This window comes from Mustela nivalis (genome assembly GCF_964662115.1).
Source record: "Mustela nivalis genome assembly, chromosome: 4".
In the NCBI taxonomy this organism is placed as follows: Eukaryota; Metazoa; Chordata; class Mammalia; order Carnivora; family Mustelidae; genus Mustela; species Mustela nivalis.
This window is the reverse complement of record NC_139023.1, coordinates 37,276,752-37,348,840: the sequence shown is the minus strand read 5'-3', so window position 1 is coordinate 37,348,840 and position 72,089 is coordinate 37,276,752. Positions and strand designations below refer to the sequence as shown.

At 36.6% G+C, this 72,089-nt stretch overlaps 1 long non-coding RNA gene across 1 annotated transcript; it reads right to left on the bottom strand.

Moving 5' to 3' along the window:
- Positions 1–44,399: 44,399 nt before the first annotated feature.
- Positions 44,400–61,408, bottom strand: LOC309863750. The gene is made up of 4 exons (XR_014311237.1): positions 61,259–61,408; positions 56,721–57,040; positions 49,178–49,302; positions 44,400–44,515 (listed from the first exon to the last, which is right to left on the bottom strand). It is a non-coding gene; the product is annotated as an uncharacterized lncRNA (long non-coding RNA).
- Positions 61,409–72,089: the final 10,681 nt, after the last annotated feature.

Here is a 72,089-nt window from a genome sequence, read left to right as displayed (position 1 = left end):
CGAAGGCAGAAGCTTAACCCACTGAGCCACCCAGGTGCCCCTAATTTTTAAAAATTATTTATTTATTTATTTATTTATTTATTTATTTATTTATTTGAGAGTAAAAGCTTGAGCACAGGAAGGGGCAGAGGGAGAAAGAGAAACTCAAGCAGATCCCTGCTGTGCCAGAGCCTGAAGAGGAGCTTGATCTCATGACCCTGAGACCATGACCTGAGCCAAAATCAAGAGTAGAACATTCAACACACTGAGCCACTTGGAGCACCCTGATGAATACCATTTTTAAACTGCTAAAAGAAAGGAAATGTCAACCAAGAATTCTATTTCCACAAAAATACCTTTTGAAATAAATTTGAAATAGACATTTCTATTCAAAAACTGAGAAAAATCTGCTGCCAGCAGATCTGCACTAGAAGAAATACCACAAGAGTTCTTCGGATAGAAGAAAAGTGATCTCAGGGAGAATCACAGATAGGCAGGAAAGAGTAAAAAGCAAAGCAAAGATTAAACATGTGAGTGAATAAAAAATGAGTATTGACTGAATGTAGCAATAAGAGTAACATCTTGTTAGGTATAAAATACATGTGGAATTAAAATGACTAACATCAATAGCACAAAAAATAAAATGGTGGTAAGCAGAGATTGAGTGTTCTAAGATCAGATCATTGCCTGGGAAGTAATAAAAAGGAAAAATTGTGTTAGACTGTAATATATGTAAGTTGTAATCTCTAGAACCACTAAAGGAACAATAAAAGACTACGTGAAGAGCAACAAATGGATGTAGAAAAATAGAATAAATAAAAAATGAATCTAAAAAGAGGGCTTTAAAGGAGAAAAACAGAATACAGTGCAGTAAGATAGTAAAGAAAATCAATGAGTCAATTACATGATATGTTAGAAGGTGATGGGTCTTAGAGAGAAAAATAAAGTAGCACATAGGAAGAGGAAATTCTAAAGGGGTATAATTTTAAATAGAGTGGTCAAGAAAGCCCCCACTAAAATATTGGTATTTCCTGGGAAAAAGAATAAGGAAGTAGAACACGAGGCTTTCTAGGACAAAGTATGCCAGGCAGAGAGAACAACAAGTGTGAACGGAGGTGGGAATGACACTTAATTCAAGGAACAGTCATGACACAAGCTTGTCTAGCACAAGACGAGGGAGTCATTGTGCCAGAGTAACAAGAGTGGACTTGGGCCTTTTCTCCAAGTTAGAAGGAAAACCACCGGAGAGTTTTAGGAAGGGAGGTTCATGATCTGACTTAAATTTTTACAGGCTTCTGTATTGATAATACATGATAGAGGCTTAAGTACAGTTCAAGGGATGAACGAGAGTGGCTTGAACCAAGGCAGTAGCAATAAAAGAGGTGAGTAGTAGTCAGCACTGAGAACATTCTGAGTAAAGACAACAGGATTTGATCAATGATTGAATGCAGCATATAAGAAAGTAAGAGTCAAGGACCGGTTTAACATGTCTGGTTTACTAGCTGGAAATATAAAGTTTCCAAAAGAGCTAGAGAGGACTGTAGGATAAGCTGCTTTCCTGGAGAGTATCAAGAATTTAATTTTAGAAATATTATGTTTGAGATTCTTATCTCTGAGTGGGAATGTATTCAGTCAAATTTTATTAGTCTAGAATTCAGAGAAGAGATCCGTGCTATGGAAATAAATTTGGGAGTTGTTGACATGTTAGCAGAATTTAGGGCATGAGACTGGGTGAGATCACCAGAAATGTGAATGAAGTAGAAAAGAGAAAAAGTTAGGACAGAGCCGTGAGAAGTCCATATTTTAAAATTCAGAGAGATTAGAAATAATCAACAAGAAAAACTGAAAAGGAGATGTCTGTGAAGTAAGAGGAAAAACCAGTAGAATGTGGTGTTTTAAAACCCAGAATCAGGCAATGATCAGTTGGGTCAAATGCTGCTGTTAGACCAAAGTGAAATGGGACAGTGGCATCAAGGGAGATGAAAGGTGTTGTAGAGAAAAATAATGTTTAGCACATGGGCATATAGGAAGAGGATATTTTGAAGTGGTATAATGCTCGTACAAAAGGAGAATAACATGTTTGTCAGTTGATGCAAAATAGTTAGTAGAAAGAACAAATAGAGGACAGGAGAAGCAAAAGGAAAGTGCTAGGGCTATGTCCTTGAGAAGTCGAGAGGGCATGGGGCCTTGAGAGTTATTGCCTGTTGCCTCATTCCATGGCCTAGAATGAGGTTAGCTGGACTTCAGAGTCCTTGTTGACAGATCAGTTTCTCCTGTGGATTTAAAAAGTCAGAAAGATCATTGTTCAGGAAAGTCACCGAGAAGACCTGACCATCAGTTGACCCATAAACTGAACCTGGATGGATGATCAGAGGCTTCTCACCACACTCCTGTCCTTGGAATGTGGGGTTCATTTGCCCTTCCTGCTCCCAGAGGCTGCTCCAAGAACATAGCATAGAGACAGTGATGTGGTATTGAGAACACTTGCACAGGAAACTTGACTGAACCCAGTTAAGCTCTCTCTGTGTATGTAAACTTTTAAAACTCAGCAGGTGGGTATGGGCATCCCCTCATCTTGCTGCCACCCAAACAAGCCTCATATGTAAGTTCCCTTTGCTTATTAGAACTGCTACTTACCAATCTGGAGCAGCAGCCTGTCTCTTTCCTGGATCTCTCTCTGCCCTCCGGATTAAGGGCCCGTTTCAGATTTCACTGAGGAACTCCCAAGAGGGTCTTGAGCCAACAGTTGGAGAGCCATCCAGGAGACCTAAAAAATGGGCATTGGGAAGGGGCATCTGTGGGGGAAATCCCCACATCAATCCGTCTGTGAAGAGTGGTCTCAGAAGCTTATGGACCACCACATGAATATGGGGGCACCCTGAAAATGCTGGCTGCTGTAAGTTTTTCCATGCAGAAAAACCACATGCCACATTGTCACAAAGAAGAAAATGGATGGGCTGCAGCAGTGGGCTGGTCTCCCTTGCGGACAGTGCGCTAGCCACCAATGACCAATGAGACTAAAGATCAAGGTACAGAGTTAGAAGAAAAGTTGATATTAGAGGAGGACATGGGAATGTCCACCAATCTGCTAGCTTCAGGGCTAACAGACAAAATGGGAGAGAAGTATGATAAGTTAAAGATTTTTGCATGTCGGTCTGCAAAGCTAGAAGGGTGCAAACAGCCACAGATTAAGTTTTAAGTATTTATGACAAAGACTGATTAAGATGCTAAGAGAAGGAATCTCTGAAAAGATTTCTAATACAAAGAAAAACTATAAATAGAGATTTAACCCAAAACTTTCAGGAAAAATCTTATGTTCTTTATCTGTCCCAGGAAGTTGTAAATCTTATCATGTGTTTCAATTATTAACACCCAGGAATTAACCAAAACAATGCCCACAGAAACTGAAATTTTAAAAAGGAAACTGGGGAGACTTAAAAATAGACTGTGTGGTAGGTAGTCTCCTTGCCCCAAAATACTGTCCACAGCCTCCATAAGATCATAATTATCATTGACAAGCTTTAACCATATGAATGGATGTCTGATTCACGGTTAAGTTTTGGACTAAAACCTAAGTAGATAGAAGAAGTTGTAGAAAGTTTATAAAGCAAAGAATATTGAGAAAAAATTTATATAGTCAAGCTAGGATTAAAGTGGATTTATATAAAGAAGAGTTTAGGGGTGCCTGGGTGGCTCAGTCAGTTAAGCATCTGCCTTTGGCTCAAGTCATGATCTCAGGGTCCTAGCATCAAGTCCTACATTGGACTCCCTGCCCAGGGTAGGGCAGAGTCTGTTCTCCCTTTGCCTGCTTGAGTTCTCTTTCTCTCTCATTGTGCTGTCTTTCAAATCAATAAATAAAATATTTTAAAAAAATAAGTAAATAAAAACAGAGTTTTAATATAAAAATTACAGTGGAGAAAAATTGGAATTGGGTTTTCTCTCTGTTAAAAAGACAAACTTTTCTTAGATTATCGGTTTGCTCTTAATAAAAGGAGTATATAGAAACAAAGGTTTGCCTTTACCTTAAATGTAACCTACCTAGAAAACAAAAGAGTAATGTGTTTTGTCTGTATTAGGTGTTTGATCATTTAAAAACTTAATCTTCTTTATGAAAAGAATTAAGTTTTTTAAAACTATTTATGTTAAATTTCATGAAAAGCATTGTTAAAAATAATGCTTAACTTTCTTTAGGATATATTTACCTAAAATTGCTAAAGATCTGATATGTCCTTATATAATGTTACCAATCATAATTTTAAAATGTATGTCACAGAAATAACCAAATTCCATTGTCAATTGCATTATAATGAATTTTCATCAGATCTTTAACCATGGTCATTTTTGAGTCTTTTGTTATTTGCAAACAGTTATTATTTTCTGCTGATGTTTTGGCAGGAAAAAAAAAAATGTATTCCTCCAAAAGTGCTTTATTTTCAAGGGGATTCATGGAAAATACTTGCCAAGTACAGGTTGCTGATAACTAATATCACTGTGCCTTCATGTGGGAGGGACAATAGTGGTCCTAATTCTGGGTGGGGGCAGAAGCGAATATATCCCCATACAGTAACAGTTTGTAGCTGAGTATATAGCATTCCTTCAGGTAGAGCCTTTCACTGAGGAATAGCTCATCGTGGTAAGAACTTCCCTTCCTGTCAAGGGGAAAGATAAAAATATGTTCTATTGAGTCACCTTTGTTATGGCTCAAACTCCCACTCTACCTACATGGCATGCCTATTTGCAGAAGAGGAGAATCCTGTCCACCAGCTCACTGTCTCTAAAACTGCAAGTGCTACTAGACCCTCAAATGTGTAGATCATCCAGATGCTCCACCCCTATTCCTGTGGCAGTGCCTACAGCCTGCAAAGTGGGGGTGGATGGAATTCTCGCTGATGCCTGGTATACAGAAGTCCAGTTGAGAAAATCCATCCACATTGACTACTGTTCAGCCCAACACTGACAAATCTGCATGAAAACAAAAACACAGGGCAGCAGCCAATGGACTAAAGTCAGAGAGGTTTGGCTGGTGATTACTCATAATCCCTGGCCATAACCCTTTACACTCACAGGCTGTTCTAAGGGGATTAACTCTATAACTTGGAGAATGGGCAGCCATGAATAATCATAAATAAGCACTATGTGGGCAAGATATTTGAAAGACATTTGAGTCTGTCTGCAGGAACCTGAGGCAATCCTCACTGTTTACCAGAACTCAGTTTTTAAGTCACTGACACCTGTTGGCAATCAGGAAGCTGATGCCCTAGCTCAGGTATGAACTCTAGCTACTGACCCTTCAGTAGATAGAGCAGATTGGGTGCACAGAAGGAATGTCCTTCACAATGCCCAAGTAAGATGGTATTTGCCAAGGCTGCCAGATTGCCCTTAAAATGCAATTACTTGGTTAATACTAAACAATGTGTCCTCTGTGTTCTAAAAAATGCACAAGGCAAATGCCAAAAGAATCTGCCAGTGAGGGGTTGGCAAATTGATTATATTGGTACATTCCCTCTTAATGAGGACTCTAAAGATGTCTTGGTTTGTATGAATACTGCATCTGGCCTAACCCAGGTTTCCCTTGCCACCATGCAAAAAAAGTTGCCACCATTATGGGATTAAAATACCGAGTACCATTCATTGAATGAATAATGATTGGTGGTCACATTTCAAAGATCATAATATGTAAGACGGGACAGAAATACATGACGTTGAATAGAGGTTACATCTCCCTTATAACTCACAAACAGACAGGTTAACAGAAAAAATATATATATATATGTATATGTGTGTGTATTTATGTGTATATATATATATAACATCATATATATATATGAGTCATATATATATATGAATCATCTTCAGCCAGATAGACTAAAATACTTTTCCAGGCTTTAGTATATTTAAATAACCAACCAGTAGGGTGTTTTTTCCCATAAGCCAGACTGGGGATCCCTGCTGAAATACCCAAAACTGTAAAGATAAAAATTCTAAAGGTATGGGAGTCATGGGGGACAGCTATTGTCCCAGATCTAACTGTGGATCAATGTGTTATGCTGCTGAGAACTCCAGACACCAACACATTATACCCATTGAAAGAGTATATGCCCCATTGAAAGAGGCAAAGAATAAATAAATAAATAAGAGGCGGAGATCTTGTTCTAGCATATGCTACCTCCAGTCCATCTTCTCATGCCTGAGAGTGGCCAACATGTATGGCAGGTCAAGTTCTTAAAGCTATTAACTTTCCTCCCCTCAAAGCCTGATAGGCACTGTTTTCCACTGCAATGATCATTTGATAACCATCCTTGTTTCCTCCATTGCCTAGAGGATATTATAGAAGGATAATAGAAGCCCTTACTAAAATTCACCCAGAAAACTTTAAATGAGAGCCAACAAATCCTGTCCTTACTGAATACTAAAATGATTCTAACGAGAAAAGCTGTCCTCCAAAATAAAATGGCCTGGAGAATATTATGATACACCTAGAAGCCCTTACTAAATTCTTTCAGCAAAACTTAAATGATAGTTAACAAAGCTTGTCTTTACTGAACACTGAAATGACTCTAAATGAGAAAAGCTGTTCCCTCAAATAAAATGGCCTTAGATATTACTACTGCCTTGCAAGGGGCCACCTATGCCATTATCCAAAAAAAATGGTATATGTTCCTATATGATAAATATGTTCATGTATCATTTTTATTAAATCACATAAGAACACAAGCAAATGCCCTGAGTCAACTCCCAGCTTAGGAGACTTAATAAGTCAATGGGCTTTTATAAAAAAGCTGTCCCTATTTTGGGGAATTATTGTCTTAATCTCTATTTTCTCTTACATGTGCCTATATTGCTGTGGCATTTGTTCCAATGCAGCCAGAAAGCCTACAAAGGAGCCACCTCATGCTAATGAAACCCCTTGCTGACCATTCAGGGCCCATTGCAGAAAAGGGAGATGTATGAGATTACAAAACTTGTCACAATAAAGGAAATGTTGGGGAAGATCATCAAGAAGATGTGACTAACAGTTCACCCAGAGCAGGACCTGGGAGATTACCCCTACCCCTGCCCTTGAAATACAGGTTCTGATTGCCTGTCCTGTTCCCAGAGGCTGCTCCAAAGACATAGCCTTGAAAGAGTGACATGAGAATACTCTTGAAAACACCTGCACAGTCTATGCGACTGAACCTAGTTAAGGGTTCTGTATAAACTCTTCAGATTTGGTGGCAGGCGTGGGGATCTACTCATCCAGCTGCCATCTAAGACAGGTCTTGTAGGTAAGTTCCCTTTGCTTATTAAAACCTCCATCTACCAATTTGGAGTGGCCTGTCTCTTATCTGGGTCTCTCCCTCCTTTTGCAGATGGAGATTGGTTTCAGATTTCACTTGGGAAGCTCCTGAGATCGTTGTAAACCAACAGTAAGACTAAGAAAAGCTCTCTCTGGAAAGTAATTATTTATCCATTCAATTTTACTGAAGTGACTACTCACTAGGTATATGAACAAATGTGTTCAGTAGCCTTGAAATGTAGAGTTGTAAAGCATTATTGCGTTTTCTCAGTATCAAAACACAAATTCTCCTATGGAACATAATGTAATTCTAATGAAAATGATGCAATTCTCTAACTAGTTAATCATGATACTATAAATATCTAAAGCTAATCACCATTATGTTGAGGACTGTTATACAAGTTGATGAATATTAATTACTAATTAGTATGCATCTGGATTTCAGTGTTCACATGGAACACGAATATAAAAGGATAAACTGAAAATGCATACTAGGAATGGAATTAATGTTTTATTACCTAATTTCCTCAAGCTCTAGCCCCACTATGATTCCTGTCTCAAATGCGGATATTTTTCTTCATTTCATTCTTAGCTGAAGGATCAGATTGAAATGAAAAAGAATGTTATTGCTCCTTAAATAGCATTATTTCCATAAATAATTATCCATCCTTAAATATATTCTTCTATAGATCTTTGGCATCTGGAAAATTGAGGTTTTCCCTTCAATGTCTTGCCATCACTTAAACCATGACCCATTCTGATGGGATCTGTAAGAACTTTTCAGGAGAAAAAGCACTACTAAGAATCTCTTACAGGTCTAGAGCACTTTGCACCTTTTAAAGTGGTTAAAGAATGCCCTTTGAGTTGATCAGAACCTTGTAACTCTCCTGGGTCTTAGGAACCAGCCAGAGAGGGTCTAAGAGCAAATGTCAGAGTTGGACCCAAAGATTTTTCAACAATGCCTGCTGGAGAATTATGCCTGGGGAGGTGGCACTGCAGTCAGATGTTGTGGAATAGTTGCTATTTGCTACAGCAACAGTCATACCAGAAGAAGTGGGGTGGGCTGTTGATATGAACTGTCATAGACAGAGGATTTTCTGGAAAGGAAGAACCAGTGATGGACACAGGGAGGTTTGGGTCATGAAGAAAGAAGTTCAGATTCAGATTTCCCACCTAGATTTTTAAAAGTAGAATAGTCCTAGGACTAGCCTTAGAAATTGCTTCTAATAGATGTAATAAGAGGTGATTACTTTATTTTAAAAGGAGATTCAAAGATGCTAAATCAAGAGTTTTTTATGTTACTATTCAGCTGTAATTAACATCAAACACTATTTGGTCTCCTTCTGTAATGTTCATCCTGACATTTGGATAGAATTCTTTGATATGTTTTACCTATTTTATTTTGGAAATTCTAAGCAAAAAAGTTTTTTTTTGAATATTGATTAAAAACACTCAAAAGATCCCATTTTTATTAAATTCAAATTTCATTTCTCAAGAAAATAAATAAAAGTCAAATAAAAGTGGTTAAATTATGCCTGTGAAAATATCCCATAACTTTAAAATGTCAGGCTTTTTTCAAGTTTAAAGGAAGAACACTAGCATTTTGATTCCTCATCATTAACTCAAATAGAATACTATCTTTCTCAATGTAACATTTGAAGTGCTTGCAAATTTAGTTTCCTTCCCCCCACTCCTTCTCTTTCAATGTGATTCCAAGAATGATCATCTATTCAAACCACCCAGGATACACACTTCAAAAATATGCTGACATTGTAATACTATAGTAATAGGAAATGAAATGAATTTGGCTTAGAGCTAGATTGGCTTCACAGCTCTATCACTTTCTTGCACTGTGATTTGATCACATCTGAGTCTTGATTTGTTCATCTATTAAGGAGTGTAATAATACTTTGCTGGCTGTGTGTCCATGAGTTTAATTTATAATGGTTTTAAAATTCTTAGCCTGGAAGCAGATATGTAGATACTCGATAACATGTTAGTTTTCTTCAAGCATAATTGGGTCACAAATCCACCTTCACCTACAAATAATCCAAGCGTTATAGTAACAGATCAAAATAAGTGTTCGGAGGTCCTCCACCAACTTCACCTTTTCTAAATGATGTCATAACACTCAAGTTTTCACTTCACTTCAAATATACCCATAGAGTTCCTTGAACTTCACCATTTCTCAAATTTAACACAACTCTATCACAGTGTTCTTCCATTTCTGCCCTTAGAAACAGAAAAGAAAAATGTTCAAGTTACTCAAACAACTTTCTGTGAACATCTACCCTAAGCCCAGCATATTGCAATCACTTAAATCACTTAATGACTCCAATACCTTGTTTGTAACTAAAATGTGTTATAGATCTGTTTTCATCTTAGCTATTTTCACTCAAGAAATGTTTTGTTTCATCTCTTAGAAGTTAATTTGGGGACACTTTCTGCTAATACATAATTTTATATTCTCCATAGTAATTGGTAAATGCATTCCCCAAGATGAGTATTTAATAAACGGTCTTACTTTTAAATGATGCTACTCAGTGCTTTGAAACTTACCTGAAGACAAGAATCATCTGTTGTCCTGACTAAAATGAAAGTTCTTAGGTCCATGACCCAACCCAAGAAAACCAAATTTCCAGGGAAAAGAGCATGCTAAATGGTTCATCTCTTTAGGGAGGCTTGGGGAACTCTAATTCATTACTGAAAACAGAGCTGACCTGCTTCTACCAATCCCAAAAATGCTGGCTAAAATTATAAGAAGAGAAATAAAATCTTCCTCTGAAATGCAGAAAGAAAAAAGTAGGAAAGAATACCTGCTTTTATCAATCTGTATGCTGGGGACATGGTAGGAGGTGAAGAATATTAATGATCAAATGCTTGATGAACTTTATTTTGTCTTAGAAATAGGAATGTGCAACCATCTACTGAGGGATGAAGCAGGGGAGCCAGCAAGAGATTGAGAAGCATGTCTAAAGTTAGACATGTCTGAGGAGAATGAGGGACAGGACAGGCGAGAATCATGAACTGTTCAAAGTGACAATTCAGTACTCTTCTGACATAGGAATTCAAGAACTGATGAGGATTATGGTAAATTATTGTTTATATAGTAACTATGATGCCTCCAAATAACCTAACTAGATGAGAAATTTCCTAAAGAGAGCTAACAGATATGGTAGGCAGCCTCTAATAGAACTTCCAATGACCTCAGCCGCCTTTGAATTATTCCTTTGTGTAATTTTGTCCCCTGGTTTATGAACAGGATTTAAGGATTCATTGCTGATGAATACAATATGGCAAAAGTAATGGGATATCACTTCCAATATTAGATTATAAAACGACTGTAACTTTCAATTTGAATCCTTCCCTGACTTACTTTTGGATTTCTAACCTGGGAGAAACCAGTTGTGAAGGAAGCCTTGTCTAGACACCACAGGGCTCTGAGTGAAATTAGAAAAGGATCATCTGTGGCCTGCCAACAGCCACATATGTGAGCTTAGAAGTGAAATTTTTTGGCTTCTTTCAACAATATCTTCATTGTCATGGAAATGAATCTTAAGATGACTGAAGCTCTGGTCAACAGTTTGACTGCAACCATGTTAGAGATCTTGAGCTAGTCTCCCAGCTAAGCCATACCTGGATTTCATACCCACAAAAACTGGGACATAATACATATGTGTTGTTCTAAGTCCTAAAAGTTTGAAGTAATTTGTTGCACAGAAGTGGATAACTAATACAACAAGTATATAAAGAGAAAATTGGGCAAAACAAAGACATTAGCTAGAGGGGTGCCTGGGTGGCTCAGTGGGTTAAAGCCTCTGCCTTCGGTTCAGGTCATGATCTCAGGGTCCTGGGATCAAGCCCCGCATTGGGCTCTCTGCTCAGCGGGGAGCCTGCTTCCTCCTCTCTCTGCCTGCCTCTCTGCCTACTTGTGATCTCTGTCTGTCAAATAAATAAATAAAATCTTTAAAAAAAAAAGACAGCTAGAAATTAATTCTTTTTTTAATCTGATTTATTTATTTATTCATTCAACAAATATTTACAAAGCATATACTATGTGCCAGTTCTTTGGCACTGGAGATACTACAGTTACCAAAACAGATCCTGTCTTTTTTTTTTTTTTTAATTTTTTACTTTTTATAAACATGTATTTTTATCCCCAGGGTGAGGTCTGTGAATCAGCACTCACCAAAGCACATACGCTCCCCAATGTACATAACCCCCCCCCTCTCCCCCCCCCCCAGCAACCCTCAGTTTGTTTTGTAAGATTAAGAGTCACTTATGGTTTGTCTCCCTCCCAATCCCATCTTGTTTCATTGATTCTTCTCCTACACAATTAAGCCCCCATGTTGTATCACCATTCTCAAGGTTCTAGCCGGGCTCGAAAAAAGCATGGAAGATATTAGAGAAACCCTCCCGGGAGAAATAAAAGAGCTAGAAATTAATTCTTAAAATGGAATAATTTTTTTCTGATTATAATTCTATTTCTTTCATTTTAAAAACATTTATATGATTAATACTATTTTCTGTTGTTCGTCAAGTGCATAATTCAGTCTTATGTAAAAAGCATGTGGTATCTCATTCTTCTGACTCTTTTCCTTGAGTGAAGAAATTCTGGCCTGCTGTGCCTGCCACATGCTCATGCTCAGGTACCAGGGAAAACAAACTGCTAGAAATAAAAGCAAAAGAAAAAGGAAAAAGTATATTTTTGGTATATTGTAGGTCTTTAGTCCTTATCCATAACAGAACACTAAAGATAATGTAGTACTTTGGAATGACTGTAATTATACAAATAGCAGCTTTATAATACTCAGATTTATCCATTCTTTTTGTGTGTGTGGGTAAAGAATCATACAATTTTATTAATTTTGTTACAAATATTATGAAGAAAAAGTTAATGATATGGATATTTGACAAAGAATTAATTTGGCTTTCTGCTTCTATAAAACCAATTTTTTTTTATTAGATTACACTTTCCAAATGTGTAACTGGAATTCCTTGACTGAATAATTCATCTATATATTTCTTTTTTAAATTTGATTTATTTTTTTTCAGTGTTCCAAAATTCATTATTTAGCATCTCACCACATATATGCAATGTGTGCCCTCCATAACACCCACCATCAGGCTTAGCCATCCCCCCACAGCACTCTCCCTTCCAAAACCCTTAGTTTGTTTCTCAGAGTCCACAGTCTCTCATGATTTGTCTCCCCCTCCGATTCCCCCCTCTCACTTCTCCTCCCCATCTCCCAATATCTTCCATGTCATTCCTTATGCTCCACAAGTAAGTGAAACCACATGATAATTGACTCTCTCTGCTTGACTTATTTCACTCAGCTGAGACTTATCAATTCTAAATTTTTGGATTATCTCACACTCCCAAGTATCTAACATAGAAATATTTCCCACATTGTATTTTAGCCAACCCATTAATTACTTTATCTCAAAATGTAGTGATATTTATAACAATAACATCTATGTAAGAGGAATGTAGTATATTTTACATATGTCATAGCCAATGAAATTAATAATTATCCTAGGAATTTAAAGTTAAGAAGACAAAGTTCAGGAATGGTATGATAGATTTATAGATACAGCTCTTCAATCTATCATGTACCTGATTTAGATAATGTGATTGAAATACTAATTAGATTCACTTGAGGAAAAAGCAGTCTTTATAGAATTATAAATATTTATTCTCTAGCTTTTTGTATTACCATAATGAACTTACTTATGCATGCCATGTGCTCATAGATCTTTGGAAATTATCCTTGACACTTGATTTATTAAATAATGAACACAGACTTCATAGGATATATTGTAATGACTCGCACACACACACCCACACTCTTACACATTGTTTGGTATTCAAGAACCATCATTTCTCTCTTGTTACAGAAGAATACAGAGAAATGCTTGTGTATAATGGAGAATATGAAAAATGTGTTTTTAAAATTTTAGGTATTAATTGTGTAAGCTACTAGAACTCTGAGCAGCAGCAATTTATTTCTCAAATAGTAATGGCCAAAAATAAAGCAGCAATTTCTGAAAATTAGAACCTCAGCATTTTGAGCAACCAGTTAGAACAAAAAGATATAAACTTATATTTAGAGTACAGTTTGATTAATCATTAAAGGTAGTAAAAATTAAATAAGACCCTTAATAAAATTCACTGAAAATTATTAGTAAGTGGGAAAAACATCTATCCTAATTATATGAGCCTTCTCAAGGGTACTGAAGCTGGTATATCTGGTTTATTAATTATCTACTTGAGACATATCATCATAATTTTAGTTTAAGTTGGGCACGCTCTACTGTTACATTTTAAACAGCAAGCAGAGTCTCTAACATAGTTTCAAAAAATATTTTATATTGGAATCACATCTTTATGGTTACCTTGCAACATCATTTAATAATTTTATATCTTAGCTAAGTTAATTCATCTCATAACAAGATTGTACTTCATTTCAGGTCATTTTAGTTTGGAAGAAAGAGATCACACACATACTTACCTGTATACACACATGCATACATGTGCTGTGGACACACAAGCCATGCAGGTATACACATGAGCACACACATGTTAACTACACATTCCCACATAAAAAGCAAGAGAAGATGACTGAAATGTCCAGCTCAGGGCATCGTACAGTTGCAGATGATTACACCAAATTAGAGAAACTCAGATCATGCTGGGACCAACACTGTTGTTTCTCAGGCTTATACCACCTTAACAGAAGAACTTAGACTACCTATCTATTCACTGCCATATAAGGAAATGTAAATGACTCTATGGCTCTTCTCTGAAACAAATTTAAGTCCACACTGTGGGTGGGGAGGAGAGAAAAACAGTAGATCATGCTCTATCCTTTCAGAATCCCATAAAATCTCCTCTCAATATTTCTTTTTATACCACTAATATCATCTAGGTAGTCTTAAAGAATTGATCACAGTACTTTTTAACTCTTCCTTTTCTATTCAATAATCGGTTTTGAAATTTGTATCTCATAGAGATAACTAAAAATTTGTTTTTGCTACTATTTCTCTAATGTATAATATCTCCTCCAAATATAAGGTCTGCATTTCCTCCCACTTTCTAGAACTATCCATCTTGAATTACCATAAGAACAAGTGGTACAAAAAGACTAAAACCAAGTGTATTACCTTTTCCCCCTGTTCTCACTTGGTCCCTAAACCACCCTCTATTCCTCTTGCTTATATATGACCATTCTCAATCAGCAGCAAAATATTTGAGTCTTCACAGTTCTTTGAATCTGTTTACTTCTTCAGCCTTGCTAACAATCTTTGTACATGACTAAACTATTACTGTATTGTATATTGTATTGTTTATTACTTGAGCTATTTTAATCACTCCTAAGTGATTAGTGATCAGTCCTAAGTGATTAGATCAAAGTGTTCTGCTTATATCCCATGTTACAAGATAAGCTCATTTATCTCAAATACATATCAGAACATGACCCTCTTTCACTTGGAAAAGTCTTCAGTGGTGCTGCATCATTATTTTCAGAATAAAATAAAGTACAACAAATGATTAATTTATGACCTTATCGCTCTGCCCCTCCCCTCTAAATCTTGCCACAAAAACCAATTGCTATTTTTTGCATGAAATACGTGCCCTCACAGAGCCCTGGATTCACAGAGTGCTCCATTGTCTAGGTAACCAATCCCCTCCCCTCCCTTCTAGAAAATTCATATTTTGAGGACTCAGGAATCATTTCCACACTCTTCATTCCTGTTGGGAAAGTAGAATTATCTACATTTGTCTTTCGTCTCTTGAGAAGAATTACAAGACCTTGAGGCTATATCCCCTTTTTAGTTAGCTCTTTCTACATAATTGTCTTAAAAACAAGTAAATAATGGCAGACATGTACTACTGTTCAAAACTGAACCATGGAAAGGTCAGAAATTTAGACACCATTAAGCTTCATATTTGCACTCATGTGTCCTCACTCTCATCTTTCTCTCTCCTGCTTTACCTCATAATATTCCCTTTACTCTCTACTGCACAACAGTAGAGAATATCCTTGCCCATAGCGAGGAGAATAGGAACACGGTCTCACTCTGTTAGACTGATAGACAATCAGCACACGACATCTAAAAAGGAAGAGATTGCTTTTCTCTAGGTCTAATTAGAAAAACTCCTGGAGAAGACTCGTGTTGGTTTTCTTGCATCATGGGCTCACCTCTGAATCTGTCAGTGTGACCAGGAAGTTTGGATACTAGAATTGACAGTTTCTGATGTACATCTCTCCGGTGATATGAGCCAAGATTTAGGATGTCTCCTGCCAGTTTCAGGTAGAACAATACTTGGTCTTCCTGGGGTACATACCTACCATGTGATTAGGGTAAGGGCAAGGACATTGGGTTCTGTCACCAGAATGTGGATTGTGTTGGGAAAGTCTTGGGTCAACAAAAGTAAGAACCACCATTGTCTCCAAAGTACTTTCTAAACCAGCCTGATTTAGAATAAATAGAGTCAGAGCAATCATCTTAAAGCACAATTTTTTTCATGCTAACCATCCACATTCACTTTTTAATTCTTCCAGGTATGCTGTTAAGTAAAAATCACATCCCTAGTAAGTCATTCAAACTACCCCACAACAGCTGAGGTTGAAATGGACAATGATTATCAGTAATATTTTTTCTTCTGAAGCCGTCATTTGATTCATCTAAACAAAGTAGGAAAAATTTTTGTTACTAAAGAAAAGAGTCCTTGATCTTCAAAGATAATATTGCTCCTAATAGATAACTTCTCATATCCTAAATTCAGTGAAATGTTATAAACCCACATTCAATCCTGTGAAATTTTGAATATTGTCTTTCTGGAGGGATGCCAAAGGAGTCTGTCACACATTAACAATGTTTCTGTCTTGACAAATTGCTGTTTATGTTTCCTTTATTTTATGTAAAATCTTACCTATTCAAGCCTATAATGGTGATGAGGCATTAACAGTGTTGACACCTATGTTTTGGAATTAAAAGAACTACTTCTTTTAATACTAGATATGATCTCAAAGCCAACAATTGCACTGTTATATATGTATCCAAGTGTCCAGGAAACTAAGTATTTCCAACAGTGAAAGACAATCTTTCTCTGGTAATACCACTTATAAATAGAACAATTCTAAGAAGAATCAATTAGAACTACACAAAGAAATATTTATGAAAAAGAGGCAGCATGTAAAGACTTCTATAAGTCTTTATCCAGATCTGAAACATTTACACTAAATGTATAATTATTCACTCTCCGGTACTTTTAGAAAAGACCTGAGCTGCATAAGGGAAGGGAATATCAAAATGAGGGTGAGTTCTCAATTTTAGGTAATAGATTTGTAGTTTTTCTACTTCAAAGCATTAGGGTGTCTTTATATTAGTGGACAGATTCAGCAAGGCAACAATGATCTGAGGTTAAGAGTTTAGTTCTCAGAGTAATAGTTACCTGGCTTTGACTCCAAATTTAACATAAAACTCTAGTTTGTCAGTCATAGTCAGAAGATGTGTTGCTAGTGACACTGCCCCTCTAGTTATAAAAGAATTCTTAGTACCTTTTATCTTTCTAGGGTCAGTTGCTATTTAGGGCTTGACTTCCCCTAGTAAACTGTAGCAGGTTAACCTGACAACTTTCGTCTCAGATGAGGACATTTCCTACATCACTCCCCTGACGTTTTTCTCCAGTCTATGATCCAGTCAATAACTGATATTCTTAACTCAAGCTAGATGTTGCCATCAGAGTATATCTAGCAGCTAAGACCTTTTATTTTAAGGCCATAGTGTGACTCTCTGTTCCCAGCATTAGAAGGGAATATCATTTTCCCATCTCTCATATTACTTGTACTTTGAACCATATTTCAATCACTGCTCCCTAGAGAAGGAGCAGTGATTTTCAAATAAGAAAAATACTTTACTTACATGGTTTGACTCTCTCTTCCCTGCCCGTGTGTGTATGTGACAGAGAGAAAGGGAGAGAGAGAGAGAGACATCACAGTTGCCTGTGTCAAGGTACAGTCTAGTCTGCTCTCTCCAAACGATTAACTTTATGGGATCAGGCTCTGCCCATGTGGGAAATTCTTGGAGCTTTTTTCTCTTGAGGATGTGTGTGTGGTGGGGGTGGAATATGTAAACGACATTTCTCAATATGGCTAGTATCAGCAATAATTTCACATTTCTATCTTTATCTGCTAAATTCATATGCCTCTTTAGTTCACAATTCAGACACAGAACAAACACAAGTTGTATTTAGTACAACTTCTAAGATATAAACGTTGGCATATTGGCTGGAAAATTTTAGAAAAAATACAGAGTAGAGTAGGAATAGAGCTAAATAACTCGTACAACCTGGGACAATGGCTTTAGGCATTAGTTTAAGTGAGATCAGTGTTGAGTGGTTTTCACCTTAGTAATCTGCAGTGGCTCTGTTGTCCCAGGTAGCTGATTTTTTTATGATTGTGGAGATGATTTCTTTCTTGTAAGACTGAACAGAAATGTGGGAATATGACTCTGCTAAATATAATTTATGTGAAATTTTAAAGTTGGCAGAGTCCTATAGCTTTGATAGTGTGGATCATAGCACAGGAGCCATAAGGATTATTAACAAAGAGATTCTTTTAGTCCCATGAAAAGCTCACTTTGCAAAAAGTAAATTTTCAGTTGGGGTTTTTAGTCAGATATGAATCAGGGGACTAGGACTTCAAAATCCATAGGTGTCTAAAATCTGTTAAGTGCTATAGAACATTAGAAGTTGAGGTTTAAATTATTTTTAACCAATAGAGATAAATAATGCTAGATGACCTGCTTTGAATTCCATTCCTCTTTAATGTTGTTTTTAATTACCTCCAAGGTCAAGAGAAAGAACTGCTGTTTCTCCAGGTTCTTAAGGGCAGTGTTGAACCAGACAGCCTCAGTATTAATTAAACTTAGAACTTGCTGTGCTTTTATATTTAAGGGACTTGAAATCAAGGCTTCTACCAACAGAAGGTTAAGCACAGAGATAACTCAATAAAAATGTTCCAGGGGAGGGATATCATCGAGATTGTTGATAGGAAGTTTTAGACTCTTCTTCTCCCCAGAGACCCACCAATTAATTCAATGGCAACAAATGGATTAGTTCCTTTTGTGAAAAATCCAGAAAGTAGCTAAGAGGGTCCTCACATCAGACTAGTGTAAAAGTAACAACATAGAAACCAGTACTAAAAGCAGAGACACGGTCTCACCAAAATCCACCTCCTATCACCTCCCAGCACACTGGGAGGTGCTTCCACTGGGAGGGAACCCACAGTTCCCAACTTCTGCCTCAGGAGTGATGAGCTGGACTGCATACTTAGCTTCCGAACTTTGTCTGGATGCTTCCTATAGGACTGACTTCTATTTTACCTTCTTGGAGAGCTGATGGAGCCAGGTATATAATAGTTTCTAGGGGCTATTAAGAATAAAATGGCAGAACTAGCATATGAGCACTCAATACAGCTCTTCTGTGCAGTGGTCATGCACTCCAGCCCCCAGCTTCCCAATGAGGAGCAAAGGAGTTGAACTACAAATATGATGCCTCACTGTTCCAGGTGGAACTTGAGGACTATCTTCTATCTTGCTTGTCTCAGAGAGTTGACAGGCTAAGCTTATGCTAGTTCCCTGGGCGTATCAGAGAGCAAAGTGGGGATTTGAACTAGTAGGCAAGCACTTGCTTCAGACACCTGAGGGCAGCAAAGAACAAAGATGGCAATTTGGACTAGCACAAAGTTTTAAGAGACCCACAAAAGCACAAGGCACATTAACTGATGACTTCTGCCCATATGAGGCCAATTTGGAAAGACTGGGAGAAGTGGCAGTTTTTTGAATGTGTAAATACCATCCAAAAGTCAAGAAAAATGAAGAAGACATCTAACAAGGTGAAACAAAGAACAAATTTTTATGACTTTGAGATGTATTTTACTGGGTAGAGAATTCAAATTACGTAAAAATGATCAGTGGCCTCAAAAGAGCAATGACCAAAGGAAGATTGTAACAGAGAGGAAATTTTGAAAAGAACCAAAGAAAAATTCTGGAACTGAAGAACATAGTAAGTTAACTAGAAAAATCAATAGAGAGGTTTAACAGCAGACTAAAGCAAACAGAAGAAAGAACCAGTAAATTCAAAGATAGGTCATTTGAAATAATCCAGTCAGAGAAACAAACAGAAAAACAAAATAAAAAAGAGTGAAGATAGCCTTAAGGGATTTTTGAGACTCCATCAAGTAGATTATTAACACACTATAGGAGTCCCAGAAGAAAGAGAGAGAAAGGACTATAAAGCCTATTCAAGGAATTAATGGCTGAAAAATTCCCAAATCTGGAAAAGAAAATGGACATCCAAATCCATAAAACTTCAGAGATTCCAAATAAGATGAACTAAAGAAATCCACACTGTGAACCATTATAATAAAATTGTGAAAAGTCAAAGATAGATCATTTAAAAGCCAAAGACAGCAAGAGAAAAGTGATTTGTCACATATAAGGATACCCCATAAGACCACCAATGGGTTTCTTTGACACATTCCAGAATAGAAAGAAGTGTGATATATTCAGTGTGCTGAGAGGGGGAATAAAATCTCTCAACCAATAATACTCCACCAGGCAAAACTGCTTTTCAAAAATGAAGGAAAAATAAAGACTTCTCCAGACACACAAAAGCTGAAGGAATTCATCATCACCAAGACTGGTTTACAACAAACAAACAAACAAACAAACAAACAAAAAACACTAAAAGAAGTTCTTCAATTTGAAGTAAAAAGATGATAACATAAAAAATATAAAACTCATTGATAAAGGTAAATAAATATATTGACAAAGATAAAATACCATGTCACTGTAATAGTAGTGGGTAAATTACTTCTAGTTCTGGCATAAAAGTTAAAAGAAAAAGTATTAAAAATAACTATAAGTAAATATATATATTAATGGGTATGCAATATAAAAACCTGTAAATTGTGAAATCAATAACAAAGTTATTGATAGGAGTAAGTGTATAAAGATTTTGAATGTAATATAAGTTATCTGTTTAAAATAGACTGCTATAATTTTAGGATATTTCATATAAGCCTCATGGCTATTGGATTTAAGTCATAGAAGATAAAGAATATTAGATAATAAGAAAAATGTCAATCTACCAAGGAGATATGTTAATAATAAATATAAATCCACTCACCATCACAGCACCTAAATATATAAAGTGAACATCAACAGAACTGAAGAGAAAACCAGGCAGTAATATGATAATGTTAGGAGACTTCAATACCTCAATATCAATAATGTATAGGACAACCAGACAGGAAATAAACAAACAGTGGGTTTTAATACTACAGGTAAAATGGGCCTAGCAGACATACAGAACATTCCAATAGCAGCAGAAAAAACATTCTTAACAAGCACACAAAGAACATTTTGCAGGATAAATCACATTAAATCACAAAACAAGTCTTAGTGAATTTAAAAGATTGAAATGATACCAAATATCTTCTCTGACAACAATGAAATGAAACTAGAGATCAGGAAGAAAAGGAAAAGTGGAAAATCCATAAATATGTAGAAATAAAATAAAACACTTTTGAGTAACCAGTGAATTATAAAAGATATAAAAATAGAAATTAGAGAATATCTTGATATAAATAAAAATACAACATACCAAAACTTACATGTTTTGGCAAAGGTAGTTCTAAGAGGGAAGTTTATAGCAATAAATGCCTACATTAAAAAATAAAATATATCTCAAATAAGTAACCTAACTTCACATCCTAAGGAACCAAAAAAAAAAAGTCAAGAATAAACCAAACCTAAAATTAACAGAAGTAATAAGGATTAGAGGAAAAATAAATTAGAGAATAGAAAAGCAATTTTTAAAAAATAAATAAAACTAAGAGGGTTTTTTTTAAAGGATAAATAAAGTTGACAAAACTTTAGTTAGAAAAAAAGAGGGATTACTCAAATAAAATCAGAAATAAGTTGGAGACATTACAACTGATGCCATAAAAATTTTTAAAAAAATCATGAGACTACTATGAACAATTCACGCCAGAAAGTGGAATAGTCTAGAAGAAATGGGTACATTCCTAGAAACCTACAACCTACAAAGATTGAATCATGAAGAAATACAAACTCTGAACAGATCTAGAACTAGAATGGAGACTGTATAAACAATGAAAAAAATCTCCTAACAAAGAAAAGTCCAGGGTCAGATGGTTTCACAGGTAAATTTGACCAAACATTTAAAGAAGAATTAAAGCTAATGCTTCTCAAACTCTTTCAAAAGAAATTGAGGAAGAGAGAATACTTTCAGACAATTCCATTTTATGAAGCCAACATTAGTTTGGTAACAAAGCCAGACAAAGACACTACAAGCAAAGAAAACTATTGGCCAACATCCTTGATAAATAGAGATGTAAAAATTCTCTACAAAATACTAGCAAATTAAATTCAATAGCACATTTAAAAGATCGTACAGAATGATCAAGTGGGATTTATCCTTTGTGTGCAAGGATGGTTACACATATGGAAATTAATTAATATATCATATTAATTATATATCATATAATAGACTGTAGAATAAAAATCATATGATCATCTTGATGGATATAGAAAAAGCATCTGATAAAACACCTTTTTATACAAAAATTCTCAACAAATTAAGAGTAGAGGGGAAATTAAGTCAATATAATAATGGTCATATATTATGTGGGGAATTCCTTATGACATTGGCCTTGACAATTGTTTTCTGGTTATAACATCAAAAGTAAAGCAATAAAGCAAAAATAGACAAGGAGGCCTACATCAAATTAAAAAGGATTTGCAGTGTAAAGGAAACAATAGAGTAAAAAGGCAACTTACAGGATAGGAGAATACATTTGCAAGCCAAATGTTGGTAACATACACAACAATAAAAGGCTGAAATCTTTTCCACTAATACCAAGAACAAGACAAGGATACCCACTATCACCACTTTTATTCAAAATAGTACTGGAAGTTCTAGCCAGAGCAGGTAGACAAAATAAATAAATAACAAAATAAATAATAAAAGCATCCTAAACAGAAAGGAAGAAATAAAATTGTTTTCAGGTGACATGATCTTATATGCAGTAAACCCAAAGGGCTCCAAAAAAATCCATTAAAACTGATAAAAGAATTCAGTAAAGTTCAGGATACCTAATCAACATAAAAAATTAGTTGTGTTTTGTTTCTTTGTTTGTTTTATCTGAGTATAGCTGACACACAATGTTACATTAGTTTCATGTATACAAATTAGTGATTTGACAAGTTTATACATGATGCTAAGCTTACCATGAGTGTAACTACCATCTGTCTCATTATGTCACTATGATAATATCATTAACTGTATTCCTTATGTTATACATAAGGATAAGATCCTTATGAATAAGTTCTGGTGACTTATTCATTCTATAACTGGAAACCTGTATCTCCCACCCCTCGTTACTCATTTTTTTCCCAATCTCCTTCCTTCCTCCTTTCTGACAACCATCCGTTTGTTCCCTTTATTTATAGGTCTGATTTTGCTTTTGGCTTGTTTATTCATTTGTGGGTTTGTTCTTTTTTGTTTTTTTTAGATTCCATCTATGAGTAGAATCATACGGTATTTGTCTTTCTCAGTTGACTTATTTCACTTAGCAAAATACCCTCGAGGTCCATTCATGTTGTCCCAAATAGCACAGTATGATCCTTTTGTAATGGCTGCATAAAATTCCTGTGTGTTTGTATGTGTACCTGTGTGTGAAAACATACTACATTTTCTTTATCATTTGTCAATTGATGGACACTTAGATTATTTTCATATCTTGGCTATTATAAATAATGCTGCAATAAATATAGGAATGCATATTAATTAGCTTTAAAAGTTTCTAAACACAATGAACTATCTGAAAAGGAAATTAAGAGAGTAATCCCACTTATAATAGGATCAAAAAGAATAAACTTAACTAAGGAAATCAAGAATTAATGCACTGAAAACTATAAAACATTGATGAAATAAATTAAAGAAGACATAAACAAATAAATAGACATCCCATATTCATGTATAGGAACTTAATGTTAAAATTTCCATACTGCTCAGAGATCTGCTGATTTCATCCAATCTCTACAAAAATCCAGATGGCATTTTTGTAGACACAGAAAAAACAATATTTAAATTTATATGGAGCCACAAAAAAACTTTGAATAGCCAAAATAACCTTAAAAAAGAAAAACAAAGCTAATGGCATCGCAGTTCCTAAAATCATTATATGTTACAAATATACCATAATTAAAACATTACTGAATTGCCTAAAGTCAGATGTATAGATTATTAGAACAAAATCAAGAGATCAGAAATCTATTTTATATAATCAACTGATCTTTGACAAGGATCCAAGAATACACAGTGAGGAAAGGATCATCTCTTCAAGAATGGTATATTAGAAAAATTGGATAATCACATGCAAAAGTATGAAATTGGACCTTTATCTTACATTATACACAAATATCAAATCAAAATGAATTAGAGATGTAAATGTAAGTCTAAGAATTATAAAATTCCTAGTAGAAAACATGTGGGGAATTCCTTATGACATTGGCCTTGACAATTGTTTTCTGGTTATAACATCAAAAGTAAAGCAATAAAGCAAAAATAGACAAGGAGGCCTACATCAAATTAAAAAGGATTTGCAGTGTAAAGGAAACAATAGAGTAAAAAGGCAACTTACAGGATAGGAGAATACATTTGCAAGCCATATATCCGATAAGAGGCTAATTTCCAAAATGTATAAAGAACAACAATAATGCTACAGCAATATATAAGTAATACAATTATAAAGTGTGCTAAGAACTTGAATAGACATTTCTTCAAAGAAGACACACAAATGGTCAGCAGGTGTATGAAAGGACGTTAAGTCATTAATCATCACAGAAATGCAAATCAAAGTCACAATGAGATAACACACCACATCTATTAACACGACTATTATTAATAAAAAAAAACAGGTATTAGTGAAGATGTAGAGATGTACACTGTTGGTAACAATGCAAAATAATTCTGCTGCTATTGAAAATAGTACAAAGACTCCTCAAAAAATAAAAAATAGAACTACATATGATCCCATAATCCCTCTTCTGACTATTTATGTAAAAGAACTGAAATCAGGACCTCGAAGACATATTAACACTCTCATGTTCATTGCAGCACTATTCACAAAAGCCAAAATGTGGAAACAACCTAAATGTCCATTGACACATGAATGGGCTAAGAAATGTGGCATATGACTCTCTCTCTCTGCCTGCCTCTTTGCCTACTTCTGATCTGTCAAATAAATAAATAAATAGAATCTTAAAAAAAAAAAAAAAGAAAGAAATGTGGCATATGCATGTGATTAAATACTATTCAGCCTTGGGGTGCCTGGGTGGTTCAGATGGTTAAGTGTTGCCTTCATGGGGCACCTGGGTGGCTCAGTGGTTTGAACTGCTGCCTTCAGCTCGGGTCATGATCTCAGGGTCCTGGGATCGAGCCCCGCATTGGGCTCTCTGCTCCGCGGGAAGCCTGCTTCCCTCTCTCTCTCTCTCTCTCTGCCTGCCTCTCTGCCTACTTGTGATCTCTGTCTGTCAAATAAATAAATAAAATTTTTTAAAAAAAAAAGTGTTGCCTTCAGCTCAGGTCATGATCCCAGAGTCCTGGGATGGGCCCCCCATAGGGCTTCCTTCCAGTAGGAAGCCTGCTTCTCCCTCTCCCTTCCCCCCGGCTTGTGTTCCCTCTATCTCTGTGCCTCTGTCAAATAAATGAATAAAATCTTTAGAAACAAACAAAAAACTATATTATTCAGCCTTAAAAAAGAAGGAATTCCTGTGATATGCCACAACATGAATACACCGAGAGGACATTATGCTAAGGGAAATATGCCAGTCACAGAGGAAAAATTACCATATGATTCTACTTTCAAGATATCTACAATAGTCAAACTCATAGACGCAAACCACAGAATTGTGTTTGCCAAAGGCTGGGGACAGGGGTAATGGGGAGCTGCTAGTCAACAGGTATAAAATTTCAGTTATGCAAAATGAATAGGTTCTAGAGATCTAGTGTACGACCTTGTACAAAGATGTCAGCACTATGTTGTATATTTAAACTGTTAAGTGGGTAGATCTCACATTAAGTGATCTTACCACAATTCTTTCTAAAAATGCCCCCCAAAAATCAAAATGGTGCAGATAAAAAAGTTTAAGAAAGACAATCTAAAAGGCTGTGTCTCTCAGAATCAAATACCTGCCCAAAGAAATAAGGAAGAGCTGGAGTTTGGGGGGACTATATATTTCATTGTTACTATTAGAAAAGAAACAAAAGAAAAATACAAGTACAATAGAGGAAGACAGGCTGTTGGAGTTGGAAAAAAAGAGAATTCCCATAAGAAAAACTGTTGAGGGGCACCTGGGTGTCTCAGTGGGTTGCCTTCGGCTCAGGTCATGATCTCAGGGTCCTGGGATCGAGTCCCACATAGGGCTCTCAGCTCGGTGGGGAGCCTGCTTCCCTCTACTTCTCTCTCTCTCTCTGCCTGCCTTTCTAACTACTTGTGATCTCTGTCAAATAAATAAATAAAACCTTTAAAAAAGAAAAATTGTTGACATAGAGAGCAGATAAGGGACAGAGTGAAAAACAAGAAGTTGCTTGTCTGTATACACAGAAAACAAAATAGAATGTGTGCCAGATTTCTGTATCTATCTTGAATTGATTTTGGACTCCAGCCTGGATGAAAAGGGATTTATAATTTATTGAATAGCCCTACCCTTTCACATCAAAACATTAGTTTCTGCCTACAAATATTTTTATAAATACAGATCTTCTCCTGTTTTTTACACAAAATCCTTAGACATGAACTCAAGGTCCTTCCCAACCAGGATCTAACCTGTCCCCTTAATTATATTTCTTCATTTGTTCATACATTCATTTATTTAATAGCATTTATTTGGGACTCACCAGTTGTCAGGCCCTATGGTACTACACAGAATACTGTTTTAACAAGCCATATGTGGTCTCCTGAAACATAAACCATCTTGAAGGCAAGTTAAATATTGCAGACAATTTTCAAAGTTTGTTTTCAGTTGGAATTTTAATAAGAAAAGAAGACATACAACTGCCTAAAAGTCATATAACCAAAGGACTTAATCAAGTCTTCCGTGTCAAAGAAGTGCCCTAGGAAATGAAGGTGAACCTCGGCTCTGAAGATGGAGTTATTGGAGGGAATGAAATCATTCTAAGCAGAAGAGAAAAATAAGTGAGGACACCTTAAAGTAGTAAGGAGCAGACTCAGTCCCTTGAGTCTAAATATGTTTACTGCCTTGCGGTTAGAGCCCTAAAGAATCCTCAACTGCCAAGTCAGGATGAAAAACAACTATAGAAAGCCAAGTTGTCATACCTGTGTAGGGATAGATAAAAAGGTGGAGATTAGCAGTGAGACCATAGGGGCCCTGTACCAATGGAAGTCAGAATATGCAGTGGTTTAAAGCATGTGAATAGGGGCTCTAATACAAGTGGAAATAAGAGATGAGGCTGGAAGTTTCGATAAGGGTCAGGTCATATGGGTGTGGGGGCAGTTTAAGGCTTTATTGAATCTTTGTCAATCTCTATTGAAAGCAATTAGGAACCGTTGAAGTTTTCTAAGATGGGGAAGGACAGGATCATATTTGCATTTTTTTTTGAAAGATTAGCATGGCTATAGTGTGAAGAATGGTGTCCAGAGACATCTGTGGATAAAGAAAGAACTGGTGGACTGCTGCTCCCATTTACCATTTCCTGAATGCACTACAAGACTTTCTCAACCCTGCATTGCTGCTCACTTTCTTCCTTTTGAAATATGTTGACTCTGCCAACCCCTGTTCCTATCTCAGCATATCAAAAAATTCCATATGTTCTTCATTGCCCAGCTGCAACGCTGCACCTTCATAAATCTAACCATCAATTAATCTCAAGATGGTTCGGAGAGATCATCTTTATTCCAGGAATTCCTCTTACTTTCACTTGATCCATTCCCACCTAGACCTTTCTCGCACCACTCTGTCGTACTTCAGTTTATCTTCATTCTGTTTTAGCTGCAAGAATTTTTCCCACCTTCAACATGTTTGATGACATTTATGATTTCTTATCCATCTACATGTACCCTTCTAACATCTAGGATAGTGACTTACAAATACCAGATGGCATTATTATTTTTTTTAATTGCAACCATCTATCACACAGAGATCCTTAGTGCATGATTTTTGTTTTATTTTTTTTGGTTTTTTTTTTAAGATTTTATTTATTTATTTGACAGACAGGGATCACAAGTAGGCAGAGAAGAAGGCAGAGAGAGGAAGGGACGCAGGCTCCCCGCTGAGCAGAGAGCCCGATGTGGGGCTCGATCCCAGGACCCCCGGATCATGACCTCAGCTGAAGGCAGAGGCTTTAACCCACTGAGCCACCCAGGCACCCCTAGTGCATGATTTTGAAGGAGATTGGGACACTTAACAGAGAAATCCAGACGGGGAGTTCATCAATGAACCAGAACTGATTTCTGCAGAGATTTTTTCATTATCTCCTTTCTGGGCTGCCACTATCGTCTGATCCACACAGAAAGACCTAGTTTCTAGAGATTTCTTCAAGTAGTGTTTGCCTCTCTGATTAAGAAATAAATGCAACCTTTTAAATGTTTTACTGCCAGAGTTAATAAATGCTGTTTGTATGGTTGATGGATGTGATTAATAAAATCCATTAGGACAAAAGGAATATAAATAATTGCTTTGTGAAATGGAAAATGCTAATTGCTAGAGACAATCAACAAGAATCGTTGTGCTTGGATAGGCAGCACCAAACTATGAAATTGCTTAGTGCTCTTCCTCTGTTTTTACAGAAGTGACAACCAGTGATTCCTTGTTAGTCCACAGTTTATTTGTACCATACACCTGCTGTTTTTGAATATAATAATTAAATATTTCAATTTATAATTCTACACCTTCTTTAAAGCCATCATAACTCTGCTTCATTAAAAAGAATAAAAATGATAGCTTACAAAGTGCCTGTTTTAGGCTCTGTTAGTTCGTCACTGAGATAAATCTTTAAACCACTACATGTAAAAAAACACTTCACTTCCCTTAACTACTTCTGGGAAGGGCAGCCCCTTTACATACTTGTATCCTTTTCTCCAAACTATGTTATCTGACACCAATACAAGCTTCACAATTCCAAGTAAAGTCCGACATCTCTCCAGGTTTGTTGACATGTTTCCAATCCTGTGAGTGTCTCCCAGGCAACAGAATTTTAGGAGGACTAAACACAGTATATGAAAAACAGATGGAAATTGAGATGTTGATCAAGTGAACACTGAAAACATTGAAAACTAGAAAAATGACAGGCCTGACATCGGTGCTTATGTCCTAATGATACTAAAAGAAACAAGTAATGAAAACTGACAGCAGATATACCTGCCTATAATAGGCAGAACTGGAGGTAACCTGTGGGGGGTGATGGGTTTCACTGATGTGGTAGACAGAATCATGGGCCTAACTCCCCAATCATGGGCCTAACTTTCCCAGAACCTGTAAATATGTTAGGTGGCATAAAAAAAGGGGGAATTAAGGTTCCTGATCAGCTGATTTTAAAATAAGATTATCCTGGATTATCTGGGTATGCTCAGTAAAATCCCAAGGCTCCTTACAGTGGCAGAGGGAAGTGGACGAGTCAGAGAGAACTGTGACTACAAATGGGCAGTCAAGGAGAAATGCAACATTGATGGCTTTGAAGATGGGGGGAATGGTCTAAGGGCTTGGGAAGGCTAGGGGTCTCTAAGAAGCTTGAAGAGGTAAGAAAATAAATTCTTCTCTAGAACCTCCAGAAAGAAATGCAGACTTACCAGCACTTTACTTTTAGCCCAACAAGACCCAATATGGGCTTCTGATCTCCAGCAATGTAAGATCACAAATTTGTTTTGTTTCAAGCTACGAAGTTTGTGGTAATTAGAAAGCAACGATAAGGAATTAAAACTGACATTATTCATCTTTTCTTCACTGTTACAGGACCTGGAAAGCAAGGAATTCCTTAAAATAAGTGGTAAAAAGATGGGTCACAGGGCGCCTGGGTGGCTCAGTCATTAAGTGTCTGCCTTTGGCTCAGGTCATGATCCCAGGGTCCTGGGATCAAGCCCAGCATTGGGCTCCCTGCTCCACAGGAAGTCTGCTTCTTCTCTCCCACTCCCCCTGCTTGTGTTCCCTCTCTCACTGTTTCTCTCTCTCTGTTAAATAACTAAATAAAATCTTAAAAAAAAAATAGGTCACTATATTTATGCAGAACCATAATGGAAAATGGAAATATACTAAGAGATCCAAAGAGTTTCTAGACCAAGTGAGAACCAATACATGTGGTGGTTTGGGCTTACACAAAAATACGGGTGACAGAATCAGTACTGCCCCCTCTTCACAGTCTTCTCCTCAATTAGGTAGTCTAGTATTTCCCTGAAGTATCTGAGTGGAGGGTTCTAACATATGCAAGTAAGTTTCTAAGCCCAATTAATATTTCTCATGACTCACTCCTCCAAGCCATACCCTTTCTGTAAACAGACACAGCCACTGGCTGGGAAACTATTGACATTTCAGCATTTCCTCTGTGTCACACATGAGTTCTTGTCCTGAGGATTGAGACAGGTTGCTCTGGCACAAGGTAGAACATGGGGGTCTCAATGAGTGAAGCAGAGCATGAAATTGTGAACCATGAAAAGAATCTCCAAAATCCATTCCAAAGTGGGAGCCAGAGTCAGCAGCCCACAGTACTGACAACTACACAACCAAATGTCGGTCCTCAGGTAGAATTTTCTGTCTTCTGGCTTTTACATATGGTCTCTATATCCTAGGGCAAATTCAAACTTCACATCCCACCTGGAATTTCTCTCTTAAGACACATCGTTTCTAGGAAGTTCTTTCAAGTGTTCTGTGGTTCTTTCAGATTCTGGCCGTTAGGTTTAAAACTGAGATGGAAGCTGAAGTTGAAGTATATATTTCAGTTGGAAGAACAGCACATATCATTATCGGCAAGATCTGCTATGAGGAGAAAAGTAGGTCAGTTATGCTGTAATAAGAGATACAGTAGAAGCACTCTTCTATCATGCAAATAATTCAGTTTCATTAGGCTAGGAGCAGGAGGACATGTAAACATAGTCCCAGAGAAAGGTAGGCATGAATATATAAAAGGCATAGATTATAACCATCTAAAATTAGGATATAAAAACAAGTGTCTAAAGGTGACTATCCAAGTTCTTGAAAGTCCAAGGAAAGGAGATCTTGTTCATACTCAAACACATAAACACACATACACACACACACACGCATGCAAACACATGCACACACACAAAAGGGTATCTGGAGAAAAAGAATATAGGATGACATTACACATAACACTGTCATAACTGTGTCTACACCAACCATGAGTATAAGTGTGGAAAATGTTAAAATCAGGGATTTGGGCTCTAACAGATCTTTTTGTTACTGAGATTTGTGTACCAGATCCAGGTGTGTGCACTACACTACTAAAATTGTATTTATATAGGATTCAGTGTTTTAAAATAGAGAAAAATAGGCAGGTAAGATACTGTACATTTGGGTTAAAAAGAGAGTAGTTGTTGTTGTTAATTTGTTGTTTTAATTACTTGTGACTCAGATCCAGAGACCAAGAGAGAGAGTTGATATTGGATCTTGTGTTGCCCATCTCTTCTCCAAATTATGAAGTCCCCAGTGGAACTCTACACATAAAACACATAAAGAATGAGTAATTCTAACCCTCATTTTTGGCTGAGTTTCCTGTATTATTTCTTATGATAGGACTGTGGTAAAGTTTGATTTGAAAGCTTAATTCAATTTTTTCTTCAGATTATAATTTTATTCCCTTTAAAACTTTATGTGAAGATGACCAGGGTGTAGAGGCAAAGTGATTTGGCCCTAGACCCCAGAATTTCTTGGGAAAGGTTTTTGCTTATTCATGTTTTCCCTCTGTCTCTCTCTCTCTGTCTCTCAGCTCCTCTCTCCCCTCTTGTCCCCACTCTCCCTTTCTGCTCCTTCTTTCATTCTCTCCCCTCCCCTTCCTTTCTGAATGCTATGTGCCCCTTTATAGAGAGTGTATTGTTACTTAACTCTTACATGCTTTTGTTCCCCCATCTATAAAATGGGCCCAAGAATAAGCTGTAAGTTATTGTGAGAATTAAATAAGACACTCTATAGTGATGCACTCAGCAAAGTATTTAGCACATGGTGATCCAAAAATCATAGCAATAATAATGTCAGACGTTGTCAAAGAAAAATTGCACCAGAGAGAATTAAAGCAAAAAACACTATTCGAGATGATTGCAATAAGAGTGGAAGATTAAACTCAGCTCCACTGAAACAAAAAGCTGGGGTTGTTTTTAAGCACTGGAGTATATCTGGAGAGTACATGGTCAATGTGATTGGCCACAGATGTTTGTTAATTAACGGAAGTTAAGCTACTACGCTCTCACAGAAGCTGGGAGATAGGAGTGATATCTCCTTGGGTTATTACATTTGAAAGGCATGACTCTCATGGCCTTGAGAAAGACATTCTGGGTTATAAAACGGTAAGAGGCTGAGAGAAGATTTATATCTCAAAGGAGCAGAGAAAGAATTTACAACGAAAAGTGCCCTAAAGTAAATGCTCTAAGAAGAGGGAGGTCAGGAGCCGAGAGTCAGGAAGAAACCTATCTGAAGTTGAGTCAGGCTGAGGGGTACAGAAGGCCTCTTGCTCATGTTACTCAGGAGAAAGGTAAAAGTCACTGCAGAGGCACATGGACTGTGGAGATAATGAATTAACAGTAAAATGATATGTATTTCAGTTCTATTTATTTATTTATTTGTTTGTTTGTTTTAGATAAACCTATGGTAATTTAAGCTCAGAAACTGCAGAATCCTGAAGTTCTTGTTGCTTCCTGAAGGTGCCCAGGAGCAGAAAAAGTCACAAACAAGTCAGCTGCAAGAGCTGCAGAGGGCGACAGTAGAGAAGACTGGAGGCAAGGACTCCGTCAGGACGCAAGTGGCACCCAAACAGGGACAAGAAACGAGATGAGAGACTTGAAATGAAAGAGGAGAAAAAGCCCCAAAGTGAGTCTTTGCACAGCCGTGTCTTTTTCCCGCTGGTGAACTGTGGATACTTATGGCAGGTTATGGATGATATAAAAAGCACAAATAAATATCGCCCTTACGTGTGTTTGTTGAGATGGCTCCTAAAGGCGGGGGAAGCAAAAGTCAGCTAGGGCAAACTTTTGGAGCTTTTAAAGGTAATTAAAGAACCTATATTGGGGACTTTAGATTCACAGACATGGGAAAAAGTAAGTCATGAGTTAAAACTTCTGCATGCTAAAGGAAAATCAATTCCGAATACTATATGGTCTACTTGGACTCTTAATTCACTCTCTTCTGTAGCTTTTACAGACACCAGTGTCTCAGCCAGAAATTGAAAATGGGGTGGGCCTAGGTGGAACATAAATCAGTATTTAAACTAAGTTAATTCTGTTGATTTAAAAGGCGAAAGATTTATGTGATCTGAAGAGAAACCAGAGTATAATTCTGTTGATTTAATTAAGATACACATGTCTTTAAGTTATCAGCACTACATATAAGACTTACTTTATTGCGGTTTGCTGAAGGTCAAATAAACTCATATTATCTCTGTTGGAATTTGTTAACAAAACGATGACTAAATGGATAGTTAGTTGTCTGTCTCAAAGTTTTCATGGGTAATTGTTAAGATAACTTTTGACGTCTTCGGTAAACTGAAACTTCAAAGTTTTGCTTGGATGATAAATGGAATTAAAATTTGTTGGACATCTAGGTCTCTTCCAAATGGGATAAAGTGCTAAAGCGTTGATTACTGGGCATAGGTTCGTGCTTTTGACTTATTGGAAAGAACTTAGGATATTTAAATAGGTTGGTAAGCATGTTTTGTGCTTAATTGATTCACAAATTTGACATTTAAGAATTCTGGTGAAACAGTTCACAATTGGTTACACCTTGGTCCAATCTACACTGGAGATTAAAGTTTCTAAAGAGTGAAAAATTCTGCTAACTGTAAGACTGACTGAAATAAGGGATGAAACTCTGCATGTAGAAAAGTAGGAAATATGTAAGAAAGATGAGGAATGGGAATGCATTTTTGTTGAAGGTAAAAGAAGGTAATTTTGTCCTAAATGAGATGGTTGTTTGGGAAGAAATGCCTTAGGACAAAATCTGAAGGTGAAGGAAAGTTGTAGAAGGTTTGTGAAGGGGAATCTTTGGAAACGAATTTTAGGTGTGATCAGGATGAACTATGATCGAAATGAATAAATTTGAAAGACACTGGTATAAGATAGAAAGTTGGTTTTGCTCTATTCAAAAAGACAAAGTAATCTCAATTATTGGTCTGTTCTTGATAAGAAAATGCAAATAGTTGTTTTCTCTCCACCTGCCTAGAAAAACCAGTTTTTGTGTCTTGACCTATCAGGTCTTTAACGTCCCTGTTTGGGCACCACTTGCCGCCTTCTGATGGTGCATGGAAGAAGAATGAGGCACAAACAAGTCTGCATCAAGAGAATGGGAGTGGAGGGGACCATAGAAAAGACTGCTGTGCCCCCCACCCCACTCCCCTTCTCCTGCAGCTGCCTTGTTTGTACCTCATTCTTCTCCACTGCGCCGTCAGGAAGTGGCACTGGTTATGAGCATTTGTGGAGTGTTAATTACATTGGTTGAAATCCACTTCAATAAATCAGATTTCTGTTCTTTTTAATTTCTAAATTTAGAGATTTAATATCAAAGTCAACTAAGTGGGATAGATATTATGAGAGAGAATATATAACCCATTGGTGCCACGTACCTGGGTTAAAATATTAGTACATTAAAAAATAAATCCTCTTTATTCACCTCTAAGTATTTGTATGAATGTATTAGTAGAATACCTTCAATTAATTAACTGTGCTTTATACAGCGTCAGGCATTTTGAGAAGAATATCACAATAACTACTCATTGTTGACAAGATTTGAGTCTGAAAGTATTTTTTTATGCTCTGTAAAATTCCCTTTCTTGAAGTGTGTTGAAGCTGAAGTTAATTCTAATTTTGGGTAGGAAAGGCCACCCATTTTCAGCAACTAGATGAAGAAGAATATGTAGATGAATTGGATATGCTGGCAAAACCAGATAGAAAAATGCAAATACCCTGGCAATTAGGTATGTAAGTCAAAGAAAAATATGCAAATGACCTAGTTTTCACACTAGAAACTTTTTTATTAAAATTCTGCTTTTGAATTTAGGAGTCTGTTAATTATTTCTTTCATAGTTAAGATGTAAATGAGTTTCTTTCCCCTGTAATTATAGTCATGATAATTGTTATTAAAATTTATCCAATAGACAACAATAGACAACATTTAGTATTGAGACCGGGACAGTGTGGGTTCATAAACAACTTCATTCACTACGCATGTGACCTTTGACAAATCCCTTAATCATTCTTGACCTCCATTTCTCACCTGTAAAATAAGGATAAATGGTGCCAGTTTTATTATTATCCAATGAGTCCCTCTCAGGAGAATTAGTGCAGGTGGCATTACATTTGAAAATGGGTTATTAAAAAAAGAAAGAAAATGGGTTTTAAATTTCAAAGGAGTGAAAATATTTGGCTCCAGTCATTGATTATTGGGTGTCACATGAAGCATGCTTGAACTATAGGTATATCTCATCTTGATTTGGCTGTGAAACTCCATAGGTAAAATCTAGAGCCTATCCAAAGGAGATTGACTTCAACCCTAATTCATACCTGGAGGGAACTGCAAATCCTCTTGAACACTTTTGCAGATGGGCGGTGAGCTTACATTCTCCCAGTTATCTGCTTCTTACTCCTCCTTCTGCCTACGCTTTTCTTGTTCTGCATTGAGTACTTTTCTTTTTTTTTTTTAAGATTTTATTTATTCATTTGACAGATAGAGATCACAAGTAGGTAGAGAGGCAGGCAGAGAGAGAGAGAGAGAGGAGGAAGCAGGCTCCCTGCCGAGCAGAGAGCCTGATGTGGGGCTCGATTCCAGGACCCTGGGATCATGACCAGAACCGAAGGCTGAGGCTTTAACCCACTGAGCCACCCAGGCGCCTCTGCATTGAGAACTTCTGATGTGAAATGGATCCTTCTTCATTGTTTTCCACAAATTGACAAAAACAAAGAAACATACACACAAGAAAACATTTTGAATCAATGTTTACAGAAGATTTTGAGTCTCATAATTTAAATCGTTTATAAGACTTGTCAGTTTTTGTCACATTAGCCCTATCGCCACACTAGCCCTACCGTTTCTTCCTGACTTTCATTTCCTATACACAAGCATCTAACCATCTTGCTGCTATTCCTCCTTCTCCTCTATCTCTTCTTTTCTCTCAGGAGCCTCCAGCAATATCAAGAAATGATTACAAAAATCCTGTCTTTACAATATTGGAGAAGCCTAAACTTTCTTTTTATTACTTTGGCTCTAATTGAAACACAAGCCTTTAGGGTTTCACATCGTATTGTGATGTTTATCAAATAGCACCTGACTTTTTCCAAAAAAAAAAAAAAAGAAAAAAGAAAAAAAGAAAGAAAGAAAAGAAAAATGAAAGAAAGAAATGAAGAAAGAAAGAAAGAAAGAAAGAAAGAAAGAAAGAAAGAAAGAAAGAAAAGAGAAAAACAGCCCAAAATAACAAAAAAGACAAAAAATAACAACAACAACAATAAAATTGTTCTGGTGCCAGGTGCTACAATTGAAGTGTTGTTCCACCTTCATACCCAAGGAAGAGTTGTAATAGTTAAAACAATTTGGGGGAAATGTAATAAACTTCTTATCTTTTTCTAATGGATATAATGGACTAAAGTGTTCATTTAAGTGATAATGGACTAAAGTGTCATTTAAGATACTTGTAGATTGATCAGGAGTTCAGGGCTGTCTTAGTGTCCAATGTGAGATGGTTTTCTTGGGGTCAGTTCTGAGTATGTATAGGTTGTTCATTTCTTTAACACTGTTGTATAATCCTCAGCTTTGTAGAAGTCTTTCTTAGTATAGCTAGAGCTCCTATTCGAGATAGTAATTTTCTCATAGAAGCAATTATGGAATGATTTATTAAGTTATATATAAGACCCACAAGGGCGGGAAACTTTTCCTGTCTTTTTTTTTTTTTTTTTTCTCAAAGCCAAGTTCAGTGTCTAGTACCATGTAGGAATTCAATAAAAATGTGTCAAATGATGATTGAACAAACAAAGAATTGAAATGCAGAAACAGAAACATAGCGTTTCAGGAGCCCTAATGTCAATATCCCCTTTTGGGAATATTGACCTCCCTCCCTCTAGTAATATTGCCTGTGAGTAATTTTTCTCTTACTGTAATTTTGTATTCCCCCTAATGGCCGAACTCAGTTGATCACTTTCTGCCAAGCTCTTTTCTTTTACTTACTCCCTTTTCTTCACCCTTTTGCTTGTGAGGCAAATATTAGAAATGCTGATCCAATCTCCTGGAAGAACGAAAGGACCTCCTTGAACCCAGGTGAATCATCTATGGGCTTCTATTAAACGTGTGCCTCTCTGTTCGGTACCAATAACCATACACATTAATGAGGGCATTTACTGGTCTGAAAATGTGCAAGGGGAATGGAAATGCTGCTGTGTGAAAGGGTATATCCACCTCACTCTCTCTTGCCTCTGGAAGAGCTCTTTACTGCAGATTCAGCATGAAATTATGCCAAGTCTAATAGGCTTTCATTAAAATTTTCAGCTAACATAGTCAGAACATTTGTTTTTGATAGATTCATAATGAAAACAACATAAGCAGGACAACGAAGAATCAATGTTTTCAGATGAAAGGAAAAAGGGTCCATGAAACAAGAACAGCTAATAGCTCATCATCCTGATTTTTGACAGCATAAATACATGTACAGTGTAATTACCGAGAAATGACATGGATTGTTTTGCAAAGAAACCATATATTTGGAAGAGAAATTAGGCATTTTTTATGGTAATGATTCTTCACAAATTGCTTTTTGGGGTGGTTTTCTCTGGTCTAACAATTCTGTTGATGATCAAGGATCGTTTTCCTTTCCAGAAGGACATTGTCAAGGTGATGAAGACTGTATAAAGTTCTTTTCTACAATTATTGATCTTGGATTAGAGATGTCTCTATGGAATTTGTGGTTGCTACTAAAGAGGAAAAATAAAAGACGGTATCTCTAGGTAACAGTGAGCAATTAGTGATAAAAGAGATATGAGCAAGTGGTTGTTATGTCCAACAACTGGAAGATCGGCTGCAAAGAGTATAGCAAAAGCATCTTATGCCTATTAATAAACTAGACAATCCCTGTTTATCTGGCTTTTCCTTCAGCAAGAACCCATTCTCCGATGTCCAGGGCCACAAAAGAAATGGTGTCAGAAGGAAAAAGTACTTGAGAACATTAGAGTCCTAATGTAAATAAATTTCTACTGCCGGCACTTACACAAATATAAATCAGAACCCCAAATAGCAAATTGAAGAAGAGTGAAAAATGTGTCCTAGGGAGTGAAAAATTGTGTCTAGGCAATTAAGCTTTTGGCAGCTGCTACTTGAATTAGTAGCAAATAGCATCTCCTGACATGTCAATTCCCTGTGGGTAAGACTGAATCTGTACAAATATGTGCTATTTTTCTAACTTTTTTTTTTCTAAATAAAGTTAAAAAGACTGCTGTTAGAATTTTCATTTAGTTTTTGGTAGGAGTAACTACCTGGAGTTTCATTTAACAGAGATTCTTAGATGTCAAGATGAAGATTTATTGAATTGGATGGTAAAACTCCACATAGTAATAATTCATATCCCTAGCTAATTGCTTTGTAAAATGGAATTAAATAAATCATTATATGGTAATTAATTATGCTCTTTGATAATAATTGGAAGGTAGCATCTTGTAATTAATAGGTAGCATCTTGTACTGGTTAAGAACATGAAAGACAAAATCAATTTGAATCCAGATTCATGTGTACAAATATGGACATATTCCATAGTCTTTTTCTACCCTAGTTCATTCAACTATAAAATTGAGAATAATGATAATACCTACTTTTAGTAAAATCTAATAAATAGCATCTCCTTTCCCCACCTAAATTCTGAACCAATTGAGAAATAAGACAAAAAAGTCAGCAGAGAACTCAGATTCATAAAGTCTAAGTAGGAAAAATCAGCTAAATGTGAGCAACTACATTAAATTTTTCCTGCCTTTCCATCAGGCTAGATCTTTAGGTAGGGTATGGGAAAGGAATTCAGTCTATAGAACAGTTTCACTTGGAAAAATTATTTTATCCTTCTAACTCAGAAAGAGACAAAACATCAGAAATTAAATTCCCTGTTCAGGAATCTTGAAAGATAAGCTACATATTTTTGAGTACATGGAACAGTGGCTATAGCCCAAGGGCTGGTAAGTCATTCCACTTTTATGAAAAAAAAACAAGGGAGTCAAGAGGTAGAATTATTTAGTAAAAACACTTCTAATGGAAATTCCCCACTAATATTCCATACATTTTTATTTCCATAGCCCATTAGGATTAATATTTCAGATTTTGCTGACACAGGAATATACCTAGCCTCTCAGAGAGACTCCTATCTTCTTGAGGTCACTCCATTAATCCCTACCACACTCTAATGGGTGTTCTCCTAGAACTGCTGGTGAGCAGTGCAGATTTTGCCTCCAGACACTAAGGAATGGATCAGAACAGAGCATTACTCAAATCTATTCCCTTCCCAGATCATATTAAAACTATATTTTCCATATGCAAGAAGATTAAATAAGATTGATGAATAATAAATTTAATGAAAATTGCATTAATGAATAATAAATTGCATGAAGATCCTCCAACTACAAAATTACAACACAGAGACCTTACATTTATATAAATCTCATCCTATAATAAAATGCTCAAGCTGAAGTTAAGTCTAAGAATTAAATGCCTCAATTTGTATTGAACTTCCTAGATTCTCCAAAAAAGTACAGATTTCAAATCTCCCATGTCATGCACAGAATGTGTTTTGGTTTTTGTTTGGCGAGTGTGATCATTATGCACCGAGAGCCACTAGATGTTTATAGCTCATGCTCCTAGCTAGACTCATTCTCTGGGAGCAATCTGGGTCTGAGACTACGCTGGCAGGGCCTCTTAGTCTTTCCATAATTTGAGTAAAAGCAACTTGGGAATGTTCTTCACACCTTTCCTCTCCCAGCTAGCTCAACTTACTAAGGACAAACACAAAGACGAAAAATGAATCAGAAATGCAGTGTCAACATTAGTCCTAGCAAAGTAGGACTCCAGGTGATGGCAAGACCTCCTCTTTTTTTCCTTATACTATGATCCCAGCATGGTCCTGTTCCACTCAGTCAGCTGATACTTGGCATTGAAATTACATTGTGTTAAAAACCACATACTGGTAAAGAACTAAATGTGTAAATCTATGAATCTGGGTTCTTTTTTTCTAACATGTTAAGAATGAAGTACAATGAGCATTTTGGAAAATATTTCTTAAAGCATGGCTATGTACTTTCTAGAATTTGGGCTCGAGGGACTTCTATCCTTAAATTTCTAATTTGTTTTCAACTGATTTTGTCTGTTCCATGAATTATTTAAATACATCGGAAATATTAAATATTAAAGTAACAAAAGATTACTTATATAAGTGCTAAATATTTCATACAATGTCATGCAACCATTACAAACATTATAAAGAACAATTCTTATAAAATGTTTATAAATGCCTAAAATTAAATAGCATATTTTTTACTTTTAGTGATGACCATAATATATTGTTAAGAAACCAAAAAGCATGTTACCTTATAATATATACAACTTGACTTCTCTAAAAAATATATATATATATACATGTGCATGCATGTATCAGACCCTTGGAAAAGCTGACAAATGCTAAACATAAAGAGAAAAATACTTAGAATCTTATACTTCAAGCTATTAATAATGATCGACTGACTAGATGGGATGTATATCTGTTTTTTCCTCCTGATTTTTTGTAATGATTTTGTTATGAGAAAAATAATTAAAAATAATTTAAAAATAATATAAAAATGACAATCAGAACTAATGTAAATATATATTCTTACTTAATTCCTAATCCCTAATTTACTATTAGACAGGTATGACTACCACTTTGCTTTTACAATCATTTTACAAGTTTTAACCCAGATTTTATAATTATTTAGTACTATAGAAAAGACATAATATGATAAAAGTTTACATTTTTTATTGTGAGATGAATAGTATATATACATTCATATATAAAATATACATACAGATAAAACAAATTTATGTGTGTGTATATATTTTTAAAGGAAATCAATTATAAATTTTACAAAGAAAAAATTTGAGGGAGAAAAATCTCCCTAAAAAACCTTACTTAAAAGCAATGTGAAGTTTGGTACAGTATATCTCAATTTCCATGATACCCCAATATCATCAATATGCAAATGATCAGTGTCTCATCAGTGATCATTTGATTATTTCAGGGAATTTTTACACAGTCGTCTACATCTCCTGTACCTTTTAGAGTGCAAATGACAAAACAGAGTTTGAGATTGCGTGAAATCCTTAAGCCCTTTGGATTATTCCGGACCATGTTTATACCAAAACCCCCTTGTCTAACTGATATGAAGTGCTATCTCTGTATAAGCTGACTCCTGCACCAAGTGTGTGCGTGTGTGTGTGTATGTGTTCAGGTGTACATGCACATGCGTGTATGTTTTGATAAGTGAGAGATTTTGCACTAATAGTCCAGTCACCTTCCTTCACCTTATTCAGCCTCATGATCCTCACATATTTGTGAGATGACCAGCTGCATATGGAAAATTCAGAAACTAAAACTATCAGGGGTTAGCAAAGGACACAATAGGCAACTGTTGAGTCAGGAGAAGGCTGAAGTGCATAGTGGGGCATGGCCATTGACCTACAGTCTCCCCAATGACTGTTGTCCCTTCTGGTTTTTCTGCTGATCAGAGCACTCAGATTTTATACCCTTAGTTTTGTTTTGTTTTTTATCTTTTTAGAATGAGTCTGAATAATCTGGAGTGGAGTTTTTTTGTTGTTTTGTTTTATTTTGTTTTATGTTAAGTATTTCCATTCTATCTAATCCTTTTGTTGGGTATGTTTTTCTGGATGCAAAGCAGTTACTGTCCTAATAGGCTCAAGGTACAAGATATTGATGTCTTCAAATCTTGCAAAAAAAGAGTAAAATCAATCAAAATTCAATCCTGAAATTTATAGTCATCCATTCTTTCATTTATTCATTTAGTAAAATTTGAATGCCTACTCTACCATGCTTTGTCTAGGTGCTATGAATAAAATAGGAAACAACACAGACAAGCTCTCTGCCTTCATGAAATGCACGATTGAGTAGGATACACTGAATATTAGTTAACAAGTTACTGTAAAATAGGGTTTCAAATGATGATAAATGCCGTCAAGAAAAATAATGTAGGAAAAGTGGATAAAGATTGATGGATGATCCCTTGGGGAGAAGACATGAATAAGAGGGAGCATAGAGCAAAGGACTGTAGGAAGAGATTTCCTACTGGAGGTAAATAGCAAGTCTAAAGGCCCTGAGGCAGGAATGAACACATTGTGTCTAGGCATCTGAAAAGCAAGACGATGGCCAATGTGGCTGGAGAGAAGTAACCAGCTGAGTGATAGGAAATGAGGACTGAGATGTCCTCAGAGACCAGATTTGTGGGGTCTGGTAGGCCATGAGAAGGATTTTGGATCTTTAATCGTGATAGGAAGATACGGAGGAAAGCATTTTGAGCCATGTCATTTGATCTATGTATTTAAAATACAGGTCTGGTTGCTGAGTGGAGACTCTCTTCTGAACAGGCAAGCATGTAGACAGATCTGTAAGAAGGTGACCACAGCTGGCTGGTCACAAGATGATAGTGGCTTTGATCAGAGTGATAGGTAGTACGAAGGGGCTAAGATGTGGCTATATGGATTTGACTGGAGAAGGAAAAGGTCAAATTAATTTTGACTCTCGGGTTTTTGGGCTGAGGAAAAGGGTATCTGGTTGTGGCATTTGCTGAGATGGAAGCGACAGAGTAGCTAGCTTACATGACTATTAATAAACTGATAAATATGAGAGCTATTCAGATTCTGTGGGACTATTTAGTCATAATAAGATTCATATAAATTTAGGATAAGATAACTGAAATTCAACATTGATCTATTTTTTAATCCTCCATAAACCCATTATCCACACTACTGACAAGTGAAAAGTTCTGGCATATGACTCATTTATTTGTGAAATCACTTCCTCAGTACATACAGATGGTGTTTGTGGAGATGGTAATAGGGGACGGCCTGTGGGAGGGGCAGGGATCCTCCGAGTCATATGGAACCATTTCACCTATGGGGGAGAATGTGGGTATGCTTGTATTTACACCCCTGCAAGTCAAAGACAAATCGCAAGCCTTTTACTGTCCTTTTCTCTAGTCTAACATTTACTGTTTTTGCTGCCTTTTTTTCTTCTCTATATAGCTTTCTGTAGCTGTTGTCATAGCAACAAGATAGTCTTTGCTTAGGAGAAATGGCTTGGACAAAACCAAATTATAAATCAACATCATCAGTAATATGATCCTTTTTACAGGATTTTTATGAACCCAGATAATATTGAGAAGCCATATGTTTATTGAGATTTGAAGACATATGACCTACTTTGTCTAGCGGGTCAGCAAACTTTTATATAAAGGGGATAGACAGTAAATATTTTAGGCTTTGAGGTCCCTACAGTCTCTATCAAAACTATACCTCTGCCCTTGTCTCATGAAAATGTTCTAGACAATACATGGATGAATTGGATGTGGCTATGTTCCCAGAAATGTTTGCTTGTTTGTTTGTTTATATCCATTTTTATTTTTTACGTATTTTATTTATATAAAAGCAATCAGAAGACTGGATTTAGTCCATAAACCATAGATTGTCAATCCCTGATCCAATAGATTCCTTCCTCTCACTTTTTAAGATAGCACTTAAAGTATATTTACTCTGTCATCCACAGCAGAATCCCAAGGCCTCACTTCCAACCCACCAAACTGGAATTTTTTTGGTTATGAATTTGTAACAAGCTCCACTCCCAGGTGATACCCAGTCAAGTGAGTTCAAATACTGAGGTTCATCAAGCCTTTATAAAAGCTTCCCTAAATAGAGCAGGGTGCAAAATACCACAAAGCTCCTACATTATAAAATCAATATCCATCCGTTACAAGTGAATTAACATATGAACAGCATAAGTAGTATTTTTTTAAAGGAGAAAGAAATCTAACAACATTTTAAAGTCAGAAGATTTAACTTGAAAATATGGATTTCCGGTTCCTCTTATAAATCAAAATCTGGCAACACAGAGCCCACATTCTTGCATAACAAAATCCTACTAGCGTCAAGTCATGAGCGCCTGATTCAGAGAAAACATATATACCAACTTAGACCACACTCCCCACCATTTTCTACCATCATTTATGGTGTTCCAATTTACCCGTTTCGGTTACATATCTGCCTTCTGTGGTCATTTCATTTTACAATCAATGATTTAATAAATGGACTCTACTTTTCAATCATCGTTTATCATTGGCTGATGTAGCCATCTTTCTTATATCAGAACATGAGGGCATGTGTTGTAAGCTATATATATGCAAATTGTTAGGCTGTCCATTTGTTGTTTTTTTAAGATTTTATTTATTTATTTGAGACAGACAGCACACGCATACAAAGAAGGGGAGCTTCACAGGGAGAGAGAGAAGCAGGCCCTCATTAAGCAAAGAGCACAAGTCAAGGCTCAATCAAAGCCAGCACCCTGGGATCATGACCTGAGCTGAAGGCAGACACACTTAACCGACTGAACCACCCAGATACCCTGTACACAGTCCATTTGAATAGAACACCTCTAGAATGGAAAAAATAAAACCCTTTTATATTTCCTGCTGTAGTACCTATGAGTTTGTAGTTTTTATGAGTCATGACAGAAGGAATCCTGAACGATAAGTGACAAGTCAAATGCATGTATTTTTATCATTGTCAAAGTATTTCAATGAGACAGAGAGAATCAAGCTTCAATCTTGGTTTAATAAATTAATGTCTGTTCCAGCACCCCATATTTAAAGGGAGAATGTGTTCTTTGGCCTGCTGCTCTCTTGTGCTTCTAATGGGGACACTTTCAGATGAAGCCTGGAAGAGGGGATAAAGACAGAGTGTGACTAGAAACATAAGCATTTCTGGCTTGCCAAAGCAAATGTCACTTTTCACCTTTTGTACTTGCTGACAGGAAGTGAAGTCTAATTCTTAATGGTTGACATTTCCTTTTATTCTGTGTCCTCGCACTTTCTGCACTCTGCTCTGAGACCCTGGTCGGGGGAGGCAGGAGAATACAGGGAAAGGGAGAAATGCAAAGATAGAACTCCTTTCTAAGAAAGATGTCTCTATACAAAGAGATTTAATGTGAAAAAGGGAAAAAAATCACTTGGAAAGTATTTACTGCTAGCTTCTTGTGAGAGGAAAGGCATTTATGTCCACTCACAACTGTTTTCATATTTTAATGTACCACTGATACCAGGAAAGGATAACAAATACTTAGGATGTTAGATAGTAGATTTGGTGTCAGACAAAGGCCGATTTGAATGCCAGCTACATAACTTCCAAGATTTTGATTAGTTAATTCTTTTTTCTACATGTCAGTTTGCTCATCTGCAAAATGGAAAGGAAAATCCTTTGTGTTTCATGAAAGTGTTATGAAGACTAAATGCATATGAAGGATTTAATGAGTGTCCAGGCATTTAGTAAATATTTAAATATTTCTTTTATCTAGTAAATATTTTATTTAGGAAATATTTCTGCCTAAATACAAATTTTAATCTGTAAAATATAAATAATAGAATCTAGCTCATTGGGTTATTATGAGGATTTACTCAAATCATACCCATAAAACATTTCTCAGAACGCCTTACACATGGTAAGTCCTTGATGCTATTTAAAATTTGTCACTTGAGCTGGCCGGTTAGCTCAGTTGGTTAGAGTGTGGTGCTAATAAAATTTGTCACTTGATATGTCACTTGATGCTATTTAAAATTTTATTACTGTAACAATTATTGTTAATAATAATAATCGCAATCATTCAGAAAAACAGAAATTTATTTTGGAAGAGATGGCTAATAGTTATTTAATTTTTCAAACTACACACCAGATCATACTATAAAAAAGAATCCTTTGTTTTCTTGACAGAACATAGCATAATGTATTGGGAAAAAAGATAGGCTTTGGCGTCAGGCAGATCGGAGTCTCATCTCCTCCCTTCTAGTTACCAGTTGGGTGAAGACATCAGGTTTGTCATTGCCCTGCTTGAGTTATCTTTGAGCCCTAGGAACCACTTGAATTAAAGAAAAAATAGTTCAAGCAGATTTTATCAAGATTCAATGAACTGAGTGTGACCTTGGTATGAGGTCTTGGCAATCTGCCTTGCGTTCCCAGCAGTGTTTTAGTTTAGATGCTTTTCAGTACAGGTTTGCTTTCCACAGGCTGTTGTCATGTTCATATATATTTTTAAGTTGTTAGAAAAGACTTGGTACAGACTACTCCTGTCATTGAACAGAGTGGTTCTCCCAGGGGGCAACTTTTCTTCCGGAAGATATTTGGCAATGTTGACAGACATTTTCTATTGTCTTGACTAGGCCTTGGGGGCAGCGGGGAGCAAGGAGAAAGAATTCTCCTGGCATTTAATAAGTAGAGTCCAGAGATGCTCCCAAACATCCTGCAAATACACAGGGCAGTTCCCCACAGCAAGAACGTCAAACAGTCCAACCCCAAATGCCCCAAATGCCAGTGGTACTGAGAAACTCTGATCTAATACATCGATCTTTGCACTTCTTTCTACTTTATGGAGTTGAGAAGCTTAAAGGAGACACTAACAATTCCAAAACTGGTCTTAAAACTGTCAGTGTGAACAAGAGGATTCTCAGAAAAACTGAAGAGATTTTCCTATACTAAAATTCTCCCTTTACTCCTCTGCACAGTTACAGGTTCATTCCTTCGATTATATTTAATGAGTTCCTAAATAGCAAATGTACAGCAGCTCCCTCATCATTAATATACCTGTGTTTATTGTGTATGTTGTAAAAACACCTAATAATTGTCTAGGTAAGCTGAAGGGTCATGCGTATGATAGGCTCTGAGACAGGAGGTTTCAGATGCCAGGCATCTATGGTGACTGGTTTCTGAGCTTCAATACTCGGCTGTTCTGGGTCTCATATACACAAAACAGTTAGGTGACACTTTTTATAACCTAAGTGAGTATAGAAGCCTCTCATGGTCAAAATGGCTTCATGAAATCTTAGAATAAAGCTTACATCATTACCCTGGCCTCCAAGGCCCTAAATAATGTAGCCTGCCCACTCTCTGATCTGGTGGTCTAACTGTCCCTCTGCTCACTGAGCTATAGTTACATTAGCCTTCTTGTTATCCCGCTAATGAGCCACACTCACTCCAGCCTCAAGCACTTAGTCATTTCTAATTTTCTAGAACATTCTTCTAAGTCTTTGCTCATTTAGATGTCGGCTTCCAAGCTCAACTCATGAGAGCCTTGAACATCCTATCAAAAATATCACCTCAGCACCACCCTTTGCATACAACATTCCCTTTCCCACTTCATTTTTCTTCCTAGCACTCTTCAGGGTCTCATACTATATTATATATTTCTTTGTACATGCATATTGCATGCCTCCACCATTCTAGAAACTCAGTTCTTATTGATTTGCAATCCCTGTAAACATCCTGCTAATCAGAATTCCATGGAATATAGTTGGGCAAATGTTTCACTGATCTATATTTTTATATTTTATTTCTTCCTGGTTTTTCTATAAAAAAAAAGAAACAGGCTATATCCATGTGTTACTAAAATATGCTAAAATTTCAATAACTATCAGAATTTTGATTTGTCAGACTAGAGACCCATGGATCAAATCTGACCAACAAGGAAATTTTAACAAAATTACGTCTGTGTGACTTTCAGAGGAGCTTCATTCTCCAGTTCACTCTTATACTTGGTGAACTAATATCTCTATTTATATTAAGTGATGATATAGAATATATATTATATGCATGTTCGTACCTATACACATATATGTGTGTCATATAGATATATAATATCTTAATATCTGCATTAGGTTCACCTATTTATACAAAGTGAATGTTTTATCATACCTGGTCACCTCACACATGTATGTTTCTTGCCTGACTCCCAAAGGCATTCAGATTTATTTATAAATCCTGATCTATATGATTAAAAAACAAACAAACAAACAATTTCCTAACTCAACTGAATTGCTTTTGTTGAATTCAATTAAACATTGTGTATAAGTGGAGTAGGTGCCTGGCTGCACAATGTCTTGGGAAGACCTCACAGGCCTCTCTTGCAAGACTTGGTTTTCCTTTTGATTCACGAATAATGAAATGTCAATGTAAAAAAGCTAGAACAAGCCACAGAGGTTTTATACAATGAGTGCAGCAGTCTATGATGTTATAACGGTACCAAATAAATGTATCCCTGCAGAATCATTCACTTCTGTCTCTAGCAACTTCTGATGGCTCTGAGGGTATAGGAGGAGCAGAAAGTCCATTATTAAACTAGGCACCCACTGAGGAAAAGTTGAAAGATACTGCTGGTTAGGGAGGTTCAAAAAATAAAGAGAAAATGGGAGAGAAGCTAAAAGAAATGTGGCCTTTGATTTCTCCCAAACCGGAAACTGCCTATTCTTTACTAATTCAGTACCCTGTTTGTTCACATTCTCATTTACTTCTACCAAGTGGTATCCCGCTCCCACCCACCTTGTTTGGTGTTGACTCTTATCTTCACAGGAAGAATATGAACCACTCTAAGATGAAACAAGGAAGGGATGTTACTGAGATCATTTTTGCTGTTGATGCCTCATGTTTCTTCATGCCATGCCAATTTCTAAAGACCAAGTAATTTCTGTTTGTTTGAACTTCTGGTCTTCCCCCCTTCTCTCTCCCTCTCTCTCTCTTTCCCCCTCTGTCTCTTTTCTCTCTCTCTCTCTCTCTCTCACACACACACACACACACACACACACACAGTCTTCCCAAGACACAACAAACAAAATTTGTCCCCAAGGTATCAGTAACATCCTGGCTCTCAGTTTTCTGTCTGGAATTAACCCCTGATCTCACCCTGGCTCCTCTTTACTGGTGTGAGCTCCTTTTGGTTTCTCTCGCCTGTTTCCATTTTATTGTACGACTCTCACTAGGCTCCTGGTAAACCAGCCCCTGTTCCTGACTCGACCTTCCTGCACAAATGCCTATATCCTGATAATCTCCATGGTTTTCGGTCCCAGACATTGGACAGACACAGATTCACCTGTATCTTATACATTACTTAAACCTATTATAATGTTTGAATGTTTTAAAGTGATAAATGTTACCTGTGATTTTCAAGAAACATAGGTAATTATCAGTGGAATACTGATAATAGCTCAGTGGAAAACCTGTGCTATTTATTGACTTTTTTTTTTTTGTCTGTGAGAATTTAAAGGAAAAAGTTTTCTGATGTATTTTTCCTCCATCTGAAAAGAAAACCCTCAAGGGGAAGAACAGGCACAGAGAATATATAATCCTCCTTTAAGGCTTGAATTTATATAATAACAAAGTGTGTAGCCCTGTGACTTTCTATTGTTCTGTCCTATGAAGAGGTATCTATCTTGCTTTAGACACTATTGTCCAGCTGAAACATTCTAACAGGCCCAAGCTGAAAATAGGAGCCTCCTTAGCTACACAGCATGCCCTTTAAAAAAAAGAAAAAAAAAAATTCTGTATATGAGTACTCACCAGATTTTTTCAGCAACAATGTAGCAGGCCAGAAGGTTGACAAGATTCATATAATTGGCCATGTAAATACAGCTGATGGAAACTTTATAATTGCTTTGAAGCACCATCCATCATAATCACATCTTCTGAAAGCAAATGGAAGACATGATACCTTAAATTATAGGTTTCCTATGGACCAAAGAGTAGTCTTTTACTTTCCTTTTATTCTTTATGTCTCCCCACACTCTACTGATAATTTCAACAGGAGGAATATGCATACAAGTTTTGTTCCTCTTTTAAGTTACTTTAATTTAAAATCGATTTGAAAAGTGCCCTAGACTAGGAAACTCTATGGAATTCTGTTGAAAACACACATCTGCTGGGTAATTTTTCATGTAATTATATAAGTTAAATCTTCATAAACAAAGTAAAGGAAATTATAATCCCCAGTACTGGGTTTTGCAAAATAGCCCAAAGCATATTTTTCCTCCTAATGAGTGAGTCAGAATTAAATTGAACAAATATCACCACCAAAATTCAATTATTTCCTCTCTGTTCATAAAGAGCTGGAAGCAATGGCTCTTTAGTTAAAAACCATCACTGTGTGCAATGCTCCTCTGACCTAGAGGTACTATTTTAATTTTCAAGGCATGAGTTACTAAAATGCATATGATTGTTTGCATACCAATATCCTCCCCTTTTTCTGCTAAGGGAGCCCTTCTTTTTCCAGCTCTGTCTCTCTTCCTCACTTAGCCCATCTGTTCTCAAAACCACTCCCTCTCAGGCTAATGGAATGAGGACTGATATGGATTTAAGCTTTTGTTGTGTAATAAAGCATCCTACTCTGTAGCTTTAAACAGTTACCATTTGCTTACTTCATAATTCAGTGAGTTGGCAATTTAGGCTGGTCTTAGCTGGCAATTCTTCTGGTTCAGCTAGGTTCAGTTATGTATTTGTGGAGAACTGCCTACTTGCTGGGTATTCATCATTGGTCTACAATGATCTCAGCTGTGAAGATTCATCTCTGCTCCATGTGTCTCTCATCCAGCAGACCAGCCCTAGTTGTTCAAGTTGAAGCTGAACAGTTTTGCAAGGGAAAAAGCAAAGGCATAAAAAAGCCTTTGAAGCCTAAGCTCAGAAGGGCATCATAATGTCACTTCCACTGCATTCTATTGGCCAAAGCAAGAAAAAAGGCAAACCCAAATTTCATGAGTGGGAAACTAGCATCCATCTCTGGATGCGAGTATCTGAGAGGTCACATTGCAAGGCACATGCATACAGAGTAGAGCAACTGTAGCTATTTTTCCAAACATTCTACCCCAGGAAGTTAGCTGGGATTTGGAAATAAGTTCTTTTCTTTTAAGATCAATACATAAGAAGAGAGAGATTCTTTTCCTCCAGTTCTTTTCTTTTTCTTTTCTAAAATATTTTATTTATTTATTTGTCTGATAGAGATCACAAGTAGGCAGAGAGGCAGGTGGAGACAGAGAGGAGGAAGCAGGCTCCCTGCTGAGCAGAGAGCCTGATGTGGGGCTCAATCCCAGGACCCTGAGATCATGAGCTGAGCCGAAGGCAGAGGCTTAACCCACTGAGCCACCCAGGCACTCCATCCTCCAGTTATTTTCTTGTGAGGATGTCGGATTCAAACCTGCAACAGCTAACTCAATGACACCAAAGTAGAAAGTCAACACTGAAGTCCAGAGAAACAAAAGAAATGTACTCCATAAAGCTAACTCTAGCCCATCCCTCCCTCACCTCCATCATCCCTAGACAATGACTGTTCTGCTTTCTGTCATGATAGATTCACTTCAATTTTTTATATATGTTATTATACAACATGCACACTTTTGTTCTGGCTTGTTTCCCAGCACACTTATTTTGAGATTTACCTGTGTTTTTGTACGTCTCAATCATTTATTTTTATTGCTGAATAGTATGCCAGCCCATAACATAGTTGATTGACTCTATTGAAAGATATTTAAGTTGTTTGCAATTCCCGGTTACTACAAATACAACTCTATGAACATTTGTGTACATGTCTTTGTACAGACATATGTTTTGATTTACCTTGGGCATATCTTGAGTGGATCGGTCATATGGCAGGTGTATTCTTCATCAACTAAAATAGCAACTATTGTACCATCTGGTGGCTCAGTCCTTAAGTGTCTACCTTTGGCTCAGGTCATGATCCCAGGCTCCTGGATCAAGGCCTGCATCGGGCTCCCTGCTCTGCAGGAAGCCTGCTTCTCCCTCTCCTACTCCCCCTGCTTGTGTTCCCTCTCTCACTCTCTCTGTCTCTTTCTTTACTTAAATAAGTAAAAACTTTAATTAGTTAATTAGTTAATTAATTAAATTAAATGGCAACTATTCACTATATGGATCACTTACAGAAGAACATATGCAGAACTGTCGATACAAGAAAGAATAATGAAATAGTAACACCTACCAAAAATAAAAGAATTAAAATGTCATATGGTTATTTAATTATTTTTTAAAATAGCTTTTTCTAAGTGTTTTCTATTAAAGAAGTATTCTCTACCATTTAGAAAAAGTAGATGAGCTATTACTATATTAAACATATGAGTCATTCTTTTAATCCTTTTTATTGACCAAAACTATTTCTACTTTACAAATTCTTTCTAAAGTCTGGTGGGTCCTTCATCAATACTGGAAATAAGTATTTTACGTTAAATACAAAGAAGAACTTATATACTTAGTTAAATTAATCAATCAGCAGATAATGTGAAAATTCACTGAAAAATAACTTCTGTTTTATAGAGTGAGATTATGCCAACTTTCCCTCCAGTCTAGATATCATTAAAAGTGCTCATAATTAATTTATCCAGTCAATCTGACAGTTAGATCAACTGTGTAACAATTCAGCCTGTTATGGACAGAAACCATTTCTATTGACTCTCTTCACAACCAGTTTCTTCTCTTTAACTTACTCCTCTTTGGCCAAAAACTCACACTCTTTCTCGTACTTTCCTAAAGGGTAATTTTATCCTCTTTTTTACATAGTCAAGCATCTCTTATAATTGCTTTGGCAGAAAGACAGGAAATTTTTTCCTGGTTCACTTAATAAAGAGAACAGTGGGAAAGCTGTAAATATTCAGCTTAAAATGTGTTTTCTATTATTTATGCATTTGATAGAAGCTCATGGTGAGCATTTTGAAAATTCATAATGTTTGACGAATGTAAGGAAAAGAAATACACAATTTTACCACCCAGGGGTAAAAGTCATTAACATTTAGAATATTTGGTTCTAGTATAAAAAGCCCAATTTCTGACTGCAGTTGTTTCTATGACTTGTTTCTATCCCAACCCATGTAGGTGCTTATCAGATGGAGAAACCACTAATGTGTTTCCTCCAGTGTCAAATTTGCCAAATAGCAATCTCATCTCAGCTCTTCTGAGCCCTTCCACCATGTGACAACATGCTTCTTGAAGTCTGCACAACGGCATCAATTTCCTTTTCTCCCTTAAACCACCCACAGTCCCTCTTAGGTAATCAAAGAGAGAAGTTATTAGAAACCTCCAAGTGGACTCAATCTATCCATTGTTATTGGTTTTTAGATAATTGAAGATTAAACATGCATTCAGGGAACTAAGAGGCGTCAATGGTGCAGCCTGGTATAGGATGCATAGGATTCACTGGTGTGAGTGAAAATACTACCAGAGCAGTGAGTATATTTCTTTCACCCACCCCCTTCTTCTAGTAAGAGACCTAGGTCTCCACATCATAGCAGTGCTTCTGTGCACCTGCAAGCAGAAGGATGCAGGCAGAACTGAGAGCAGAGGTGGAAAGGAATTTTTAAAGTTCTACTCCTGCCTCCATGGCACCTTGACTTATAATGGCCCAGGGGCTGGCACCAGAGATAAGGTGTTGATGAAGACAAGTGTGAGTAGACTGGACACATACTCTTTTCTCTTCTCTAACTCTAAGCACCCAAAGAGAAGTATTCTGCAAATAGTTTCCCTAAGATTCTTAAGGTGAAGTCCTGGCCATAGATGGTGTGATCTGGCACTTTTTTCTCGGGGTTTATCCCTTCATATTCCTTAGAATACCAGGAGGAGTACTATATTTACTTAGATTTTGGCTTTTGTTCAACACACATTATCAGACAGAGAAGCTGAAACGCCTTAAAAAAACACATGTTTACAGGCCCAAATATCTATAGACTTGAGGAGTACAGCTACTATAAATGAAGTACATGCCACATGCATCATAATTGGTGGAATTTTCAGTCAACAATTTAGAATAACTCCTATCTAATATAGGCAAAAATGTAGAGCATATTAATGATAGGAAACAGATATGAGACAATCAAGGAAGAAACAAGAGGAAATATTTGATCTGAAAAACATAATAGTTGAAAAAAATTAATTTGGAGTAAAACAGTAAAGCCACTGTGGAAAACAGTATTGCAGCTCCTCAAAAATTAAAAGCAGAACTCCATATGCTCTAACAATTCCACTTCTGGGCATATACTCAAAAGAATAAAAAACAGGATCTTAAAAAAGTGTTTATACACCTATGTTTATAGCAGCATTATTCACAATAGCCAAAAAGTGGAAGCAACTCAAGCGTCCATCAGCAGATGAACAGATAAATAAAATGTGGTGTATTTTAAACAATGGAATATTATTTAGCCTTAAAGAGGAAAGAATACCTGTACCTTTGTAAAAATTTTTGAAATCAGGGAGTTTAGACCTGTATTTTTTTTTTCCTCTTTTACTTTTTCTTTTTTAAAATTTATTTGTTTGTTAGAGAAAGAGAGAGAGAGAGACAGTGGAGGAAGGGGCAGAGAGGGATTGATGATATGCACATATGGCAACATGGATACATTCAAACATAATATACCTTAAAAAATGAAATGAAGGGGAAGCTGGGTGGCTCAGTGGGTTAAAGCTTCTGCCTTCTGCTCAGGTCATGATCCCAGGGTCCTGGGATCAAACACCACATAGGACTCTCTGCTCAGCAGGGAGACTGCTTCCCTCTCTCTCTGCCTGCCTCTCTGCCTACTTCTGATCTCTGTCTGTCAAATAAATAAAATCTTAAAAAAAAAATGAAATGAAATTTAAGGCATAATACAATTGTGTAAATTATAATACATTCAATACATACAAAACATCATTACATACACCAAAACTCCTAAAAAAGGGAATTTGTCAAACATTAAATCATTAAAATCAAAACACTAATCAAATCATTAATCAAATCATAAAAATGATTGCCCATGAAAAGGAGGAATGGGAGTGGAGAATGGGGAAAACAGGAATACAGAACAAGCAAACCAATAAGTCAGACAATTGAGGATTGTGTACTGGGAGCTATGCCTTTTATTTAGCACAATCTCCAGCAACTCAGTCCAAGAGCAACAAAGTCACAAATGGAGACAATAGAGGGCCTTATACCCATGTTTTAAGTTGTTAATAAAGAGAATAATAACTAAAGAGAAGAATCCAGAGAAGACTTCTTTTTTCTTTCTTTTTTTTTTTTTTTTACATTAGCAGGTACTTATAAACACTTGAATATAAAAGGGAACAATTCATTAAGGAAGCAAAATGAGGGGCGCCTGGGTGGCTCAGTAGGTTAAGGCCTCTGCCTTCGGCTCTGGTCATGATCCCAGGGTCCTGGGATCGAGCCCCACATCAGGCTCTCTGCTCGGCAGGAAGCCTGCTTCCTCTTCTCTCTCTGCCTGCCTCTCTGCCTGCTTGTGATCTCTGTCAAATAAATAAATAAAATCTTAAAAAAAAAAAAAAAGGAAGCAAAATGAAAAATATGACAAGGAAATGATACATTTGGGACATTGGTGGGGGCGGATGTTCCGTGATGTTGGTTAATCCTGTGGTCAATGGTAAGGATGAGCAATTAGTTTTAGGGGCAGAGAGATGCCCTTTATCATGAGCCTGAAGAAGATGGCAGTGCGATGGAGGCAGATGGACATGAGGGATTCTATGCCAGTTGGTCTTGTTCTGAGTGGTGTCATCTCTTGGATTGATCATCTCAATCCAAGATGATTTTTTTCATGCTTACCCTCTGGTCATCCAGAATCCATTTCTTATGTTTTTTATTTATTTATTTATTTTTAAATTTATTTTTTATTTTCAGCATAACAGTATTCATTATTTTTCACCACACCCAGTGCTCCATGCAATTCGTGCCCTTTATAATACCCACCACCTAGTACCCCCAACTCCCACCCCCCACCCCTTCAAAATCCTCAGATTGTTTTTCAGAGTCCATAGTCTCTCATGGTTCACCTCCCCTTCCAATTTCCCCCAACTCCCTTCTCCTCTCTAACTCCCCATGTCCTCCATGCTATTTGTTATGCTCCACAAATAAGTGAAACCATATGATAATTGACTCTCTCTGCTTGACTTATTTCACTCAGCATAATAACAGAATCCATTTCTAATCCTTAGACAAAGTGATCTTTTGAAATGAAAATCAAATCACACCATTCCTCTATTAAGATCTTCTAAAAACTTTCCATTATTCTTACAACAAAACCCAAATATCTACTATGGTCTCAAGGCCCTGCCTATGATTTCAACTAAATATTTTATTACTCCTTCTACATTTTCCCACCTTCTAGCCATACCGGCTTTCTGTCTGTCTTTCAGACACTAGCCTCAATTATACTAAATATTTTTGCATATTTTGTCTTTCTGTTTGGAGTACTCTTCCTGTATTATTTGTCTAACTGGCTCTTTCCTACCTTGAGAAGCCAGTTCCAAACCCATCTCTTCAAAGTGGTCTCCTGTGCACACATCTTCTAAAGGCACTCCTCCCCCAAATACTTGCTTCACATCACCTTATTTTATAGTCTTCATAGCAATTCTATGATAATCTTTGGACCTTACTTTATAAATGTGCTTGTTTGTTTTTGTTTCCTACAGTAAACTGTAAGTCCCACAATAATTGGGTTCCTTTCTTCTCTCCCTGCTCTATCCCTGGGTCCACTCTCACTGCACTATCCCTGGGGCTTTGCACAGAGCAAACACCCAGAAACATTTATTGTTGCTGAATGAACAAAGTTGGAATTACAAATTCAAGGGCCCAGTTGAATTTGAACATGTTTAGGAAAAAACAAACAAGTTGGATGCTGGGAAAGATTAAGTTGGGCCTATTTTGTGGGAGACACAGCTGAGAAGCCTTTATGGTGATAAAGACAATATAAAAGTTTTGGTTTTCTCGTCAATGTAGTAGAGAGAGTGTCAAGAGTAAAAGAGAAAAAGGCATTCAAAACACTTTACACAAACCCTGAACCCAGTAAAAGCTAGCAGCATTATTATTATTATTATTATTATTATTATTATTGTATTTAAGCTTTACTTAATAGACTCTAGTTAGATATATACAGTCTATCTAATTTCCTTCATCTATAGTATTTTGTAATTCTTTGCTTATGTTCTGAAGGGATCATCTTTATGTCTATAATACTAAGGATCAGTCAGACCTTGCCCAGAATCTTATTTCTAGAGCCTCAAAAGATTTATATTTAACATCATATTGAATGAAATGCAACAGTAATTCCCACTGAAAATAAAAGCTCACCTTTGTAACATTCTCCCTCTCTTCTTCACTCTTACAACTTCAACTAACCATAGTTTTGCTTCACATTCTTTTACCCTTAATCCCCTGGCAGCAAAGATGGTTTGTTCATGCTTTTTCATTTCATATAGTTTCTTTCCTTTAGAATTTGCTTTTCTCTGATTTCTATTCTTATATTTTTCTTGGTTTCTTGTCTTGTGAAATTGCAACAAACATAATCACTGCCTTCATGGTGAGAACATTATTTGTTAACAGATGGTAGGTTTTCAAAATCTGAATCATTTAAACTTGGAGACACCGAAAAAGGTAGTCAAAAGTGGGCTCTGCTTAAGACTGAAAAATAAAAATGGTCATTTTTTTTTCAAAATAAATTAAACTCTCATAAACAAAGTTACTGACTGCTAGCAGCATTAAGGAGAGCATGTAGAAAGGCATGGGAATTCATTTGTCTCTCTCAATTAGTTAATAGATTTTGAACATTAGTCATTAGGTTTCTCTATTTTAATTAATTTAAGTAATTTATATAATGAAATTTCTGCACATAAAATATTGCTAATAAGCATTTCATCATGTATCCCAGACAGATTTCAAGTAAATGAGTTCACATAATTCTGCTCTGCTTCAGGAAGGAGGTAGTGGCAGTTGGAAGCTATGAGGCAGTACACTGAGAGAGCAAAGCAAGAAAGTGCTACCAAGGGAATCTAGCAGAAATCCCTTTGATGGTTACAATCCACCAGGCAAATGACCAGACATCAAATGAGCAAGTTTATGAAACATTTAGGTTATACTAAATCCATCTTTGTCACTGCACAAGTTTTGCAACTTTGCCTGATAATTATCCTCTAGTAACTTCCAATAGGTATGTTTTCTAAACTAATTATAAGATGCTCGAAATCAGACACCATTTTTTTCACTAACTCATTAATCTTTATTATTAGAAGTTATCACAGTACCTATAAGGACATGCCCTGAATGAAAGGTGTGGCTACCTCTAGCAATGAAACTAGAATGTGGGTCATTTCCACTTTTTCTGTATTTTTTATTGTGTTTAACTTTTCATTTTGAGTTCTTTTAGACTTACAGTAGGGAACAGAGACTTCCTGAATGCACTTCATTCAACTTCCTGTAATGTTAACATCTTATATGATAATATCACAATTATCAAACCAAGATAACATTAGCATAATACTATTAGATGAACTGCAGACTTTATTCAGATTTCACTTTTATTTATTTATTGTTTGCTAATTCTGTTCCAAGTTCTTATCTAGAATCCCACATTGTCTTTAGTAGTCATGACTCCTTAAGCATCCTCAAACTGTGATGACTTTTTAGTTTTTAACTGTCTTCAGTGACCTTGAATTTGAAAAGTATAGGCCACTTATTTTATAGACTATCTTTCAATTTGGATTTGTCTAATTTTTTTCTCATGATTAGATACAGGTTACATAAATCAGGAATAATGTCACAGATGTGATGTCTCCTATACAGTGCATCTTAAAGGGCACATGATGTCAATATCTCTTATTACTGTCAATTTTAAACCTTGATCTCTTGATCAAGTGGAGTCTGCTGAGTTTCTACACTATAAAGTAAGTATGTTATCCTTTAAAATTAATAAATTTTTTGGATGATTACTTTGAAACTATGCAACCCAAATTTATCCACTAATCTTAGCTATCATTGGTGGATCTTGCTTGCAACAATTATTACTATGATGTTTCAATGATAACTTTTTTTTATTTCCCTCAGTCTTTCTACATTTATTAATTAAAATTATTTCTCTGTAAGGAAGAGTTATCCTTTTTCTACCACGTATGAATGTATGTGTGTATGCTTTTATTTAGAATGAGATGTATGCATTTATATCATATAAACTCAAAGAATTATTTTATAATTTGGGTTAATATCATTAGTAGTAGTAGTAGTATGAATATTATCTGCTCAGACTATGCCAGCCTGGCTCCTGTACTCTTTGGTATGTTTTCTTTTTTCTTTCTGTCTTTTTTTCTTTTTTCTTTTTTTTTAAAGCATAACCTTATTTTTTGGAACTACAATATGTTGTAGGTTCATCTTGTATTTTTTATACCCTGGCCCTGAAAGCGACCTCTTTTCCAAGGAGCCCCAATTCCTTTTATTTTTTTTTTTATTTATTTTTTTTTAAAGATTTTATTTATTTATTTGAAAGACGGAGATCACAAGTAGGCAGAGAGTCAGGCAGAGAGAAAGAGAGAGGGAAGCAGGCTTCCTGCGGAGCAGGGAGCCTGATGCGGGGCTCGATCCCAGGACCCTGAGATCATGACCCGAGCCAAAGGCAGCAGCCAAAACCACTGAGCCACCCAGGCGCCCCCCCAATTCCTTTTATTAAATCATGGTTTATAGAAACCAATATCTGAGCAGTAGGGGTGCTCATTGCTCCTGAGGTTTCACTTATTCTAGACTCTCTTAGTAAACAGAACTAGGAGATATGTATGTATGTATATAAAACATGCATATAGACACATCTATGTTTATATTTTTAATTAGTTCATACTGGTATCTTCTACTCCAATTCAATACAATTCTAATCTTCCTTCCTTATTTGTAACTTCTTTCTCTAACAGAAATATTACTCTCAGTTTCTAAAACATGTTAATTTATTTGATGAACCCTAGTAAACATATAAAGTAGTTTAAAAAACATTTTTAAATATTTATTTATTTGACAAAGAGAGAGCATGTGGGGTGGAGGGACAGAGGGAAATGGAGGGAGAGAATTTTTTTTTTTTTAAGATTTTATTCATTTATTCGACAGAGATCACAAGTAGGCAGAGAGGCAGGCAGAGAGAAAGGGGGAAGCAGGCTCCCCACTGAGCAGAGAACCAATGTGGGACTTGATCCCAGGACCCTGGGATCATTACCTGAGCCAAAGGCAGGGACTTTAACCTACTGAGACACCCAGGCGCCCCAAGCAAGGAGAGAATCTTGAGCAGACTCCCCACTAAGTGCAGCGCCCAGCACAGGCTCCATCTCAGGACCCTGAGATCATGACCTGAGCCAAAATCAAGAATCAGATGCATAACCTACTAAGCCATCCAGGTGCCACAGTAGTTTCAAAATTATTAACTCATATCCAACTGAAAACCAAATTTTCAATTAGGATACAGTGTTTATATACATACAGTTTCATGTAGCCTTATTGTACTAAGTCAAAACATTAATAAAAAGCATTCTTTTTAATTTATAAATTTTTCTTTGTTTTCTGGTATAGCTCTAGGTAGAAAACCAAAGATTTATAGGTCAATAATTAATAAACCTAAACAAAACCCACTGACTCATTTGGTCCATGCTAACATAATCTTAATGGTCTTAGTCTACAATTTTCCACTTTAGGACAGATCTGAAGTAGCTGCTCTCTTCTTCAATTCCCTGAAGGAATCTGAATCTGTCACACATTCGCTCTAGAAGAGTGTCCTTCCCTTAGAAATGAAAAATGCATTTTTCTTATTTAGAACAAGATTTGTCTGACACAGGTTGAAATGAACATAATAGCCAACTTTTCATTTATGGCAGTGGTTCTTAAAGTGTGAACCCTGGATCAAGAGGATTAACATTACCTGGACACTTGTTCGAAATGCAAATTCTCAGGTTCCATACTAGACCTACTACATCAGAACCTTTGGAGGTAGATCTTACATTCTGCATTTTAACAAATCCTCCAGGGCATTCTCATGCATGATGAATTCTTAAGAAACTGTCTACCCACTAATCCAATCTCCTTAAGATAGTTTGGGCTTGTGAGTATTTGGGGCCAGTTTAGAGCTAGAATCAGTTTCTGATCTCCATGGCTCATTACCACCTAGATAAATGTAGCTATAAACCTATATACCGTATTGGGAAAAGGTATTTGAAACCTGAAGCAGAATCATGGACTCTCTCAGTGGTAGCCATAGTGTAGATTTGTGCTTCTTAGACCAAAGTGCGAATGCATCATCCCTAGGTCTTGTCGAAAGCTGATTCTGATTCACTAGATTCAGGATAGTGCCTGAGGCTCTGCTATCTGACAACCACCCATGTGATGCCAGTACTGTGGATCTCTTCATACCTATCCTTCTGGTATTTTAATTTCTCAGCAACATCTTCAGATACTAGATGAATGTGATGATGTCCCTTGATACATCCAGCTTATTTTATCTTTGAACAGCTCCGGTCATTATTTATTGCTCCTGTCATGCCACATCTCTAAATTTCTCAGAATTCTGGTTTCACATTTATCTTAGGACTTTAACCATCAAGAGTCAGATGAAATGTTATACAGGATTGAAAGTATATCAAAATTTGGGGCATCTGGGGTTGGTTAAGTGTCTGATTTGGCTCAGGTCATGATCTCAGGGTCCTGGGAAAGAGCCCAGGTTCTGTACTCAGCATGGAGTCTTCTTCTCCCTCTCCATCTGCCCCTCCCCTTGCTCATGCTCTCTCTCTCTCTTGCTCTCAAATAAATAAATAAAATCTTTAAAAAAAAAACAGAAAGCATATCAAAATCAGAGGAAAGCACTTAGTTACTCTACTTACAATATACGAAGGCAGATCAATGGGGTGAGATTTTAATGTATAATTCCTAGGAGTTAGTCCCCTACTTAAGAATTATATATTGAAAGATTGTAGGCACTGGTAGGCAGGCCAGGAACATCTATGAGGACAAAAATTTATAACGTTAATTCACCCAAAACCAAGATTTCCTCAGAAGTAATAGAGATACTCTTATCAATGCATCAAAAAACAAATTGGGCATTATTATTTGACAGTTACATGGTTAGATTGGTAAAAGATGACTCGACATTCAAAACCAAATTCTGCTTCAATAATGCATTCCTAATTATCTCTATTTTATCAGGTATTGATCATGCATTCTTTTACATAACATAATGCATCAGCATTCACCTCCGATTATAAAACACAACTGTGAGCTCCTTGAGATCTTAAAACTCCAACTGTGGCTCACAGACCAACAGCAGCAGCAGCCAGCTTGTTAGAAATGCAGAATCTCACATTCTACCCCATATCAACTGAGTTAAAATTCGAATTTTAAAAGAATTCTTTAGATCGTTAAAATATCCATTAGAATATGAAAAGCACTGCTTAAAGAGAAAGAGAAAGTGACTTACTCATTTTAATATCCTCACTTTAGACTTGACTCAGTCTGTTAAGGGACTGCCTTCAGCTCAGGTCATGACCCCAGGGTCCTGGGATCTAAGCCCATGTCAGGCTCCTTCCTCAGCAGGGATCCTGCTTCTCCCTCTGCCTGTTTCTTCTTGCTGCTCCCCCTGCTTGTGCACTCGCTCTCTCTCTCTCTTTCTGAAAAATAAATAAAATCTAAAAAAGAAAGAAAATTGTTAGACTTTGGCAAAGAGTAGGCCCCTTTGGAGCAATTCTTGAACAGCGCAGAATGAGTCGACTAATATCATTTAAATTTCTATAAATGATTAAATCTGTTTAAAATTAATGGCAAGCTCTAAGTTAGGGACCAGGTATTCAAACTAAGAGTATTAATGGGGCAACACAGACACATTGAAACACAATTTTCTAAAAACTCTGTGAGGAGCAAATAACCCAACCACTTCATGTGGATGATAAACTTTCAGACTCTGCTATGCAACTGACCCCATTGTAGCAGATAGGTAAGTGATAATATCTCATGATTGATCTATGTACTGCTGAACAGTTATCAGCTCAAAGACATTTGCAAAAGTCTAATATGTTCTTTTAATAGAATAGCATGAGATTATAACAATTTTTAAAATAATAATTATAATCATAATGTTTACAGAAATGTATTGCGTACTCACTATGTTTTACAGGATTTATTCCATTAATTTTTACAGTCCTATTATGAAGTAGGTACTACTGTCCTTATTTAACAGATAGAAAAACAAATTTATAGAAGTTCACCTATTGAAGAATCACTAGCTGAACTCACTCTTGACTGATTTCACAGACTCCGTTCTTTATCATAACACTCACATGTTAGCTGAGAAAACATGATGTCTTTGTAGCTACATGTGCATTAAGGAGAAGGAACATGCAATAAGCCTCCTTTCTAGCCCTAACATATGCACCAGCGTGTGGGCATGGGCAAAGTATTTAAGCTGTCTCAATTTCTTCAACTAGGGCTAATAACACATATTGACCAGTAGAATTTTTATTAAAGATTAATCACTTGTAATAGAGGTTGAATTTTTGTTATTTTTTCTTATTATTAATAATATCAGAGTAAATAGCTGTATCTTCAAGTCAAAGTTAAAGGCCCTGGAGTAAAAAAATATGATAGGAGAGGACTAATGTGATGAGAAATCCAGCCAGATGAGAGGATTTTCAGGGGAGTTCTTGGTCATTGCTCTTTTCTACCTGCAGTAACATAAGAAAGCAAAAGTAATGCAATAAATAAGCAGACACAGCTGCTTTTTATAACCCAAAAGCATTTCAGCAAGCAAAATATTCCTTCAGCTCAATCCCCTTTCCTTAACCCCCAATCATAATGACCTGCAGTGCCGTATTTTACGGAAGGATGTAGTTCATAAAAAGTAACATAAGCCATATTTATAGTGAACTGGACCTTACCAGAAATAAACAACTAACTCTGATGGATTAACATACTTCCCTTTTTTGTTCTAAAACATACATCATTGGAAAATCCAGGGCTATTCCCATTGAGTTAAATAGAGGAATATAAAATGGGTGACTTTTGGAGCCTTGACTTGTTTAATATATTACACATTAACAACTTCTGAAGTCAAAGGTTGAAATATGTGGGACTCAGAAAGTGTACAAAATTGTTTGTTGGTTTGTTTAGCTGCCCTTTAGACACGCTGTTCAGATTTATAATGTATTAAAAGGACAAAGAACAGAAATTAAACTACGTGGTAAAATTAATTGCCAGCCGAGCTAGCAAGCTCAGTTGAAAACTGGTATTTTGTTCTAGGATATGCATGCATATAAAGTGTACCAGTATGGGAAGTGGAGGCAGAAGAATAGGAAAAGTCAGTGGTGCCAAAAACTATACAGCAAAGAAAACAAAACAAATTTAATGTGATCTTTCACTTTTGTCACTGGAAAATATAGAGTCATTTTTAATAAGGTTGTGTGACCTGAACTAATACCAACTTGAACAAATCCTCCCTGATGACTACTCTATGACCTAGAAGCTTCTGGGGTACAACCTCAATCCCCAATTTTTTCTTTGTTTAACCACATCCTTAAGTATCCCCTTGGGGCATAACATCCTTGATCTGCCCTCAAGCTACCATTAAGATTCCCAAACATTATCCCCTGGTGGTCCCTCAGCAGGACCTCCAGCCTCTCGGGCTATAAAAACAGGTATTAGGGAGGTGGGGTTGTAGACATTTACTCCTCTGGAAGCTGTCCAAGACATACTCTATCCATAAGTTCTCTTATTAAACCATTTCTTGCCTAGCTGGATTTGCCAGCCTCTTTCTTGGGTATTACAGCTCATTTGGCCTTTGGAGATTGTTTTGCCTAGACCCCTCTTGCATGGAACAATGGTCGTTCTGGAGCCAGACTGCCTGAACTCAGTACCTGATCTGTTTACTCTCTCGCTGTGTGACCTGTGTGGGTAGAAAAAGTCAGATTCCTTATCTGTAATATGAGGCTTCCTGATACCTACTGCAATAAGGGTTAGCTGTTTATATATTTTTTTCTTTTTTTTAATTTAAATTCCATCAGCCAACATAAACCCATCATTAGTTTCAGATGTAGAGTTCAGTAGTTCATCAGTTTCACATAACACCCACTGCTCATCATATCACATGCCCTCCTAAATTCCCATCACCTAATTACTCCATCCACCGAAAACACCTCCCTTCCTCCAGAAACCCCTCCCTTCCAGCAGATTGTTTCCTATAGTTAAGAGCCTCTCATAGTTTTTCTCCCCCTCTGATGTCTTCGCTTTCTGTTTTCCCTTCCTTTCCCCCTGTGGTCCTCTGCCCTGTTTCTTATGTTCCAAATATGGCATTAAGGAAATACAAATCAAAACCACATGAAGATACCACCTCACACCAGTCAGAACGGCTGTAATGAACAAGTTGGGAAACAACCAATGTGGGCAAGGGGCAGAGAAAGGAGAACCTCTTACATTCTTGGTGGGAATGCAAGCTGCTGCAATCACTCTGGAAGACAGTATGGTGGTTCCTCAAGAAGTTAGAAATAGAGCTACCCTTTGAACTAGTAATTGCACTTCTTAAGTATTGGCCCCGAAGGTAGAAATGTAGTGATGCGAGCAGGCAATTGCACACCAGTGTTCATAGCAGCAATGTCCGAAACAGCCAAACTGGGGAAAGCTGAGATGTCCATTGACAGATGAATAGATAAAGAAGATATGGTTCAAATATACAATGAAATATTACTCAGCCATCAGAAAGGATGAATGTTTACAATTTTCATTGATGTGGTTGGAACTGGAGGGTACTATGCTGAGGGCTTATGACACTTCTTCTAAGAAGCCTTTCTGATTCCCTTGTTGGATACAGCACTTTTTTTTTAAGATTTTATTTGTTTATTTGACAGACAGAGATCTACAAGTAGGCAGAGAGGCAGGGAGAGAGAGAGGAGGAGGAAGCAGGCTCCCCGCTGAGCAGAGGGCCCAATGCAGGGCTCGATCCCAGGACCCTGGGATCATGACCCAAGCTGAGGGCAGAGGCTTTAACCCACCGAGCCACCCAGGCGCCCCCAGCACTTGAGCATTACTCTATCCTGCCTTAGTTTTTTCTTCACTACTTGACACTTAACTATTACCTAATACTACATTAAATAAGCAAAATTTGTTCTAATTATCCTCTTTTTCAAATGCAAACCAAATGAAGGCAGAGATATTTTTCCTCCCTTCTATATGCTCAGCACATAACAAATGATCTGGCACATAATAAGCACACACAAAATGTTCATAGTTAATTGTTATTAATTAAAGACAAATGCATTTATTTGTAAAAATTTTTGCTTATATCTTACAAATCACAAAACATTTGTTCATTCATTAAAAACTCTTTCACCTTAAAAGTTTAATTCATTATTTTGAATTGATGAAGAATAAAAAGAAAGTTATCAACTTTTAGACAACTGAATTATGTTCTAAACTCATCATCCTCTCTTACCTGTATGGTATTTTTGTTTTAGCAGTAAACATATCTAAAATATAAATGGCACTGGTTCAAACAAAATGCCAAGGACAGCCTTCCCCAAGTTTTCCTTGAGGTTCATTTGGTTATAAGCAATGACAAAAAACCTATGATGGTTTATCTAAGAATAAAGATAAAAGAGTGTAGGCTGTTCATTGGAAGGAGACTGGAATATCTCCCAGAATCCTAATAATAGCTGCCACTTGTAGGTGTCCATTATGTTCCAGGCACCATTCTAAGTTCTTTATGTAATTACCTTATTGCATTCTCCCACAGTCTCTGTAAGGTATTTACAGCTATAATATGCCTTATATAGATCAATAAACTGTTACATAAGACTCCCAAGGTCACACGTTAGTAAGGGACAGACCTGGGATTCAAACCTAGACAGTCCGACTCTTGGCCCGGTGCCCTTATCTACTTTGCCATACTGCATCCCAGATGCTCATGAATAGTGCATGGCCAGGCTTCGGGAAGGGCATGGACTTAAGTAGCTCCTGGGATCTCATGTTATTTCTAGGGTCCTGACATGAAGATGACTCATTCCAGTGACTGTCAGTTTCAAATGCTTAGGAAAAGGAAATAATTGCCTTAGATATCTGCCCTGAATTAATAAACTAAAGCCACTGGTTTAGGGAAATGAAGTATAGACATAACATTTCAGGGTTAACTCTTGTGGTATGAAGACTTTCTGAGGCAAAGGATAGTTATTGTAAACTCCAAGAATTATTTAATATATAGCATGAGAAATATGAGGGATGTCATGTATGGATTTAGACAAATAGAAACATTAATAAGCAGAAGAGAAAAATAAATTCTGCTTAATTTTTGTGACAACCTTAACTGCTATATATTATAACTCCCATTTCATAAGTGAAAAAACTGAGAGCAGGTTAATTTATACCCAAAGCTAAAGAGCTAATAAAGAACAAAACCGGGCTTTTACACATATCTGTTCATTGCAGGACTGCAGGGTCTTTATCTCACAGAGTCGAAGAATGGATCTGGTGGACACAAAAGGGTGAAGTGCAGGGTAGTTTATGAAGTGAAGAAGAGAACAGAAAGGAAAGAAAAAAGCTCTCTAGAGTGAGAGGAATCCCAAATGGGTTGCCACTGTGGGCTTTCATTGGTAGTCTTTTATTGAAAACTTACTAGGGAAGTTAAATCTTCTGGACATCTCTACCGCTGATAGCACTGTGTTTACTTCTTCTGTTGGGTAATTTTCAGTGGTCCAACTGTATCTGTTATAGGGATATCTCTTCTCTGACATTCAAGACAAATGAGGTAGTCCTGATAGTCTCATTATATTTCCTCATGTCTGATTTTGTACACCTCAGCGTTCTTCCACATCTGGGATTTCTGTGAGCCTGAATACATGGTCTCCTGTGTGAGCCTAGTCATGAAGCCCCTACCTATCTCTCCCTATCTAGCCCCACCTGTCCCTTACTCATATTGACTCCAAAGTCCATGCTTTTCCTTTATAATCCCTCCTTTTGAGTTGGCTAAAAATTGACTCACAAAGAATAGAAAAAGAGCATAAAGATGGAGCATATATAAGAACACTTTAATAATCTTCCTTTGTGGCCCTTAATGACAATACACAGGAGATGTGCAATAATTTTAAGAACTTTCCTCTCATTTGCCTAAAAAATTCAAAATACTTATATAATTATATAATATTATATATTAAAATTATATAATTATATAATATTCAAGTTCCACATTCATTTGATTCAAGCCTATTCAATAACTCTATAGCCAGTTAATAAAGTAAGAACTGACCCAAGATAGTATGAAGGAAAGAAGATAGTATGAAAGGTATTAAAACAAATGACTAGTGGGAAAAGCTCAAGAGACCATATAACACATACTGTTCATAGATTGCATTTCTATTTGAGATACCAGAAGGATAAACCATCACTGTCAAACTTGGCTGTATCAAAATCTTGTTGATAATAGAAGCATAATCTATTAAGAAACTTGTTATAATTAAAGATAGACATTAGAAAAAGTTAAGGATCAAACTCCCAGCTGTATTGTCAGGCAAACTGAGTTACATATAACAAATTCAACCTGAGGTGGAAAATGGCCTCTCTTCTCCTACCACTTGAGTTGAAATTATTCATCCAATCCCAAGCAGCTGCTGGACATGAAGACCCCTAACCTTCCACCCTCCAAAAAACCTGCAAAAAAAGTTGATACCTGGGCTTTACAAGAAAAAAAACAGAGGGTCCTTGTGCCACCTGCTGACAAGGACATTTCTTATTCCCCATGATAAAATTCTCAAGAACCCCTTCCACCAGGAGACAACTCATGAAAGGGGGGCAAGATGACTGGAACATTTATCATCACTGGTTTGAGGGGAAGAGAAGTTACTAACTTATGTTCCATCAAGATAATTCAGTAATTTTCTAGCCAGTCATCTGTCCATCTACCCATGTACGTATCTACGTAGCTACAGATACATCTATAGATCTAGAAATCTATGTATCTAGAAATCTCTATCTGTCTATGTGTCTATCATCTATTTATCATAAAAAACCTCTCTAGTCCTAAAAATAGTTCATGGATGATTTTGTTTTTCAGATCTACAACTATTATGACCAAATATTAAGAATACTAAGAAGATAGATGTGTATGGAGAGAAATACATTAAGTAAAAATTTTAAGCCTGGGTTTCAGGGATTTCAAGCCCCCATTTGCTGAATATAAAATGCTGCCGTCATTCAGAGCAGGTGTAAATTATTCCAGGCACTACCTCTTCCAAATGTTTAGTGATTTACAAATTTCATGTAGAGGTGAAAATCATCCACGCTGGGAAGAAGGAAGTGCGTGACAAAGTAATTAGTATGAAATTGACCTCCTAGGGTCCCCAACTCATTTCAAATGACTATTTTAATATCACACTAAATAATAAGCACAACGTTTTATAAATTTAAAAATACATGAAGCACTAATAAGATGGGGTAGATGCTCTTCGCTAAGAGTTACTGAACAACGCATCTATGTGTTGAAAAGCCAAGATGCTATAAGCATTTGAAGCTTCATTTCAAAGACCAAAGCTGAGAGACTCCTAAATTCAAAAATAATGCATCACGATTTTCCTTAAACAGGGCATCGAAGTATAGACGAAGCACAAAAGATGCTTGAAGAGAACAGATTAGACTTTATATATTGTTATTGATGCATAAAATACACTAAATTCTCTCTCTGTAGTGATTCTTTCTCTTTTTCTCTCCCTCCCAACCTTCCTGCACTTGAAGTTTCTTTCTTGAATCCATAATATTCAAGATTATTTTTGGACTCCTGAAATTTTTATCTTAAGATTGCAGGGGGAAAAATCCTTGTTTTTCTTGCTTTTCAGTAACAAAAGAGCAGAAAGATTATACTAATTTATTATTTTATTCTTAATTTTTTAAACCACCCCCCACGTGACAGCATAGCGATATTCCAGACTCTCTCTGAGATGTGTAATCAGGAATTTACCACCCTGTAGCATGACAATATAGGCAGAGAAAACTAGTGTTTTTTGCAGACCTGAATTCTGCAGTTCTGGAGATCTGCTACACAATATTCTGACTTAAGTTAATAGTTCTGAAGCACCTGCGTGGCACAGTGGGTTAAGTCTCTGTCTTTGGCTCGGGTCATGATCTCAGGGTCCTGGGATCGAGCCCCACATCGGACTTTCTGCTCAGCGGGGAGCCTGCTTCTCCCCCCCACCCTCTGCCTGCCTCTCTGCCTACTTGTGATCTCTCTCTGTCAAATAAATAAATAAAATCTTTTTAAAAAGTTAACAGTTCTGTATTGTACACTTTAAAGTCTGTTAAGGATAGATCTCATGTTAAATGTGTTGAAGGAGGGGAAATGTTATTTATCAATTCTTCTAGAATGGGGCTTCTTAGCTGAGGATGGTTTCAGATATTTCTGAGAAATTCTTTTAAGTCCATGTGATATATGCTCAAGCATAATGCCTGGACTTCTGTTTATAAACTGAGGTCTGAGGTCTTAGGTCTGTCATGGAAAAGCTATTCTTAATTTGGAAAAAGCTATTCCGTGAGATCACCAGCTTACCTCTGGCTGCAAACGACTCTTCTATAAAGCATAAAATTCACCCCTGAAATAAAACCAGACCATCAGTGAGAAACCTATGAGATGATATTTATTGTAGCTGTCTTTCCTCTCCATATTCCTTGACCACAAATCATGCCATTGACTTTGTTTGGGTAAACTCTTTCCTGTTCCTTGTTTATTTGCCTAACTTCCAGGCTTCTTTGCTCTGTTCTTCTGTTAGAGATATTTTCAGCATCATTATCAAAGTGCATGTTGACCTTTCCTGCTGAGCATTCTAAGAAGAATGCACTTTTTAAAACAGATCTTTCATTGAGTATTTTCAAAGTCTTGGGTTGGCTTGCTTTTAACGGCCTCCATCTGCTGCTGTTCCCTAGATAGAACGACCCGTGTCACTTCACAGTGAGATCCATATGTCCAGAGGGCATTTTCTCCTTCCACCCCATTCCTTCAGATTACAAAGTAGAATCCATGATTCTTTCCTTAAATGTTTGCTAAGGAGTGCCATTTAGTGTGGAGTCCTGCCTCATTATGCTAGACTCTTCTCAGTGCAGCATGGGTTACAAGCATTGTTACAAGAACAATGCTCTTGGAAATAGAATCCCAGGACAAGCAGTATCAGTATTACCTGGGAACTTACTAGGAATGCAAATTCTCGGACTCTAGTCCAGACCACAGAATCAGAAGCTTGAGATGTTCAGCAATTTTCAGCCTGTCAAAGCTTCCAGGTGATTTTGAGACATAGGAAGCTGGAATACCACTGTCTTAGAATATAGTCTTTCTGAACCAAAGTACAAATCAGAAATCAGAAGTACAAATCAGAAATTTGCCTTGCTTGCCTTCATCCACTAAACGTCATTTGTCTATGTAAAAATAAAAATATGTCTATGTATTTATAAAGTCATTTAGTGGGGCAGCATCACTCAAATTCAGAACCATTTTCCATGAATCTAAGGGACTCAGACACCCTAAAATCTCCTTCACATTATCCAAAAGGTCCCAGAGATACCCATTGGAAGAGCATTCCACAAGAGTGCTGGGTTCTATTAAATATATTTGATATAAATTCTCGCCGTGATCGTATAGTGGTGAGTACTCTGCATTGTGATATAAATTCTCAAAGAGTATAGAATAAGATACATGCCCATTTTTTATGATTGTCTGTTTTGTGTGCGTTGAGTTTGAGAAGTTCTCTATAGATTCTGGATATCAACCTTTTGTCTGTACTGTCATTTGCAAATATCTTCTCCCATTCCATGGGTTGCCTCTTTGTTTTGTTGACTGTTTCCTTTGCTGTGCAGAAGCTTTGGATCTTAATAAAGTCCCAAAAGTTCATTTTCGCTTTTGTTTCCTTTGCTTTTGGAGACATATCTTGAAAGAAGTTGCTGTGGCTGATATCGAAGAGATTACTGCCTATGTTCTCCTCTAGGATTCTGATGGATTCCTGTCTCACGTTGAGGTCTTTTATCCATTTTGAGTTTATCTTTGTGCACGGTATAAGAGAATGGTCCAGTTTCATTCTTCTACATATAGCTGCCCAGTTTTCTCAGAACCATTTATTGAAGAAACTGTCTTTTTTCCAATGTGTATTTTTTCCTGCTTTGTTGAAGATTATTTGACGATAGAGTTGAGGGTCCATATCTGGGCTCTCTACTCTGTTCCACTGGTCTATCTGCCTGTTTTTATGCCAGTACCATGCTGTCTTGGTGATCACAGTTTTGTAGTAAAGCATGAAATCAGGTAACGTGATGCCCCCAGTTTTGTTTTTGTTTCTCAACATTTCCTTAGAGATTCGGGGTCCCTTCTGATTCCATACAAATTTTAGGATTATTTGCTCCAGCTCTTTGAAAAATGCCAGTGGAATTTTGATTGGAATGGCATTATAGGTATAGATTGCTCTAGACAATACAGACATTTTAACAATGCAAAAACAATAAATACTGTTACACTGAAAAGAAATAAAAAATTTAAAAAAAAAAGAATAAGATACATGCAACTGATAAACACTTGTCAACATCCTTTCTGTTCCAACATTAAGAACTTCCCCAATGGAGTTTGCTCTATGTAAAAATCTTTGCCACATAGTAATAAAATCTTATCAAGAATATTTTTAGTGGTGCCTGGGTGGCTCAGCTGGT